The 72089-nt window shown below is 40.1% G+C and overlaps 2 protein-coding genes across 2 annotated transcripts; both read right to left on the bottom strand.

The window, feature by feature from the left end:
• Positions 1-15079: 15079 nt before the first annotated feature.
• LOC142159109 (myelin P2 protein-like) lies at positions 15080-28825 on the bottom strand. The gene is made up of 4 exons (XM_075213714.1): positions 28663-28825; positions 26955-27127; positions 17035-17136; positions 15080-15337 (listed from the first exon to the last, which is right to left on the bottom strand). Exons 1-4 carry the CDS (start codon positions 28733-28735, stop codon positions 15281-15283), a joined length of 405 nt encoding a protein of 134 aa, XP_075069815.1. The 5' UTR covers positions 28736-28825; the 3' UTR covers positions 15080-15280.
• A 28728-nt stretch (positions 28826-57553) lies between these two features.
• Positions 57554-65863, bottom strand: LOC142157859 (fatty acid-binding protein, adipocyte-like). Its single transcript, XM_075211389.1, has 4 exons — positions 65683-65863; positions 61229-61401; positions 58815-58916; positions 57554-57766 (listed from the first exon to the last, which is right to left on the bottom strand). The coding sequence occupies exons 1-4, from the start codon at positions 65759-65761 to the stop codon at positions 57716-57718; spliced, it is 405 nt and encodes a 134-aa protein (XP_075067490.1). The 5' UTR covers positions 65762-65863; the 3' UTR covers positions 57554-57715.
• Between the last annotated feature and the right edge of the window lie 6226 nt (positions 65864-72089).

Genomic DNA, 72089 nt, shown 5'->3' with positions numbered 1-72089 from the left:
GTGTTGGTGAGAGATGTTAAACCACAAGAAGCTTTTAGATTTAACCAATTTGTTATTTTGTTTTCAGAACTTGTTGAAACAGATGATATATACATATATACAGTTGCTCACAGTTGATACTGGCTGCAACAGACAGACAGTATGACAAGCTTATGCAGTTAATGTACTTAACACTACTGTAGTACATTAATATGTGCAGATGGTAGTAAGCTTATATTGTGGACAACGTCAGAAAACAGGTTGCTCATATATATTTTTGCTTCCGGTCACTTTTTATATCTCTGTATGAGTAAAAGAACACAAAAAGGAAGCAGCTTCAGTTATGACGTCCTTTCAGTTCAACTGTCAGTTGGAAGAACCTGCCGAGAACAGAACTTCCTGTCTGTGCATGCTCAGTAGAGTGATGCGGACTGCTGGAGGCTACCCCACTTCCTGTCCACCACTACAAAGGTGGGAGACGGAGCGTAGCGCTCCATATTAACATAAACATAGGTCCAGATTGAGGGGCGAAGAGCTAGAAAGGGACTCTCAGCATTTAGAAACTGCTTATGTTTCTTCTTATAGAGATGCTGATAGGACTCAGTGACTTACTGCCCAAGGGGAGTGTTCAGATTATCTCCTGGATAATTCTAGGTACAGGCTTCTTTTCTCTAAACATGAAAAATACTTTGAGGCTGATAAATGTGGTAGATTTTTGGCATATTTAACTAGATCTGAATGGGTGACTGTTGTAGTTGAGGGAGTCAGACATACTGCGAGATGCATTAGGATTTGACTTAGGAGATAGCTAACGTTTATGATTATTTTAAAACTACATTAAAACTACGTCTACTGCTTAGGTGAATTAGTCTGACTTTGATTTGGTGACATTTCTTGAGGGGATTAGATTGCCCAAACTGAGTTTAAATAGTAGAGAACTCCTTGACTCCCCCATCACACTAGAAGAGACTGGTGCAGCCATTTCATCTTTTCCAAATGGAAAGGCCCTGGGCATGGATGGAATACCAATTAAACTCTATAAGAAACATTTAGGATTTTTTGCACCTAAACTCTTAGAAACTTTCTCCTTAGATTTAGAATGAAAATCTCCTTGAAACAGACTCACAATCCTGGATTATGTCTGAGGCAATTAAAGTATTGATTCCTAAGTCTGATAAGGACCATTTATGTCCAGAATCCTATAGACCAATATCCCTGCTAACTACTAATGTTAAAATCGTAGCAAAGACACAACGCAACTTAATGGGGTTATCTCTGAGTTGCTACACTCTGATCAAACTGGTTTTATACCAGGGAAATCAACCGCTATTAACCTAGGTTGCCTATTTTGCCACTATCAACTAGGACATGGAGGGGCTGGTGAAACAGTGATAGTTTCATTGGACGCTGCAAAAGCCTTTGAATCGATTAAATGGAGATATTTATGGGCAGTTCAATGTAGATTTGATTTTGATCCTGTCTATATAGATTGGGTGTGCCTCCTGTAGTCTTCCTAAATAGCCTGTGTCTGAGTCAAGGGGCACAAGGCAGGGATGTCCTCTGTCACCTACCTGTTTTGCACTGGCTATTGAACCATTGGCTTGTATGATACGAGTACATCAAGATATACATGGACTGTGTTTTGTTGATAGAATGGATACCATAGCGTTGTATGCGGATGAAATGTTATTGTTTCTAGTATTAAGAGTTGTGAATTTATTTTATACTTTTTTTTGCATGCATTCTGATGGACCTTTCTGTTGCACATTTGCATGTGTGTATTCTGCAATGTCTTCTGTCTGTCTACATAGGGCAAGTAACATACAGCCAAAGAGTACTTGAGATCCGCTTGTGTTTTGAATATGGATGTATATGCGTACAAGTTCCGTGCAGGTTTGTTAAACACAAGTTGCATTTACATTGGGTTCGAAGATGAAGCAGGCCCACAATGTCAATAGTCAATACACACTGGTGAAATCATCATGTCCGGTATTCTAGCTTCTAATTCCAAGTTTCATAACTTGTTAGAAAAGACTTAGGAGAGCAGATGAGAATTGTTCCCCTCATTGGATTAAAGACAAGAAAATCAGATTCATACATCTTGAGTTCTAAGTCTATGTGCACAAACAACGCTTCTTAGTATACATATTACACTAAGTAAATAAATGAATGCAGACCAGTCTTGAAGTCAAATATGACCAATCATGGATGAAACATGGTGCTGGCAAGAGGCCATATGGAGATTTTGGTGGGAACACAGTAATGTACAGCTTTTATGAGCAAGTGCAGGGGCAGGTGAATGCATTTTGTGGACCCACACATGTTCAGAAGAGGCCCTGGTCTTCTCTTCTGAATATAGCAGGTGTCGGCACGCATGCTCAGTGAACCCCTAAATGGAGCCAGCACATGCTTCACAGTGCATGCGCCGGCCCCCGTGCATACTCAAGAGCAGAGCATGGGCTTGGAAAGAGTGGACCAGCATTGCTGGGTACCGCTGAACTCCGGGCCCTTAGCATCCGTACCCCTGCATTGGTCATAGAACCACCTCTTGGAATAATTGGACTCATACGGACCATACATCGAGGACCTTGGAACCTACTTTGACCGCAAGAAAACATGCAAAAGTCACACTAATTATAGTGTTCTACTTGAGCATCTACATAAAGAACAAATAGTCCTTTTTGACTTTCAGTCTGCGCTGCATTCAGCAAAGTGACTAAACACAAACACTCAAACTTAGCATAACACAGACACTGAAAAGCACCGAGTGTACACAAACAAGTTAAGTAAACATTTACATTTGTATTTTTCTTCTATTACAATTACTAAATAAAAGGAATAATGTGCAATAATTATAATTTAAAGACACAGATAGCAGTCATGTTTAGTACTTTACACCATGCCGGTCTAAAGAACTGTGGATCATTCTGGAATAATAATTTAATTGAATATTTAGCAAATTTGTTTTTGTGTCTTCAAAAGTGTCCATTGTTTGAATATGTCTCAGCCCTTTTTGTTCCTGGCCAAACTTAGTATTTTGTGTAAATATTTTGAGATTAATAATTATACCGCAGGGAATAGTCCATTATCCAGAGGTTATTTTGGACACGCTAATGATGTTACTGGAGACTTTTCCATCTGGAATGAACTGGCTCCTGGCCAAACTTTTTTATCACATGAAAGAACTGCGGATGTGAGGAACAAATACTTTGGACATGACAAAGTCATGCAAAGTGCTTTATATGGTTAGATTCTTATCACAGACCTGTCATTTTGCCATATGTCGCTAAAGATGTACGGGTAAGAAAAGTGATTTTGTGTGGCCTTTTACAAGTTTTTAACTAAGAAAGGTAACTTGAAATATTTATTACAAATAGGTAAAATAGAATTTAAAGGTCACTTATGAAACTGAGAACAGGTGGGCCAGATATGCAAATGCAACCGCCTATTTTTTCGCAAATCATCGTTTATTTATGAGACGCCACAGATTCCACAGTGCCATACATCAATACAAAAGACATTTGTGGGTGTGCAAAAATTTTGTTCTTCTGATGTGAGAAGCTAGGTAGTGCAGCCTGCCTGAGCTGTGATATAATTGCACCCATTTTCTTCCTTCTCTGACCACCCCTGGAATTGATGCCCAGATTTAACTTTCCCCAAACTAATAACAAACCCCCTAATTGATTTTACCCATATCAAGGCTGGACCCTTTCAAATAGATTATCCCCCATATTATGGCTGACCTCCTCCGGATGGGCTTACTGCAGGGTATGCAGAGCTGTCTGATTATATATAAATATTGTATTATAGGATTAAAAAAGTTTTTTTTTATCCTATAATACAATATTTATATATAAAATCACACAGCTCTGCATACCCTGCAGGCTCACAAGAAATGGAGTCTTTTGTCTATTAATAAAAACACTACATAACATTGCTGGTGGCCAGTATCTGGTTTCACCCTGTAGCCCAATGATAAATTATATATATATATATATATATATATATATATATATATATATATAATTTGTCATTGGGCTACAGGGTGAAACCAGATACTGGCCACAAACAATCTTATGTAGTGTTGTTTTATATTTATATTTTTATTAAATTATATATATATATATATATATTTTTTTTTTTAAGACACGCGACCCGAGGAAGGCTACACTTTTTTCTGATTTTTGACACACCAAGCCGAAAAGGTTAGCCATCACTGGTCTAGACTCTAGAGATAGTATAGGGTTGATGACGAAAACTTTATTCTGCTGAGTGAGAGGTTGGGGATAGGACTGGGAACAGTTAAGACCAAATTCCATGAGAATTCCATCGGAATTTTGAAACGACTCATTCCAAACCCACAACATTTTGCAGCCAAATGCAGAACCAGATGTATAAGTCTATTATTGAATATTTCATTCTTATCTATGTGATTAAAATAAAAACCAAATATGCATTTCTAAAAAATACGGGTGTGGCCACGCTATGGCAGATTTCTTTTCTATTTTGCTTGCAAATATCTACTAGCAGCTATCTAGCCAACTATTAAAGGTTACTTGGGTGTGTATAAGGGTTAAGTGAGTGCATGTTAGTCATATTTACCTCATAGATGTGAGTGGAGGTACTAGCAGGAAATGAGGATTCTAATCTTAAATATTTTGAACAGATATCTCATATTTTTAATGTGCTAGATATATACAGATTTACACTGCTCAGGACAAGCGCTGACAACAATCGTGTTCATTTATTACCTTTCTGATACTCCTTCACTTAAACATTTGGGCAATTTCTGCAGGGGAAAACTGACTAAAGTTCAGCTACCTCAGTAATCGTTTTGTAATAAATTGTGGTGATGAGGGATTTTTTTTTTCCCACTGCGATAAGCGGCTATAAAAATCTTATTTATCCCCGAATACAGGCTCTTAATAACAAATAGGCCCCTAAATGTCACTCATAATTAAATGGTGTTCTGTGTACTATAAGAAAGAGCCACACCAGTTCAAACATGGCGACACTAATGTGATTATTACAATACAATGCTCTAGTGGATCAATTATCAATGGAACATGGGAGTTTTTATTTATTTAGAGTGAAGCGTGAAAATGAAAAACTATTATGCAAAATAAGAAAAGTTTAAGAAAGATGATTTGTAGGAGAAATTTGTCGGGGAAACGTTTTTTAAAAAAAATCTCCTGTTGCATCGTAATGAAAATCAAGGGCCTGATTCATTAAGGATCTTAACTTTTTGTTTCAGTCTCCTGGACAAAACCATGTTACAATGCAAGGGGTGCAAATTAGTATTCTGTTTTGTTTTTTCATGTAGCACACAAATATCAACTTTAAATTTCAGTGTACAAATAAGCTATCAAGTGTTTGAGTGCTACATGAAAAAACAGTCAGCATGTAACTTATGTGTAAAACAGAATACTAATTTTCCCCCCTTGCATTGTAACATGGTTTTGTCCAGGAGACTGAAATAAGAAGTTTCTCAAGTTAAGATTCTTAATGAATCAGGCCCCAAGATGGTAACTTGACTGAGATAAATATAATATCAGTAGAAAACACGGCATGTTTCAATGGCTCTATGACCGGATGGGCTTACTTCGTCACCCGGTCTGTAGGGGGAGAGGAGGAACGGAGGGATGTTCTTCCTGCAGAGTTTATCTTGGTTTCCTGTTTCTGACTACTCCTACTGGTGTCACCTGGTCACCAGACACCCGCCGGCTGCGAATGCCAAAATCCTAATATAGGCAAAGGGCAGCGTTGCAGTTTCTGACATATTAACAGTGCTGAAAAACAATGCAATGCGTTCAGCAGTATATTTTGTAAAATTATTCTGTTTGGCTGTATTCTAAAATATAGATTTGCTACATCCCTCGTTTATATAAATATCCATGAACTTAAGAATACAGCTTGTATTTTTCTTACTAGATTATAATATGTAGGTTATTCAAGTTCACACTTCACATCCATCCATTTCCCACCTGGTGTATTGTGTCCTATTTTGACCTCAGTGTATGGGAAACTGTGTATAGATAGACTGTTCCCCAGCTCCAGATAATAAGCTTGTATTATTTGGCATGTCCTTCTCTGTTTGGCTGGGTTTAACGTCAACCTTATCAACAGGAGTTGCTCCTGTCCGGTTTTGAATAAAACCAAATCCTCATGGGATGAATTAAAAAGCGTAATGCAAAGAAAAGTTCACTGTGTTCTGTCCTTTATATCACAGAATAAAGTAAATACAAACTAGGGCCAGATATTTTTCACGGAGGATGTTTATAGGTGTTTCCTGCTGTTTTCCACCCTGAATATGACACACCGTGTGGATATAATAAAACTAAGCCGGAAGTATTTTATTGCCAATTGGGTATTGTTTTTAGAAAATTGAAATTCCTCTTTTATAATACATTTTTCATAAACTCTGCACAGCGTGGTGTCACAGTGGTTAGCATTGCTGTCTCACAGCACTGGGGTCATGGGTTCAATTCCAACCATTGCCGTATCTGTGTGGAGTTTGTATGTTCTCTCCGTGTTTGTGTGGGTTTCCTCCGGGTGCTCTGGTTCCCTCCCACATTCCAAAGGCACTAGATTATTTAGCTACTTAGCAAATTAACCCCTGTATGTGGTAGGGGAAATGGATTGCAAGCTCCACTGGGGCAAGGACTGATGTGAAGGTTTAAATATTCTCTGTAAAGCGCTTTATAATATGTAGGTGATATATAATAACTGCTAATAAATAATTTGTTAAAAATGCATGATGTTTTAAATAAGCATTTATAGATATGACTGAAATACTGCTGCAGATACTGTGAACTAAAATTATTATTTGGACATTTTAGAGACTGCTTGTATTGATTAAGGATCAATAGCACATTTATACCAATGTGTTAAATATTGGCATTTAACAACTAAGTAAAATTTCAGGAATATATTCAAATTGTTTTCCATGTTGTATTTTAAATTAATCTAAATGTATTTGTCAATTAAAGGTTTACTCAAAAGTCAAAATATATGTTTAAATAAAAACCATTTACCCCTTAAATATTGCTGTGATATTTCTGACTTTGACTCTTGCAAATAGCATTTCAGGGGTCTGCAGGTAATTTAGACAAGTCTATTGCTAGTAATTACAAGGTGTGGAAGCAAGGGAGGGCTGATACATTTTGGCCTGGGGGCTAAAACATGCATCGCAATAGAAAAATGGGCATGACAAACCGGTGCCGGGATGGTTTTATATACCCAGTGAATTATGAAAAATCGTTCACAAACAGCTATATTCAAATACAATGCCCCATGTGCAATGCAGACAACATTCTAGTGACCTATATACAATACACAGAGCATTCTAGTGGCTGATAAACAATACACAGAGCATTCTAATGACTAATATACAATATACAGAGCATTCTAGAGCCCGATATACAATACTCATTCTAGTGCCTGATATACAATACATAGTGACATTTATACAATACAGATAGCATCTTAATTAGCATCTTAATTATCAAAATACAAAACATAGAGGATTCTAGTGAACTTTATAAAATGCAGAGAACATCCCAGTGACATCTATACAATACAGGCAGCATTCTAGTGATTAGATAATAGAGCGATCATTCTATTAATATATTTATTATATAACCTTTGTTACAGAAATACAGCATAGAGAGAATCCCAGTGACCAATATACAATATAGAGAGCATTCTAAAGAATTATATACAATACAGAGAGCATATTAATACATAGTATACAATATAGAGAGTATTATAGTGGCCTTTATTCAATACAGACATTATCCTTATGACCACTACACAAAACAAAATGCCTATTAGTGTATACCATGTAACGCCAACCTTGTTCTGATGGCTATTATAAATGGAGACTCCCAAATCTTCAGTGGTTTTACCATACAGACACCAGACCTGTCATCAGCATCAGCTATTTATATAGCGCCACTAATTCCGCAGCGCTGTACAGAGAATTCACTCACATCAGTCCCTGCCACATTGGAGCTTACAGTCTAAATTCCCTAACATACACACACACAGACAGACAGTCAGAGAGAGAGAGACTAGGGTCAATCTTGATAGCAGTCAATTAACCTACCAATATGTTTTTTGAATGTGGGAGGAAACCGTAGCACCTGGAGGAAACCCACGCAAACACGGGGAGAACATACAAACTTCACACAGATAAGGCCATGGTCGGGAATCGAACTCATGACCCCAGTGCTGTGAGGTAGAAGTGTGGTGGCTTTACTATACAAACCCCAGATATCTGGTGGCTTTATAATGCAGACACCCCAAATATTTGTTTGTGAAAAAAAATTACAATGGTGTAAATGTGTGAAACTTTTGTCAAATTGTTGATATTCTGTGATTTTTCCGACCATATTTAAAACGGCAATTTACTTAAAGGCAAAACCCTTTATTAATTAGGAGATGTAGAGGCATACACAGAAGTTTTAAATCATTTTATTCACTTATTTGCACATATTTCGCTGTTTTAATTTGCAATACAATTTTAATACATCTGTAGTAAAAGTTACATCTTAATATGAGGAAGGGTAAACTTATGCAATATTGAACACTTCAACATTGGGATTGCATGTGCACCGGTCATAGATAGCATCTTTGTCTTCTTGTTTAAAGGCAAAAACTGCCTGTTCAATTAAATTGCCGATTTAAATATGGAGTCAAAATCGTCAAAAATATGCGATTTGACAGAATCTGCCCTTACACAGCTCCCAGCACTCTGATTGGTTGATAACTCTAATCATTCACCAATTAGTGTGTGAGGACCTTCCAACAGTCTGATTGGTAAACGTAATATAATTAAAAATTTGCATCTCGATTTGCACTTAGATTTCAGCATAGGAATGCGGAGCAAAAATGTTCATTCATTTTGCAGAACGACATGATTGATAAAGGATTGTTGAGTTTTGCATTCTTCTTAGTGCATGGTCATTCCCCCCTCTGCAAAATGACTTGAATTCCGCAGCTCAGTGCTGGATGCCATGTCTTGTCCTATACATTTAAAGGAACAAAACACTTCCCATACACAATACACTTTGTAATAAAATAAATAGTTAAAAAGCAGGTACCCCTCTCCCCCAAATACTCACCTTAGAGCTAGAGAGCTTAGCCTGGTGTCCTATATAACAGTGAGAACACTGACATAGGGTCCCCTACTATAGTGAAAGTGCTCCCCCTACCAGCCAGAGAATACCAGCAAGGGCAGCTGAGCGATGCTCAGCTCCCCGATGATACTGCTTACCAAGCCAGTCCTTGGACCCCCTCTGAATGCTTATGCCGGAATGACCTGGAAGCCCAGACTTCTTTTTCTACTCTTTTAGAATAATGGCCATCTGTTCCTTTCTGTATTGAGCTATTCAACATTGTATTCTCAGGTACAATAAGATTTTTAATATATTTATCTTGTGTTCCTTTATTAGAGAGGAGAAGTGGCTGGGAAAGAGGGCTCAACAATACTACCACAGCTCTTATCTCGGTATATTATTACACCTGGATAAATACAGTTTAAACTCATACTTGTCCACTCTCCCGGAATGTCTGGGAGACTCCCTAATTCTGGGTAGGTCTCCCGGGATAGGGTTGCAGCCTCCATGACGCCATTTTGCCCACCCCCCATGGTAAATTGAAGCATTTGTGCCATTGCACCACAGGAGCAGAGCCAAGATGATACGATTCACCAAGCCCCACCCCCACATGCCCATCTCACCCCCCTGATCTCCCAGAGCCCGACTTGGAAAGGTTTGTAAATATGCTTTAACTACATTCCATTATGTAACAAGCAGGGTTGGATATAGGTATTATCATCCCCACATTGCAGAGCCCTAGTAGATAGAAAGTGGGGAGTAAAAAGAGGGGCATGGCGGTTTGCTTACCTGTGAGAGACTGTGATTCCCTAACAGGAGCCTAAAAAGACAATTTTGCTGTAATCATAAGGATCACTGTCCTTTTACTGATATACATACATGGGGCCTGATTCATTAAGGATCTTAACTTAAGACACTTCTTATTTAAGTCTCCTGGACAAAACCATGTTACAATGCAAGGGGTGCAAATTAGTTTTCTGTTTTGCACATAAGTTAAATACTGTCTGTTTTTTCATGTAGCACCCCTTGCATTGTAACATGGATTTGTCCAGGAGACTTAAATAAGAAACTTCTTAATTTAAGATCCTTAATGAATCAGGCCCTGGTTGTTCATTTCTTACATGATGCGACTGAAACAGTTGTATTTTATGATAGTTTGTATCATGAAGCCTGCTCTGATGTTTGAAGAATACTTGAAGAAAGAAGAGTTACATGACAAATCTTATACATTCCTTGTTGGAAATTTGAAGTGTTAGGAGGTATTAAAATGAACAAAATGCACCTTGTGTGAACAAACCCAAAAACTGTATACATATTTTCTTCATGTCAAAGCAATATGAATTCCACACAGTATAATCCAGCTGTACTCATACGCTATACTGATAATTATGTTCTCACACATTAACAGTACAGTTTGTTTGTTTGTGTCCAGAAATGTTAATTTTGTAGCGGGAAGGAAAATTCCCATTGAGATGTCATAGGTCTCAGAACTTTCCTTGTGGGAAAACAAGATCTCCGACATCTGGAAGTTTTCCTTTCACTCAAGTGCTTTTTCCTGGTCCATAAACTGAGGACAATGTAAATCTGTGACATTTAAGAATGCTAATGGTCCACTTCATGGTATTCTCAAACCTGTATCAGGAAACTAGAGACAGGAAAAGTGGTGACACACAGAATGTATACCAGGCAACATTGTAAAGGGTAAAATTAGGCACACTTACCACACATACAGGCATAGTTACTCACACTCAGAAAGCAGTATGCACGATGACTTAAACATATAATTATATGCAGGGTGCTCAGAATTATACTAAATTCATAAAGAATAACCTATATATTTATTTTGCCTTGTTTTTCTGTATCTATAAAAACAATGTTTGCATAATTTATTAACCGTGTAGACATTGTCAGTAGAGCCAAGGCAGTGTGATTTATCAGCCAATAACTTGACTGGAACATTTGCTAGAAGATAATACAATCCGTATTCTATCCAGGATTGTATGTATAACACATACTTGCCAACATTTTTTTTTTTTCTTCCGGGAGATGCCGGCTGGGACGTGGGCGTGCAGGGGGCGGGGCTGCGAAATCGCGTCATTTTGGCCCCGCCCCCGTGACGGAATGACGCAAATCGCGTCATTTTACAGTGGGGGCGGGGCTAAACGCCGCGATTCCGGGTGAATCGCGGCGTTTAAACTAAATTTTTCCCCCTTCCTATCAGGGAGATTGCCACACTCGTCCGGGAGACTCTCGCAAAATGCGGGAGTCTCCCGGACAATGCGGGAGAGTTGGCAAGTATGGTATAACATGGTAATTAGGCACATGTTCAGGGACAGTATAGAAATGGCTTTATATTTATTTGTTATTTTGCAAGTTGTTTTTACCAGACGCATACCTTTTAACGTTCCTGAATGAAAAATCAGAACACATTAAGCCATGCCCCTCATCCACGGAAACAACACTCTCTAATACCATGTTCATTTCCTGTGAGGACTCCATTTTCTGTTAGTCCACACTGCATCTGACCTCCAAAGATCAGAATGGTGCGCAGAAGGATTTCTGTTGACTGCTTTTTGCAGGGCAGTATGATTTGAAGGCTTTTAGTATGGAAACCCTTTGGAATAACCTGGACTTCTGCATAAATTGGTCATAAGATTTGATCTGATCTCCAGCTTAGTCACAAGACTAGACAAACATAGACTGTCAAAAACTGTATATATAGTTTGCAATGTATAATATATGGAATATTTATATAGTGTATATGCATAGTATATGAATATTTTGGTTAAGGTTGAAATCCCTCCTGTCAAAATCATGTGCTTGCCCCCCCCCCCCCCCCCCCCCCGTTGGAAAGAGGATTATGAATAAATACATGCAGTAGACAATTACTAATTCACTCACATTGCTTAAGCAGCGCAAACTCTAAATTCAGTCATGATTCTATAGTAGCTTTCCTTTGCATAGTTAGTATTAATGACATGGTAAGTGATTTATGACACAAAACCTTGTTTTGCACTTATGCGCATAAAGTCCAAGGGGTACATTCAATAAACTGCGTGTTTTTTTAAAAGTGGAGATGTTGCCTATAGCAACCAATCAGATTCTAGCTGTCATTTTGTAGAATGTACTAAATAAATGATAGCTAGAATCTGATTGGTTGCTATAGGCAACATCTCCACTTTTTCAGAGCCGCAGTTTAGTAAATATACCTCCAAGTGTGCCTCTTTTGGCATTATTTTGCTCTAAATCCCCCAGTACCAAATCAACTTAAACTTTTATAATGTGCACCAAATTTCATTAATATTAAATCTATTTTTGTAGCTAGAAAATTAACATTTTTTTACAAAATAAACTTCCTAGATTTTGCTTACTCAAAACCCAATGTCACATCACTGATTTTAGTTGTATTGCTGTGATGGCTTCCAGAATTGATTGTGTATATTACTCCACCCACCCTGCATGCTGGTGGGAATTTCATTACAATGAAGATGTGGTGGCGAGAAACTCTTCTGAGTTTCGATTTAAGGCACCAAAGTTATACCTAGAAAATTACTTCTGAAGAAACCGCCACTTAGGGGCGGAGAAACGCGTTAATGTCATCACTTAGGAACAATAGTGCTGCCTGCATGCTGGATGACTCACATGAGATTAAGAGAGACCAAATTCCATACTCACTCCATATTCCAGCTCAGATAAGTGACTCCTCCCAAAGTTATGTGCGCATAAATGTGAGACTATTCTGTTGGGATTGGCTAATTATAAGAACTATGATAGCCTTTGAACTGAGGACTGGGATGCGATAAGACTTGTGTTTCCCAACAAAATCCACTATGGACGTTATCTTGTGATCAATCACTTAAGGTAGATTATATTCCGTTCCCACGGTAGCTGCAGTAGTCATTATCTTCATATAGAATATCCAATAGGATTCGTTTGATGTTTAATCTATACATCTGAGACTTTGTTCGACAGTACTGTCCTATTTGTTCATTAAAGCTAAATACTCTTTGAGGAGCACACTGAGGAGTAAAGGTATATATACTTATTTTTGTCTGGCGCCTTATTAATTTCGTTATTAAGATTTGGTCAGTTGTATGTGCTCATGTGATTTAACATAACACCTGCAGGCTGCATATTTGTACCGATATAGTGATTTTAATAGTGAATTTATCTGTGGATTATATTGCACAATTGTTTAGTACCATTATATGTGTTTACATGTTTGATTATCTTTTTTAATAACTGAATAAATATCATCTACTATACCAGCACTTCGATTTCTATATTTAATTTCTTTGTTGTTATAAGGGGCGCAGCAGCTATATCTAAGGTGTATTTTATTGTTTGATAACAATTTGAACTGTTGGGGATCATATAGCGCCTATCTAGTTTTTTTACCTGTACATATCAGACAGCAAAAGTGCTAAATTCCTGCCAACACTCACAGAATTCATCAGTGTTTGTGTCAGAAATGTAGAAATCATGCAGCCTGTGCAGAAAAACAGCAAATAATCAAAGTTCTCTATGCTAATAAACGTGGCTGCACAAAGCACGCACATACCATAAGCCTAGCGCCTGGTGTGTCTGCTCACACTTGCTGCAGAGGGTTCCCATCATTCTCAGGTGACTATGGACCAGATGACTGAGGGCAGCACGGTGGCTTAGTGGTTAGCACTTTTGCCTCACAGCGCTGGGGTCATGAGTTCAATTCCCAAACATGGCCTTATCTGTGAGGAGTTTGTATGTTCTCCCCGTGTTTGCGTGGGATTCCTCTGGGTGCTCTGGTTTCCTCCCACACTCCAAAAACATACTGGTAGGTTAATTGGCTGTTATCAAAATTGACCTTAGTGTGTGTGTGTGTGTGTGTTAGGGAATTTATACTGTAAGCTTCAATGGGGCAGGGACTGATGTGAATGAGTTCTCTGTACAGCGTTGCGGAATCAGTGCCGCTATATAAATTGATGATGATGATGATAGACCATAATAGATGTATCTTTTTCTGAATGTCGGATGATGATGAAATAGGGATCCGTCAAAATATTGCTATAGGACCATGTAGTCCCCAGCTACACTCCAGTCTGTAGGTTTTCTATGGAGCTGACTGAACCTGCTATGACAGCTTCAGAAGAGGCATTTCAAGCACTGTGATGGTTCTGACAGCGGATAACCCTGTGGATCTATTAGGTGCGGGGGAGAGAGTTTTATTGGCAATACATTATTTTTCATGTAGTACAACTTTCGGTAAACCCGTAAACCCCACTTATGGGTATGTCACCTGCATTCTATCTAAAGCGAGCAGATAATGACGAATAAGAGCGCATAGCAGGTGCACCTGCAGGGTATGTGGGAAATTTCACACACATATTAATAATACATAAGCGGACCAGCTTGTATTTATGTCTAACCAGTTTTTTCAGTGCGAGAGGGAACACGTCACTTGATTGATCATAAAAATTCTTTACAAATTCAATCACAAAACAGGTAAAAAAAAACTCAGATCAGACACAACCACAAAACAAACTACAACACATACAATTAAATGGCTCTACCTGGGTTTATTATATTTGCATTACTGGTGGTTTCCAATGTCCTGAGAACGTCTGTGATTCACAAAAAGTGCTAATTCTCAAAAAAGCAAAAAAAAAGTACTCGAATGTCATTATACTAAAGATCAAACAGTGAGAGTTAGGAATGTAATCTGCCGCATATTGTGACGAGGTCCTCTATTATGTGTGAGACATTCATAACCTTTTGTTTGCAGATGGGCAATGCTTGCCGTATTCAATATATAGAGAGAACGTTCCCTTTATTGTACCTCTCTTTCTTTTTATGTTCAGGTATTTCTCATGCAGACGCTGTACAATGTGACACATGAATAACGTCTGTTACAATAGAATATAGGTGGAATAACTCTTTATGTCGGAATATTCTACAGGTCCCAGAATGCCCCAACTTTACACACAGACAATGCCACATCTCAGTCAGGGTGTGAGAGGACTTTATTTGGGATATACAGCAGGTTCAGGTTAGGTACACTACTGCTTCCATGCATCATTTTACATAATAGTTGAGTTCATCTGATCAGGAAATAACAATAGAGACAGGCAGAGTAGTGTAGTTGAGCGATGCTCATTGAACTGAGCTGTTTTCCTGTTGTCTCAGTCTAATTGCCAGACTGAAATTTAGGCCTTCACCTTGTCATACAAACGGACACACTTCACGTCTCCCATGGTGCATGTCTGGAATGAAAAATAATGAACATATGTTAGAAAACATCATCCGTAGAATTGTTAAGTAGATTACATTTACAGTAACATCTTTGTAAACCTGTACATTCCAAAACAATTCTCAGACTCACACTAAGACCTCAGACAAGTGGGTTTTGAGACCTGATTGGTGTTGTATTGCAAACAGAATGCAGACGAGAAGAAGGTATTGGTGGAATGAGGCATATATAGGGATCACTAATCTGTATACTGAAACATGTGTGCTGCTCATATAGGCTTCAAATGTAAATGGTGTTGAACAACAATGCAAGACAATGACACTATACTATTTGCACTGTGTTTTTAATTTTTGCACACTTTTTGGCACTGGGATCGATGATCCCTAAGCCTGGGGCATTCACCAATAGTTTTCTTGTAGATGCAATCTGTTTGCAGAGCTATAATCAGAAAGTATCCTTACAGGCTGGATCTTCAGTGACTCACCTGTGCTCTAGCAGATATATTTAAGAGTCATTTAAATTGCTGCTTTTCAAGCAGTCCAAACTGTTTGTCAATATAACAGTTTCAGTGCATAAAAGGGCAGAAAGAAGATGTATAAATGTTTTTGACATTGTAATGTAGAGACACCTGGCAACTGTACTGCATACTTGCCTACTCTCCCGAAATTTCCGGTAGGCTCCTGAATTTCGGGCAGTCCTCCCGGACAAGTATGCAACCTCCCGGATACTTTTGGAGATGGAGCTTAATGACCGATTGCACCATTAAGCCCCGCCACCCACTTTTCAATGCTGTGAATTTTGGCTGTTTTTTATAGTAGGGAGTATAGCTATGCCCCCCCCCCTACACTTGTCACATGACCTGTCCTCTGGTATCTCCGACATCTATAGATATCATGTGTGTATACAGACATAAGGGCAATATATCTCCCCTAAAGACAAGACCGTGGACATGAATAGAACTCAGCTCTGATGTAATAACAAACGATATCCTATGTAGCGTACGGCATGTGGATAGATACCGATAATTGTATTTAGGACAAAGAAAACAAGAAAAACATTTGCAGCAACAAATATTCAAAACCTGGGACAGTCCCTTAAATCCAGGGACAGTGGCAGATTCGTGTACAAGAGGCTGGATATACATATACAAGCGGTCACCAGGGAATAGCTTTCATGTGAAAATAAAAGTGATAATACCATCTATTCGCTGCAATACAGGAACAGTGAATACTGCAACAAAGATATATTACAAATCATCTTGCAAATTCTCTCTTACCTAATATATGGCTGTAAAATTCAGTTAAAGATAAATTGTTTTTCATAAGATGGTTATATGCAATAAAAATTAATTGCAAATATCCTTGATGACCCTGAACAAATATCTGTCACATTGAAATAACTGTATAAGCAGTGTAAAAAAAAAAAGAATTTGGGAAAGTGTCTGGACTAGATGATATTACACAAAATTCAAAGATGTTTGCCAAATTTCAGATTTGAACATTATGGTTTAGACAGGAGCTGCAGACAATGCAATCAGCTGCATTCGTTAGACACATCAGTCCTTCTGGAAAATTCGAGAATGACCAGATTGCGGGTCCAGGCTGAACTTTAGTGAGTGCACTAGGTAAACAGTATACAGTGTGAACAGCACAGGAGAACGTATCATCAATATATTAGCATGATATATAGACAAAAAAAAATCCAACTTACCACCACCATCTGGCTACTCTTCAGTTCCCTTTTAATGGTAGTCTCTTTGCCATCCCATTTCTGCACCTGCGTTAGTACTCCATCATCACAAGTTATAAGAGTCTGCAAAACAAACAATACTTAAAATAAATACATGCCCACAATACACCAGAAACGACAGGTAACTTCCAGCTCTTTCTGTTTCTCTGATTTGGCTAAAGATCGTACCCGAGAAAGGCAAATTTGTAATGTAAGAAAAATCTCTATTGTATTATGAATTGTATGAATAGTGATGGTTGTGAAGAACAACGATTAACAATGAAATGTAAATCCTCACATAAATATCATATGAAAAGCAACAAAAGCATATAACCATGCAATTATAACACCTGTATAAGTCATTAGTTAGAACATATCTTGAATATGGGGTTCTGTTTTGGGCACCAGACTGTAAGGAGAACTAGAGAGGGTTCAGAGTCATGCAACCTCATTAATAAATGTGATAGAAAATCGTAAATTCTAGAGGGAGGTTACACAAACTAAGTCTGTTTACTTTATTATGATCTTTTATTTATAAAGCGCTGACATATTATGTAGCGCTGTACACTGAGGGGATTGTGGCACAAACAAGTTACATATAATGGCATGCCCATAGGAGCTCACAATCTAAGAAGTGTGAGTAATATCTTATACAAAAGGTAGTGTAGAAATAACTGAACTTGCTGGCGGGGAAAGCATGTGTGGCTGTATATACAAAAGCATTATCAGCCACCAGTAATGAAGCAGCCATTAGCATTTGGCATTTCTGTGCAGATAATTGGAATAAGGAGAGATAGTACAAGGTAGAGACATGATAAATGTAATAATCATTGTAGGAATCCAAAGACAGTCAGCTGCTGGCAACCCTGCCTGACCTTCACCATTTGTCTTACCTGAACCTGTTTCACCTTCTGCTTCTGGAGAAGGCCCTCAGTTGTGTGTTACACAGCCACTCTTGTGGCTATCCACCAGCTTGGAATGTTTGAGTACCCAGTGTTAATCTTTATCATCATGCTCGATGCTGAACACAGAACAAGACACTTGTTCTCTAAACAGATGCCTTTGAGTTAAGCCAATTAATATGTATAAACACTGGTAGGAGTGGGGGTGTATACGGTGGTATGTCACCCCACCATACCTCCTACTACTTCCATTCACTTTTATTCACATTACATTTTCCATACAGTCACTTCTAAATTTCCATTTCAGCCACTGTGTATAAATATATTTGAGGTAAATATAAGGAGTTGTCTAAGAATTGTTTTATACCAAAGACCATAGAGAGGATTGCGAACTGGTTATCAACTGCAAATGACGGTATCGCCATCAGCATAGGGAGGGGTGGTTAAGTGGTGGAATTTCTGACCACATGAAGTACTAATGGCAACTTCACAAGCAGGATTTAAAAATGGATTGGATCAGGGTCTGGTTGGAAAATTTTAGCCTGGGGGGGAACAAGACTCAATTCAGCAGCCTATAAGGAACATTTTAAAGGCGAAAAAAAATGCAGAGCCCAAGGTAGCCCACTATGGGATTGGCCCGTCCAGCCCCTGGATTGGATGCTTTCCATGTATGAATTGGTATCTGTAGCTATAATGAGTAGAGGACATTATTGGAGTGATCATTCCAGGAAATGTATCCAATTGCCAGGTCTACTGTCACAGGGGATCTTGTTCTGTGTTGCTCTGGATGAACACAATTAGAATTTATAAAAGGCTGAGCCCAATGGACTTTTTTTTAACCTTATTATGTAACTATGATAAAGTGCAGTCATTACCTACACATGGCGGAGGAAGCCATTTTGTCAGCCAAAGCAATGTCCCTGAGAACTCTTTAAAGCAATTAACTAATGGTCTTAAAGTGTTTCAGGGATGTCACTAATTCCTAGGGAATTTGTTTGCTGAATTTTGATGAAAGTGGTTTAGGCCACAAAATGGCTACCTCCACTCGGTGTCAGTGACGAGTGCATTTTAAATGTGTCAGCACTTCACTAGAAATCAGTGACAGGTTGTATAATGTATTTTAATTACTGAAGATATGGTTCACTACACAAAATGACCACTTTTACAGTATGTACATGACACATTAGCCAGTAAAATAAATACAAGGGGCCTGATTCATTAAAGAAAGTAAGGCAAAAAAGGAGTAAATTTGACCTGGGACAAACCATGTTATAGTGCAAGGGGTGCAAATTAGTTTACTCTTTTGCACATAAGGAAAATACTGGCTGTTTTATCATGTAGCACACAAATATTTGATAGCTTTATTTTTACACTGAAATTTACAGTTGATCTAGGACAAGCCCTACCCCAACTATAAATCTGCCATCACACGTTAAATTTACCTCCCCCTCCAATACAATATGGTTCTGCCAAGGTGCAAAGTTACTCCTTTCTTTTGCTTAATGACTCAGGCTAAAAATATTTGTAGTTATTACAAATACAACCAGGAAGGTCTTTAAGATTAAACAAAGCAGCAGACATCATTTCTATGCTACAGATATTTGACAAGCCTAGTTTAGGGTTCCCACCTTTATTTGCTAAGGGCAAAACCAGCAGGTTTTAGCACTACAGAAAATAAAGTTTAAATTAGAGCATGCTGCAGTGGCAAATACATATATCCTTAGTGACTTATCTAGTATGCAGGTCCTATTCTACTGACCACAGTGGAATGCAGAACCTATTGCGTCACCGCAGTACAAGACAGAGTTGATTGTGGTCCCCAAAGTACAGTATACCACAGTACAATGTAGAACATATTGTGGTCACCACGGTACAGTATACCAAAGTACAATGTAGACCATATTGTGGTCACCGCAGTACAAGACAGAGATGATTGGGGTCACCATTGTACAGCGTACCACAGTACAGTGTAGAACATATTGTGGTCACCACAGTACAGTATACCACAGTACAATGTAGAACATAATGTTGTCACCGCAGTAGAAGACATAGATCACTGTGGTCACTGCAGTACAGGACAGAGATGATTCTGGTCACCACTGAACAGTATACCACAGTACAATGTAGAACATATTGTGGTCACCGCGGTACAAGCCAGAGATGATTGTGGTCACCACAGTACAGTATACCACAGTACAATGTAGAACATATTGCCGTCAACGCAGAACAAGACAGAGATGATTGTGGTCACCACAGTAGAGTACACCACAGTACAATGTAGAACATAATGTTGTCACCGCAGTAGAAGACAGAGATCACTGTGGTCACTGCAGTACAGGACAGAGATGATTCTGGTCACCACTGAACAGTATACCACAGTACAATGTAGAACATATTGTGGTCACCGCGGTACAAGCCAGAGATGATTGTGGTCACCACAGTACAGTATACCACAGTACAATGTAGAACATATTGCCGTCAACGCAGAACAAGACAGAGATGATTGTGGTCACCACAGTACAATGTAGAACATATTGTGATCACCGCGGTACAAGACAGAGATGATTGTGGTCACCACTGTACAGTACACCACAGTACAATGTAGAACATATTGTGATCACCGCGGTACAAGACAGAGATGATTGTGGTCACCACTGTACAGTACACCACAGTACAATGTAGAACATAATTTTTTCATGCAGAACAAGACAGAGATGACTGTGGTCACCACAGTACAGTATACCACAGTACAATGTAGAACATAATGTGGTCACCGTAGAAGACAGAGATGATTGTGGTCACCACTCTACAGTACACCACAGTACAATGTAGAACATAATGTGGTCACCGTAGAAGACAGAGATGATTGTGGTCACCACAGTACAGTACACCACAGTACAATGTAGAACATAATGTTTTCACCGCAGAACAAGACAGAGATGACTGTGGTCACCACAGTACAGTACACCACAGTACAATGTAGAACATAATGTTTTCACCGCAGAACAAGACAGAGATGACTGTGGTCACCACAGTACAGTATACCACAGTACAATGTAGAACATATTGCCGTCAACGCAGAACAAGACAGAGATGATTGTGGTCACCACAGTACAATGTAGAACATATTGTGATCACCGCGGTACAAGACAGAGATGATTGTGGTCACCACTGTACAGTACACCACAGTACAATGTAGAACATAATGTTTTCACCGCAGAACAAGACAGAGATGACTGTGGTCACCACAGTACAGTACACCACAGTACAATGTAGAACATAATGTGGTCACCGTAGAAGACAGAGATGATTGTGGTCACCACTGTACAGTACACCACAGTACAATGTAGAACATAATGTGGTCATCGTAGAAGACAGAGATGATTGTGGTCACCACAGTACAGTACACCACAGTACAATGTAGAACATAATGTGGTCACCGTAGAAGACAGAGATGATTGTGGTCACCACAGTACAGTACAGTACACCACAGTACAAAGTAGCACATTTTGTGGTCACCACAGTACAGTACACCACAGTCACAGAAAAAAAAAGAAAAAGCAGCGCTGAATAGTAATATATAGGTGTGGCCTTAACTAGAAAAATCAAACAAAACCATGGCAGGGTACATAAAACCAGAGATAATAGTATATAAAAAAATATATTTTTTAAGTCTCAATAAATATAATATACATAGGCCTCATAAATTGGTAAATTGGTAATTGAAACCAAACATTTAGAAAACACTGAGACTAAAAGCTGTATAAATGAAATCACAAATGGTGACTATAAACGGACTAAATTGATGAGTATGTCCAAATAACTAGTAAATATATGGTAGTTCATATAAAGATATAATCACAATAAAAATAACAATAAAATCCCTCCAAGATATCCAGCAAATCAGCCCTTAAGTTGGAAGATATATAACATCAAAGTAATGCTGGTATATTAATAGTGTTCCACGTCCAGATCCTGATGGAATGTTACTGGCAAAGGACTTGCATAGGAAATAAATTATAGAACTCACTTAATTTTCTCAGTGGTCCCAATGCTGCAGCTCCCAGCTTATGTTAGATCAATTAGGGCACATAAATCCTGGAGGGAAAAAAACTGGTACCAGTGTAAATATGAGTCCAATATCAGATAACTGAAACAGCGATCCCAGTGTAAAATACCTGACGTGTTTCATCTGTTGAACCCAGACTTTATCAAAGATCACTGGGATCGTTGTTTCATTTATCTGATATTGGACTTATTCTATATTTATACTGGTACCAGTTTTATCCCTCCAGGGTTTATGTGCCCTATTTGATCTATTTGGAACTTGCTACCAATGCTCAATCTCTACAGTCTTTTGCATGTGAAGACCTTGCTAATACTGACGTCACTGACAGCGAGGAAACATACTGCTGTTCTTCTGGGTAATGTTCTCTGACGTTTGTGTACAGAGCACCTGGGCGGAGTCATAAGCTGGAAGCTGCAGCATTGGAACCACTGAGACAATTAAGTGAGTTATATCATTTATTTCCTATGCAAGTCTTTTGCCAGTGACATTCCATCAGCATTAATATACCAGCATTACTTTGATTGTTATATATCTTCCAACTTATGGACTGATTTGCTGGATATCTTGGGGACATGTTATTGTTATTTTTATTGTGATTATATCTTTATATGAACTACCATATATTTACTAGTTACAATGGACATACTCATAAATTTAGTGCATTTATAGACACCATTTGTGATTTCATTTACACAGCTTTTAGTCCCAGTGTTTTTTAAATGTTTGGTTTCAATTACCAATTTCTTTTTGGTCTGTGGTTCTTCCTGATTAAGGGCTAGCAATTGGCCCTGCTCTGCAGCTGCGATTTGTGTTTATTTGGTGTGGTGCAGCCCAGCGCGGGATTCCTTTTTCTTTTTGTGTTCACAGTACACCACAGTACAATGTAGAACATACTGTGGTCAGCTTGGTACAAGACAGAGATAATTGTGGTCACCGCAGTACAGTACACCACAATGTAGAACATATTGCGGTAACTGCGGAACAATGCAGAACATATTCTAGCAAATGCAGAGCTCATTCCGCTGATCCCTGTAAATGCAGAGCCCATACCGGTGATACCAGTAAATGCTGAGCCCATAGATTTATAACTAGTGGACAATGTAAATACTAGCCTCTGATGTGTAGGGGACTAGTGCTCACCTTGCCCTGCACATGATATTGCGCCTCCTGCTGGAAGAATCTCCTGCTGTAAATAATAACTAACTGTCATAGATCACAGTAGGAGAGGAACTATTACTACTTAGACTGATAGGTTCTCTGGTGTTACATTATATCTTGTCTCCCCTGACAGTGAGAGCGGAAGATGCAGAGACTCTCAGGCATTACTGTCCCTGCATGTACCTCTGCCTGTAGTGTCTGGCGCCGCCTCAGTTTGTAGGTGTAGGTCTATACCTGCCACACCAGGGGCAAATGCAGGATTTGTAGAGAGGGGTTTCCACGCTATGCCGCCGGTGGGCATGACCAGCATGTATGGGGGCGTGGCTATATTTTTAGACAGTGCTTGGCTGCTCTCCAACTCTTCCTATCCACATCATATACATGGGGCAAGCCACCTCAAGCATACAGTGCCCCATAATGGGAGGGGGTTTCCAAACACTAGGAAACCCCCCTCGGTTTGCCTATGCACACTGGAACCTGGACAGTGAACAGGGCCTTCCATACCCATGTTGTCCAAATTTATTCTGGACAGGTGGAAACCCTAGTCAGCGTTATAGATCTAAGGTGGAGATAAGCAGAAAAATTATACCAGTAATAGTGAAGTTGTATGTAAGAGGCATCTATTCATGTCTATTAATGCGATACATGGATCAGATATATACAGTAATGCCTTATCTCACTTCTAAAACATCACCCTTTCCTGACTCTTTGCTACAAGAGCATATGGACTATGTCTTGGAATATGAAACAAATGTTCATGACAAACAGACATTCTGTCTGCCAAGGAAATGCTACATCAGTCACTTGCCCTGCCCCACTGAACACAATTTTGGCATAACTAGCAATCGTTACTTAATATACTTTCTCTCTTGTCACCACTCTTGATAATGTGCACAGGAAGCTACTATGCTGCTCACCGGCTGCCTTAACTGAGGCTTTTCACTTTAAACTTTTTCAGAAGAAATGTAAAAAAATTTATTAAAAATTAAAAAAACAAAACAAAACATCAGTTTGGATACAATTGGGAGGGACCGCGTTATCTTGCTGAGTATATATTGCAGCCTACGGGAGAGGTGTAGGGGTTTGTCCCAGTCCCCAATAGTTAAATAGGAACAAAGGTACTCCCAGGCGCAGTGATAAAAACTGGGTGCGTCTTGTACAGTGGTAGATCAAGATTACTGTGGCTCAATAAGCGCAAATCAATGTTGGTGACTGTGAAAAAATTGAGGATAATGTTTTCTGCAGAGAAATTGTGCAGCGGGTACTACAGAAAGGAGAGACGGAGTTCTAACCCTATTGCTAATTCTGCCTTACCCTGTCAGATGCTTCCTCTGTCCGGTAAAGGCTTTCCAGCATCAGGATCAGAACAGACAGAAGAAAGAAGACTTTACCGGACAGAGGAAGCATCTGACAGCATAGGCAAACCGAGAGGGGGTTTCCTAGTGCCTAGAAACCCCCCTCCAAGCCTGGGGCACTGTATAATTGAGGTGTCTGGACCCTGCCCCCGCTTCACACGGCTCTGCTTGAAAAGGGAGAGCTGGGTGCACCTAACAATAGTGTACGCAGCATTGCCCATGTATATTATGAGCATAGGAAGAGTTGGAGAGCAGCCAAGCACTGTCTAAAATTATAGCCACGCCCCCATGCATGCTGGTCACGCCCACTGGCGGCGTGGTGTGGAAACCCCCCTCTACAAATCCTGCGTTTGCCCCTGGACAGGGTAAGGCAGAATTAGCAATAGGGTTAGAACTCCGTCTCTCCTCTCTGTAGTACCCGCTGCACATTTACTTTGCAAAAAACATCCTCAATTTTTTCACATGATTTATACAGGTGCATCTTATACATGGGGGCGTCTTATACATGGGGAAATACGGTATATTTTTTTTATACATGTTAAAACATTGTCAACCAGATAATCAAAAACACACAAACCTCAGGTGTCTTTTATAAGTCAGCTTATAAATCAGCATCAGCACACAATACAAGTACAGTGAAACGGCATAAACAGGGGAGACTGTATTTAGTAGGAACCAAAATGCAGCCAATCAATTCAGTATCAACTAGTGACATCACTGAGGTGTGCTGACAACGTCAATGCTGTCACTACATCCTAGTGAACCGAAACACTGAATATTGCTTCAGACCACACAATGGCTGATTCCACTGTGTGTAAAAGACTTTGGGCTAGATTTACTAAGCTGCGGGTTTGAAGAAGTGGGGATGCTGCCTATAGCAACCAATCGGATTCTAGCTTTCATTTATTTAGTATCTTCTACAAAATGACAGCTAGAATTTGATTGGTTGCTATAGGCAACATCCCCTCTTTTTCAAACCCGCAGCTTAGTAAATGGAGCCCTTTATCTACAAACCTTCGGAGCCATTGACAAAGTACTTAGACAGGCATAGCTGAAGTAGGAATCAAGCTGGACAAGCAAGTGACCACACACAGGATGTACAAAACCGCACAGATGCAGTTGGGCTGACCTCATTCTTTCTGGTTGCGTGATGACCAGGGGAGGGCTGGCAAATTTTATCTCTGTGGGCAAGACTCATCTCAGCAGCCTATTAGGAATATTTTAAAGGAAAGAAAATGCAGGTAGTCCAGTGATCCAGCCCACTATGGGACCAGTCTGGGGTTCGGGATTCCTCCCTGCCCCCCAGCCCAGCTGATGACCTGAGGCGCACGTCGATTTGGTCATCAACCAACCACATTATGTAACCTGCCGGATCATATCTGCATACAATTTATTCAAACCATTTTGGTAAAACAACAAACAGTTGATCGTCTTGGCACATGGGTGTCTAGCCTAATTGCCTTACTGTTCCTGTGTCTCAGGCTGTGGATTGGATGCATTTAATGTACCTTAAGAGAGAACTACACCCAAACCTTAAGATTCCTGCTGAGTTCATTACTAAAGACTATTACTAATACTAATGTTTCAGATGAATGATTTGTTAGGACAGTTAACAGTTTTAAAATAGAAAAGGTTTTCTATGTAACCTGCTTACAGGCAGATGATGTGACTTAGTTGTTTTAGGAAGGGTCTTTAACACCATTATAAAGTATGTATATTTGCCTTGAACACCGAAAAAGCTTCATGGTACTGGCCATTATTAAGTCACTAATGCCCTAAGCCAGACACAATGCATTATGGGTTTGATACCTTATGATGGAATTTAGAGCATACACTTATATTTGTTTTTACAGTTGGTAATGATAATTTAAATACATTTTTCATGGTGGAAATTCCAGGGATTGTCCCTTAGCTGTTCTTCTAATGTGACCTTTCATCATCATCATCATCATCATCAGTATTACTGGACAGTCTTACAGATATGACATGCAAGAAAACAACACAACATAAAAACATGAATACAATAAACACGTGACTCAGGGTGGCTTGTGAAGACATTTAAGCCCATGGGATTTTGTCAGTGCTATGCACACAGCCTGTCAGGGGTCACACCTCCCTGTGGTATACATATTTGGAATTATTAACCAGATAAATTTGCTGACAGGTGTAGCCCAGAAACGCGTCAGCCCCAGGAAAAACGACTTAGTTGACATCCGGAAATTACTACAACCCCTTTTTCCAATATTATTAAACCAGAAGTGGTGTGGCAGGTTGTTGTAGCCCCTCCCCCAACATTTCTAAAGTAATTTCTTTAGCATTAGACAATGCTAATGGTTCCACAAGTCCGTTCACCATAATAAAGACACAAGTAAAGGTCTGTGGGTGGATGTGTGTGTGATATGAGCCTGGACACCTTACCTTTGTTTTCCTGTTATCTGCTGTGGTCTCATCGAACTCCTCTCCCAGTTTGAATCTCATTTCTGTAGTTTTCAAGGAGCTCTCGGTTTTTAGGCAAATCTCATCACCATTTCTAGAAATTATGACATTTGGCTTTGCCATGGCCCCGGCTTTTCTTGTGGCAAAGCCAACGCCTGCAAAGTAGAGAACATGATGTTGAGGAATGAAACGTCCTGTAGATGAAGATACAGGCAAGGGGCCTGATTCATTAGTGATCTTATCTTGTGCAAAAGTTAAGATGCTTATTTTAAGAAGAAACAGGGAGATGAGAGTGAAGTTAAGATGGATTTTCATCTTAACTTAAGAAACTCTTCACTTACACAGTGGATTTTGCTTCTTATCTCCCTTTTCTGGGCATGAACAGAGTGGATTTGCTTAAGATAAGCAAAACACGGCAGATAAGATCAATAGTGAATCAGGCCCAAGATGTGTTCCTGCAGTCAGGGCCAAAAACAGCTGATGGCAAAACAGGCGCTGCTCTCTTAAATACTCTGTTCTGCAGGCACGATTCATCATAGTAAAAGTGACAAAAATGACACGTTTTCAGCACCTCCGTCCTCATTTTCTAAATGATTTAAACATTCACTAGTTCACAAATGAATAGTTCAAAGGGGATGTTGTTGGAAAGCCATTATTCATAACAGTGAATTTATTATAACTTGTCAAAGAGATTACATTAAGTCACAATACAGTAATCATTATTTTATTGGAAAATGAGTTTAAAATTACTTAGATTACATAAGAAGTTTAATACATGTCATTATCTAGGCAAGTTGTGGCTCTCCTGCTGGTGTGGCACTACAACTCCCAGCATGCACCTTAAGCCAGTGGCTGGAGTGGCATGTTGGAACTTGTAGTTTCACAGCAGCTGTCAAGGTGCAGGTTGTCTACTTCTGGTTCAAAATAAACAGGGGGACATGACCACTGCTTAAATACTAGTATAAAAAAATTCCCACTAGAGACTGCAAGCTGTGTATTCTCACAAACCAAGTTAGAATTTACAAAATATTATACCTGATGGGCTCTTGACTTTGTTTTGTTGTTTCAAATTAAGTGAAATTGGTTGCATTCTCTGTATTTAAACGTCTGAAATGTGGTCTTCTTTGTTTAAATTTAATTATTTATTCATTACCTAGTACTATATTTGTATAAAACTAAATTATAATTACATAATAAAATGTTGATTTTGAGAGTTAATAATAGTATTGACAGAAGCATTTAAAGAATAAGAATAATGTATAATTTTGGCATTAAAACTTATTAAATATAATTTTTAAAAACATAGGGTTTAAGACCATTTTTGTTAAACAATAGCGAAAACTCTTTTTACTACAACACTAGTTCGTTACTGAGACAATTTTTGGAATAAAAATAGAACGAAAATTGTCGTTGTAGTCCCAAAATAACGAATGTTAACGACTTTAAAGTTGCGCCTCTTTTGCAGCCACTAACTTACGTTATTAACATATAGCGCAAAGCACGTTCATATCACATGAATGAAAGTATAGTAGCACGGTGAAAGTAAATTATGGTGGTTATGTACTCTCTAAAAGATCAACGATTATTTGTTAAATAATCCCCGAAGCATCATTCCCTATGTGGAAGCACCTTTACGCACAGCGCTTGGCAGGTGCGCAAGGACAATATAAAGAGCTCAGCGTATACTTACCCAGACACTGCATATACTCATCGAAGCCCTGGCTGTCACACAGCTTCCAGGTACCCACGAACTGATCCACCATGATGAGCGATGTAAACGGGTGCAGTGCGCAGCACAGAGATGTGGAGAGTGCTGAGGACAGCACAGGATAATGAGCGTCCTTATAAAGTGGCTGCGCCCTGTCCTGGGAGCCAGTGCACAGGGCGGGCTGAAAAGTGAGATCAGTGGACCAATTTCGCTCCCCCCTCCCAAAGTACTGTCATTGTAAAAGACCAGCTCAGCTATTTTTTTTTTTTTTTTAGCCATCCCTGGCTGGAAGCCAGCGATGAGACGGCTTATTTTGGGTAAAGAGGATGCTTCCCGTGGACCACATGGCTTCAATACTGATTAGCTCAGCCTGGGCACAGATATGTGTTTTATTGGTCAAATATACCTGGCTGGGACCTGGGGAATATTCTAGGCCATACTGACAACACCAGGTTTGTTTCATGAAGCTAGTTCTGCAATTCTACACGTTTGACTATAGCTTTTCACTGTAACAATACTTTTATTTAATGTTTTCCTAAAAGTTCAGAAAGCCCAACACCCATGTAAGAACTGCCACGTTGTTCATTACTTTCAATTCATTTAACATTTTTCTGCACAGTAATCCAGATTCTTCAGGGTCATTTCCTTAGCACTGATATAATTTCAGCTATGCTGAAGAATTGTGAGACTATGTTTTAAAACTCAAAGCTTCTGCTGACATTTTAATTTTATTTTCATTTCCCAAAAGTACCTCTGACCTCATAATTGTTACTTCATGGAGGTTAAGAGTAATTCACAGCTCTGCTGGGGGAAAAAAATGTAGCAAACTGCATAGTCAGCATAATTCCAGTTATTTGTAGACTCATTTTTAATCATGTTACATTGTCAAAAAGTGTGTGAAAGGTCAGGGTTACAAAACACATATCATTGCTACACAAGAAGCCACTGTGCACTCATGAGACGCTTTGTACATCTAAAGCTGGGTACACCCTTATGCAATCTTACTTCAGGTGCAATTTCTGTAGCAATTTTACCAACGACTAAAAATTTGGATGATCATGAAGATTCATGTGTACACATCTACACGATTTACCTTCAGATCTGTGATCTTCATCTCTCATAACCATCTGGGGAAATGATCGTGACTCTGTACACTCTACAGATATCTGCCCAGGGCCATCTTAACATTATGGGCCCCCGGGCAAAGCAGTGCACCGGGGCCCATATATTAATTCTTTCCATTAATTAATTTCAACTTGTGTCAGTTGAGTCCCAGGTCTCCCATGGCTGCTAGTGCTTGGGAAAGACTTGCCTTTAAAAGCTGTGTGCAGGTAAGCCTTAAGCCCAGATAAAATAGCATAGCATTTGATCATGTTTGGACTGACCAGAATGGGAAGACTTTGGCGTGAGTTGGTCAGCTTAACATATATTGCGATATGTGGAACTAACATTCCCTGTTTTTAATATAGAACAGTACTTGGTACAGCATTAATTAGGTGTTTGGAGAGTGCAGAGTATCCCTGTTTTCTTGTCTATACAATGTGGGCAACCCCCTCTTGCACCCCAATCTGTACATGGTGAGTGCTGAGGATCTGTCTGTTTTTGTTTGCTTATATATATATATAATATAAAAGCCTAGTGGCGTGTGTCTGTGTGTGGAAAGAAAAAACCAAGCTGCAGTGCCACCTACTGGGCGAAGTTATACACTGACCTACTAAATTCTTAGTGTGTGTGGGGAAAAAAACTCAGAAAGGGCTGAAATTTGGTATACTAAAATGTTTTTAATTTGTTAATTTAATTTGTTGATTGTTAAAAGTGTTTATAAAGATTTTAAAAATATATATATATATTTCTTGAAGGAGAAGTGACAGTTGGGAGTGGTTGGTGGTTGCCGGGGGTGACAGTTGGGAGTGGTTGGTGGTTGCCGGGGGTGACAGTTGGGAGTGGTTGGTAGTTGCCGGGGGTGACAGTGGGGAGTGGTTGGTGGTTGCCGGGGGTGACAGAGCGAGAGGAGTGTGATACTCAGGACCGCTGAGAGAGATCCCTGTGTCTGGATAGACATCTGGATAGATGTGGCGATAAAGATGAAGGATGAGGTGATGGAGAAAAATGATGAGGTGGGGACATGTGGACAAAACCACGTTAAAAAAGGGCGCTTGCGTCGGGAAGTAACGCTCTTCCCCTGAGGAGGCCTGGGCTAGGCCCAAATGCATGACAAGAACCTTTTTAACACCTTAAGTAGCTTGATTTGACTAGAATGCATGAGTATCATGCACGGGTTAACTTGTATATATATATATATATATATATATATATATACATACATATAGCGGTATCATCGCCAGTGATAAACCTTGGGGCAAAATGAGAAAATCACCATTTTAATAAATCATCTCCCATGGAATTGGAAGAGTGCCAAGCCATTTCTGGAGCTCCGCTTTTGGCCCGCTCATTTTGTGCAGAGGCGGCTAGATTTAAGGTTTGATGAAAAATGCAGAAATGAGATTTAATTTTAATTTTAATTCACAGACTGTAGGACTTTTTCGATCTTTGATAAATCAACCCAAAATATTTTAATATTCTACAGGAGTGACATCACTACTCTCCAAATCTAAGTGATGAAATCACTACTCACTAAATGAAAGGATATATTTTACATATATTGAGCTCACTTGTGTATTATAATGGAACTCATCCCACACTTGTAAAACATGGGGTTCTTGGAAGTCACAAAGAGTTCTGTGACCATATACAGGTCATGGAATTCCCAGGGGGTGTACGTTATTCTTAATTAGAGATGCTCACTGTGTTTTGGTTTTGGATCTGGATTAGCTTTGGGTTTTGGTTTTGGTTTTGCCAAAACCGCCCTTGCGTGTTTTGGGTTTGGTTTTGTTTAGCTATTTTTTATAAAATTTCATTTTTTGGGGTAAAATCACATAATTTCGTTATTATTTTGTACCTACATTATTATTAACCTCACTAACACTAAATTCCAGTGATTTCCATTCCATTTTTACCATCTCACAGGTCACAATATGCTTTTATACACATTCAGCCAAATACTGCAGCGATCTGGCTGGATGGTAAGCGACAGAGCAATGACTCAAACACACAGCAGTTCCTAGCACATCTAGGACACATTGCAACGAGTGCTTCACGTGTTTCTTGGATAAGTGAGGTAATTCTACAGCTAATGCATGGCAACGATCAATCGCTCCACCTGTTTCTTGGATAAGTGAGGTAATTCTACAGCTAATACATGGCAACGAGCGCTGATAGCTTATTTGTACACTGAAATTTAAAGTTGATATTTGTGCGCTACATGAAAAAACAGATATTATTTAACTTATGTGCAAAATAAAAAACTAATTTGCACCCCTTGCATTGTAACATGGTTTTGTCCAGGAGAATACTTACTCAATTTTTTCACTTAACTTTCCTTAATGAATCAGGCCCATTTACACAAAATCAGGCTGATTCATTAAGGAGTGTAAATCCTTATACGTGCTGTATTTTGCATAAAATTGCTCTGCGCATGCTCAGAAACGGCATATATGTCAATGAACGCAAATGCAATTAATCTTCGAATCCAAAGGCCACTTCCGACTGTCTACGATTTTAAGTGTGTAACGGGGGAGGGAAGCCACTTTACAGTAAAGGCGTGCCAAGGTTGTGCACATTCACGTCTATTTGATTCAAGCTTGGAGCATCTCTGAGGTACGCGCTTTTTAGCCCCATCACTTGCACCAGCTACAGGGCAGTTGTAAGGGTCGATTGACCGTGATGATGATTGCGTATGCATGTTAGAACAGGTGTTTGCAATTAAGAGCAACTGTAAAAATGCATTTTATGTACATCAGACATTAGTAACACCCTGATATATGTGTTTCATGTAAAAAGAAAAAATATTTTTTTATGTAGTTTTATTAATAATTATATTATTAATGTGTTAATGTATTTAATATTTTTTTATCTGTGCATTCTGATGGAACTTTGAATATACATATGCATTGTGCATTGTATTGAGTCTGTTTGCATACGGCAAGTGCCGTATAGATAGAGCGTACTTATACTCGTATTCAACTAGAAACATTTGTTGAGATCCTACAATTTAAAAAAAAATGCTAATTGCGTTCACTTGATGAATCAGGCCCTTTGTGACTAAAAGCACATTACAAAGTCTCCCATATTAGAGTTAAATAGTTGCCGCAGGAACATCAATGATTTCAGTTGCTGCCATGTTGGCCATATGGGCTATTAAAGACAGTTTTAGCACCGTCAATCAGACACAAGTTATTGGCGAATATTAAAAGGCTCGGGCCCAATGTAGATTCAGCAAGGCCGCTCTTTGTGTCTTGATTGAGTTATAGTAGTTAGATTTCTGCCAAAAGTGCATAGGTTTGCACAGAAAATGATGGTATTTGCAGATGAGCTGTCAATCTCGTCATCATGAACTCAATTTAAAAGCACATAAATATATGACCCAATATGGGTTCACTCAATGTTTAGAACTAGGACCACCCAACTAGCAGAAGCACTGTGACGTGGCCGATGACTTAGCATATATTTGCAAATGTGTTGTAACGGATTAGCTGGATTCAGTACTAATCTTGATTAGCGCTGGCTTACCTGAGGCGCGGAGTCTAACGAACTCCCTGGTTTTCACCAATAGCCGCCGCAAGGCAGGATGGACTTAGCTGCCGGGAGATGCAGGTCGCGGTCCTCAGGCTTGCCTCAAGAAGTAGTATAGCGGATGGAGCAGTGGGTAAGTGCAGCATGAAGGAATCCGGGTTCAGTACACAGACTGGCGGCAGAAGTACAAACAGAGGCAAAGAAGCGTCAGACAATCCAGGTCAGGGTCACAGGCAATCAGAATGGTCAGCAAGCCAGGTCGGTACACGGGAATAGCGGAGAAACGGAGTAGAGAGAGGAACGTCAACAATCCGGGTCAGGGTCACAGGCAATCAGAATGGTCAGCAAGCCAGGTCGGTACACAGGAATAGCGGAGAAACGGAGTAGAGAGAGGAACGTCAACAATCCGGGTCAGGGTCACAGGCAAACAGAATGGTGAACAAGCCGAGTCGGTACACAAGAGCAGGAGATCCAGGAAGGTAAGAAGAGCAGAGACTGGTACACAGGGGAGACTTCACATGGAGCAGGCACAAGGATTTATCCATAGGACAGGAGCCATGAACCAGGTAAGTAGCTCTAGCACTAACCGAGTGTCAGAGTGAGTTTTTTATAGGAAGGGCATTTTAAATTCCCCGCCCCGAGTCTGCGGTCATGTGACCGCCGAACCTGGAAGTGTGGCTTCCGGGACCGACGGAGCGGCGACAGAGTGAGGTAAGATAAGTCCGTTACATGTGTATACCGAAGATTTCTGCATTTTATTTAAAAATAGGATGTAGTTTTATTTAGTCTTTTTTTACTGGGTAACAGTGGTGTGCTGGGAATTTTGCATGCCATCCAACCATCCCGATTTAGCTGGGACAGTCCCGCTTGGAGGGCTCTGTCCCATCATCGCAATAGTGACGGCTTTGTCCCATGGGTGGGAAAGTTGGGAAGTATTCCGTTCACTGCTGATCTGCATGCAGGGAACAGGTGCTGTGCGTGCTAATGCATACGTCAAAGAAGGTGGAGGGGAGTAGAGAACAGAGCACTTGCCTGCCCCTGCATGTGGCCACGCCCCCATTGCGCTGTGGCCACACCCAATCATTATGTAGCCACACCACCTGTCCCAATGCTGTCTACCCAATGTTGGAACGTATGAGTGTGTGTGTTTTTATTCTCTAGCTAGCCCCTCCCTTTTCCAGTACCTGTTGGTACTTATAAATTGATCGAGCAGCTTCCATTTTGTTGTATTGTATGTCATACTTGCCAACTCTCCCGGAATGTCCAGGAGACACCAGAATTCTGAGTGGGTCTCACGGACTCCCGGGAGAGTATGACAGTCTCCCGCATCTGCCCACTCCTAGTGAAGTGGGCAGAATTAAATCCAAAACAAAACAAGACGCAATTTTTGTAGCCCCACCCCCTGCACGCCCACCTGCCCCCGGCAGCTCCCGGATCATACTTGCCATAAGTTAGTATGTTGTATGTACTGCATCAAACATCTGACCTATGAATGTAGTCATAATAATGTGTTGTGTTAAGCTAAGGTAGCAGGAGGTACAATTTTCTTATCATCTTGATCATATGGGGGGGGGGGTATTTTACACTCCTCTGTTTCCAGCACCTGTTGTTTTTAACCGATATAGTGGTTTCCATTTTTTTGTACTTTATGGGGCACATTCAATTGTCGGCGGAAACACCGAAAATCTTGCGCTCCACGCACTATTACCGTTATTACAGTAATAGTGCGCGGAAAAAACATTACGGTAGTTTTCTCGCTGAATTTCAGCTCGCAGCTCCCTGAGCCGCGAGCTGAAATCCAGCTAACTATTTCCATAATAACGGTAGTAGTTTTAACGCGACGGGGAATCGGAAGAATTGAATATGCCCCTATAAATGTGTAAAACACAATCCATAGCTATCGTCTTCTTCTTATTTTTTTTTTAAGTAACACATGCACATGAACGTTGTATTTCCACCTGCCTGGGCTGTTTGTCCAGAGATAAAAAAAAAAAAACGTGTGCTTTGCAGAGAATAGCATTGTTCCATTTTGTTTGCTTGAGTCGCCTATACATAGCTGTAATGCAAACATGCTACTAAAATCTTTCCATAGGCTTAGAACAGACTCTTAGTAAAATGAATCCTATTTGAAAAAGTTGAGTTTTACCCCATAACTCTGCTAGTAAATACAATTCAAGCAGTAGCATTTTTTTTGCTCAGAAACATAACGTACTATTTATTCTATGAAACTTCAGTCTCCATATTATTGTTCCCCAGTAAGCAAAATCATAATGTGCCAATTCCCTTAATTTTCATAATATTTATTTCTCTTTGTTATTAAGTGCTACTGCCGTAGCTTGCGTCCATTGACATATATTGTTATTAGTGATCATACGTACCTGATGTTTTTATTTGTAAACGCTCTATTGCCATCTTGTGGCCAGACAAGAATTCCCAGATGACCATCAAGCTGTGTATTAATTGTTTGTGTAGTAATAGTGACTTATAATAGCTTCTCTGTGTTCTACTTTATGGGAGTAATGTGAGGTTGCGATTCTTCAACTGCCAGAGACATAGGGGCCTGCTTCTGACCCCGCGGGGCACGGTAGGCATCAGCATGTATCGCGGTACATAAAGAATGAATTTACTATGCTGGGGGCTGCATAGCGCTTTCAACCAGGAGGGATCCATAGAAGCCGGAGAGGCTTCAGCTGGATCACAATGACAATGACCTGTAACGCCATCCTGAGATGTCGTTACTTTGCTGCGAAATTCTTTGCTTTTCACAGCTTAATAAATTACCTAATGCTGCTTTCCCCTTTGACGTCCGTGGTGACAGTGGTAAATGCCAGTAATTATGTTAATACTGGAGAAATATATGATTACTCCAGCATTAACTCTTTGATGACTTGTTAAATAGACCCGATAAAGTGAAATCTGCCCATTCCCATGATTTGAAAAATCAACATTCTTTAAACAATATTATTAGTACAATGCAGTGTTCTATCTAAATGTTACCAAAAGATAAATATTGCACAGGCCTTTTTGGATAAGTGCTGTGTTCCTAAGAGATATTTACATGAACCTGCCTCCTATTTCCTTCTTCCCACAGTCTATCCTACTCCTACCACTCTCCGTCTCCTATCCAGAAGGACCTATATGTGTAATCCACATGCAGGAAGGAGTTATCAGGAACCAGAGATGCCAAATGTAACCAGTTATTAGCTTGCTTGTTATTTACATCTGGATAGTGCGTGTTTCCATGTCTCCTGTGTACAATTCCTTGTTACATCACCATTTTCATAAGGTGAAGCATCTGGGACTTATTTGATCACAATGAGGTTTCCTGGGTTCCTGTGTCCACAGTGATACATCTAGGAAGTCTTTGGGGAATATTAGCAGGCAAACCACATTCATGGGAAGCATCACAGTGATATGACAGTTGATTCAGAATCAGCTGCACAAATTATTTTCCTCGAGTAAGCGTATTAATCTGTACACAGTGGCGGTAAGTACAATATAAGTGAATTGAATTTGACAGTTTTACAATCAAAGCAGTAGGAGAAGGGGCTGCACAGCATACCACCCTATACAGCCCACTTCTACCACTGGGTATAGACATATTCCTGGGCGGTGGGATGGCGTACAGGTCATCTTTATTCTTTTTTAGAACAAATCTTTTTATTTAAGGATTTTACAAGATAGAAGCGGAAAGTGATTATTATAACAGGAGGTTAGAAAATACGTGGTAACAAAGAGCCAGGAAATTGCAATACAAATCTGTTTAAAATATTTGCAGTTGTAACAATTGAAAGTAAAACCACAGAAAATAGACAATAACTATTGCTCTACAAGCATCTTGTGTGGCTTCTGTAGTTTGTTTTCTATATCTTGGTACAATATATAAACAAGGCACAATGTGTGAGTCATGTGAACTGGGTATACTACACATATCAGTAAATATATATTAATATTGCGGTGGTTAAGTTTGCTGCCGAATATATCTAAGAGTTGCTGTGAAGTTGCTGGGGAATGTCCATACTGTAGATAGATGTCCTTTAAACGGGCTCTCCAAGAAAATATTTTAGAGGAGAGCTCCACTCAAAACTTAAACTAATATAGTTTAGGCAGGGTTCAGATGCCTATAGATAGAATACAGAGTTTTACTTACCAGTGATGCAGTGTTCCTCCTACACCACAGGTCCCTCCCTCCAGTTCTGCTCTCCTCTCTGCTACTATAATTGGCCTATTTGAAACATGCAATGGTGTGGTCATTGCCACTTCTCCGATAACTTCCCATTCATTAGAAGTTCACAGGGGGACTTCCTCTGGGTGGTCCGTTACAGATGGCCACACTTTAAGCAAGCTCTCCACTCTTCCCTTCTTATCTGTTTCCATCTGGATTAGAGGGATTTCCTAACTTCAATCCAAGCTGTGATTGTTTATTTGACAGGTTTCCTGGCATACGTTCCACTGGATTCGAACCCCACATTGCCGGGCCCTAGTTCCACCAGCTGGTACTAGCAAAATCGGAGGGACATAAAGCATGGGGTTACCTCGATTTTACAATTACCAGCACTAGGCTTTGCCAGCCTGGACTGGTGGCACTATAGCAGGGAAACCAGTGGTTTCTTCCTCTCACGCCGCTCCTCTTCGGCCTCCCCTCTCTGCCTCCCCTCTCTGCCTCGCTCTACACTGGCTTCCCTTCATCATCATCATCATTTATTTATATAGCGCCACTAATTCCGCAGCGCTGTACAGAGAACTCACTCACATCAGTCCCTGCCCCATTGGGGCTTACAGTCTAAATTCCCTAACACACACACACACACACAGACTAGGGTCAATTTGTTAGCAGCCAATTAACCTACCAGTATGTTTTTGGAGTGTGGGAGGAAACCGGAGCACCCGGAGGAAACCCATGCAAACACAGGGAGAACATACAAACTCCTCACAGATAAGGCCATGGTCGGGAATTGAACTTATGACCCCAGTGCTGTAAGGCAGATATGCTAACCACTACGCCACCGTGCTGCCCTTCCCCTACAGAATCCTTTTCAAACTCCTCACCACCACGTACAAGGCTCTCTCACACTCTACTGCCCCCTACATCTCTAACCTCCTCTCCCTTCACACTCCTGCTCGCTCTCTGCGCTCAGCCAATGACCGCCGCCTCTCCTCCTCTCTTATCACTTCTTCCCACTCCAAAATCCAAGACTTTTCCCGGGCAGCCCCCCTTCACTGGAATGACCTCCCTCGTTCCATCTGTCTCTCTCCTACTTTGTGCTCCTTCAAACGTGCACTGAAAAATCACCTCTTCCGTAAAGCTTACCAACCATCTACTTGACCACCTCACCACCTCCACTCGCTCTCCCTTCTCTCTTCTGGCTCCCCTTGTGCCTGTTCTGTCTAACCTCCCTTAGGATGTAAGCTCACATGAGCAGGGCCCTCTTCCCTCCTGTCTCCTCACCTGTTCTTCTGTTCCGTGCTTATTGCATCAGCCTGCCTGGAGTTTCTGAAGTATTGGTATTTTTTGTTTATTGTTCTGTACTGTTTCACCCTGTATAGTCTACTGTTTGTACTGTGTACGGCGCTGCGGAAATCTTGTGGCGCCTAACAAATAAATTATAATAATAGCACAGGGCTGGAGATTGGGTCTGCAAAATAAAATGCAGGTCCCCCTAAGTTTAAGCAGCCCTGTTCTGTTAGCACTAGGCCTCTTCCCACACCCCTGGGGCTGGATTCTCCAGGATCAGGTCTGCAAAAAAAAAATGCGGCTCAAGCTCCCCCTCCCCCCAAGTTTACCCAGCCCCATCAGTTCAAGTCGTGGGAAATCCCCTTGATATAAATATGACTATTGCCGCTAAGAGCTCATTTTGCCATGAAGCTCTAGCGTTGTGTATCAGGGTTTTATTTTTTGTCAAGTATCCTTGGATTTCTTACAGATGAAGACCCTGTATCTAAGTGAGGAATAAAAAAGGGTGAATGAGGGTAGTGTATGGGGTGTTTTTATTTAAATAAAAATAATCTTTACACTGGTGTGTGTGTTTTATTTACATTTTTCCTAGGAGCACTACAAGCCCCAGCGGGTCCGGGTGACAGGGCATGCTTGCACTTGTGGTTTGTGGCTTCCATGGCATGTAGCATGCCATGGAAGCCATGGGTATGCTGGTGCTTTTAGTAATACAAGCGCCAACATGCCATAATACTTAATGGCAGCCTGGGCATGATGTGACATTGTAGTGCACCAAGGACAAAATGCATTTCTATTATCAAGTTAACATTATTACCATACACCCACCACCCAGGGGTGTGGGAAGACCACTAGTGCTATCAACATGGGGCTGGGTAAACCTAGGGGGGTGAGTGCACATTTTTTTGCAGACCCAATCTCCCTAGGAACTCCAGCCCTGTGGTGACCAGCCTGGGGCTGGTTTCGCATTATGACGGGGGGACCCCACACTGAGGTTTTCCCTGCTATAGTGCCAAGAGCCGAGGCAGGAAAAGCCTAGTCATTGTAATAGTAAAATTGAGGGAGGGGGGGGCACACATGTTGACCTTCCTGTTTTGCTAGCCTAGGCTGGCGAAAGTAGGGTTGGTTAAGCTGATTGGGAGGAGGGGGGGGGCACGGGAGCACATGTTGTTTTTTTAATGTATTGCTGTTTTAAATCTAGTGATTTATGTTGACATTTTGACTGTTCATTTTAAAACCCTGTAGACATCTTACATGTTGATATTTCAACTGTGTCAACCTTATAACTGTGTAGACATTATGACTGTAGACATTTTCACTGTAGACTTTTCAACTACATCCCAAGGTCCTAATAGAGCAGCGGAGCTCTGCGGTTAGTGACAACACTCAGTTATTATACTTACCCCTCCTGGGTTCCATGGGCTGTTCTAACGCTTCACTCAAGTGTGGCATCATGTGGTGGACCCTGTGTCAAATGGACCTTCATTGACTCCCCCTGGCTGTCAGACCGCCTTTCTGGGCTTGAATTCGGGACATCTGCTCCCTTGCCTGAGAGACTCCAGCAGACATCTCTCCCCCGACTACCTGTAAGTGGCTGCCTTGGAGCTCTACACTCTTCTGCTCTTCACCATGCTCCATGCCCTATCCCTTCCTGTATACTCTGGTTTGCCAATCCTCATCCTGAGCTGTAAGTCACTGTGCTGCTCTATTCAGGGGTAGCTATTTTCTCATGTCTTTACTGTGGTCTCCTTTGCTGAGGATTCCATTTGCAGACTTCGGCGTGTTCATAGCTGCCCCGCTTGTGTTTGCCCGGTCTGCTTTGTGCTGAAATACATTTGGGGTAATTTCTGGACATTTCCTATACAAAGCTACTACTACCAAAATGGACAAAGCTAGACACACCCAATCTGGTTCCCAATCACAGAGTAGTACTCCGCCCTCTAAGGCATGCCCTTCTATTTCTCTTATAAGAGAAGACAGCATGCCCACCCCTAATATACTATCTGCCCCCTCCACCACAGATGAGGCTAGAGAGATGTCTCTCATCATTATGCCTTTACTTGGACAGAAACTTGGAGAGATTCAGGCTTATAGTTACACAAAGACCAGAGCTGGAAAAATGAGAAAAAGAGCACTCCAGGCCACTAATATATTATTAAAAAATAACTTTTAATTAGTCATCCTAAAATGATCATACCTGGCAATGTTAGATATGTTATAAGAGCACGCACTCGTTATGATTGTTAGAAAAATGCGTTAATATGAAATAACGAGGTTGGTCCCTTTCCTAGTGCGAAATTAACTGTTTCTTTTCTTCCTAGAAATTCAGGCTTCCATTTCCTCTGTGCAAACCTCTATTACCTCCATAGACTTGTCTTGACACTTATGATAAGCCTTGTCCGACATTGAATAGCGGGTCAGTGACACAGAGGACTCCTATACTGAGGCCCTTAATATTGTCCATGCTCAAAAAAAAAATCCATTGTTTAACAGATAAAGTCGATGACATAGAAAATCGCCATAAACATAGTAGTCTATGGTTTATTGGGCTGCCGGACTCCCATTAAGGGACCAGAGCTCATTAACGTACTGCATGTGGAGCTCCCTGAAGCCTAGAGAGCTCATAGGTTAGGCCCAAATCGATATTGCTAAATTCTTGAATTCTTAAATTGAAACGTAGAGTTCACCCCTCTATGCAAATACTTACTTGACAACCATATACGCTTTGCTCTTTTGTTTCTGGCCAAGCTTAAGGTCATTCATGCCGGTCGCATTTCTGTTTTTGATGAAGTAGATAAGGCTAGAGATTTTGTATAACTTTTAAACCCGGATGACTGAATGAATAGGTCACCATTTTAATTTTCATTCTCACAGGTGTTATGATAAGGTACCTTACACCTTGTTCCTCTTGTTATGCTTTTTACAATGTTGTTTTTCTAAACTATTTTTAATTCCTTTTTAAGATTTCTGGAGGAAAATTTGAAAATGTATGTAGGGAGGGACATTGCTGTGTTTATTTTTATGTTTGTTTCTGGGCAGTTTCTGATACAGCGGTCCAGGCGTAATCATCTGCATGTACTGCCTCGCCTCTGTTCATTGATAGGGACTGCACTGACCTACATCTCTACATCCATCATCGTGGTCAACAACATCTCCCAAAAAGTATAGGATGATTTTTCACCGTACTTTTTACCACACACCCACTCCCATTCTCCTACTCTGTAATCGCCCACTAATACAGCGGAGAATCTCCACATACCTTAAGGGGTTTATTTACTAAACTGCGGGTTTGAAAAAGTGGAGATGTTGCCTATAGCAACCAATCAGATTCTAGCTGTCATTTTGTAGAATGTACTAATTAAATGATAACTAGAATCTGATTGGTTGCTATAGGCAACATCTCCACTTTTTCAAAACTGCAGTTCAGTAAACATACGCCTAACTCGCTTATACCTGATGTAGCATTTCTTCAGGAAACCCACTGGTTGGTCTCACAGGATGTTGTTACCTTACGTTACTCTTGGATTAGCAAATGCATTTTGTGCACTACATACACATAAAAAGAGAGGTGTGGAGAATCTCTTTCACAGGGCCTACAATATGACATTACAAACTGACCAGTGGACCCTGCGGTATATTTCTCCATTTGGAGGTGACTACCAATACTGAAAAGTTCACCTTTTTAAATATATACTCCCCGAACTCACCAACTCGAGGGTTTTACACCTCTCTCTCTGAACTTTTACTTCAGCATGACACCCCCAATTATAGGTGGCAATTTCAACAGCTTTGCTGACCCCAACTAATCGCACCCACCGACTCATTCCACCAGTTCCCAATAGGCACACCCTCACTGGCCCATGGAGGCTTTGTAATCCCACTGACAAGACATACACTTTTCACTCCCATGTTCACTGAACCATTGGATTAATTAAACTTCAGCAGAGCCAGTCTGATGAAGGTGTTATCCTTCCTACACTTAAATTGTACAATCCTACAGATCATCAGGGATTGACTACACTCCAAAATTTCATGCACGAATACCCTGGTGGATTGCTCTAATTTAACTGAACTAGACCTTGATGAACCTGAGAGAGAGCACACCTTTGTCCAACTATTAGAAGCATGTAGACTGCCTGATTCACATCTCTTCGGGCTACAAATTATGCCATTTCAGTGTCCAAATTGCTCTGCCTCATGTTTGGTCTAATTAATTTAATTTATTCTTATCTAAACCTCTACATGACTGGGGGGATATTTCCTTACACTATAACCTCCTCCAATCTTCATTTGATCATATTACAGCTAAATCGGGCCTATGCCCACTGATTTACTATTTTTAAAGATGTCATAATTGAACAGCTCCTCAAAACTTTATCCTAATCGTGCTCCACACTAATGGCTAGTTTGTACAGGGAGATATTCCTCAATATCTTCCATCAAGGTTACTTCTCCCATCAACGTAGACACATAATGGGTTTATCTGACACCAATTTCTGTCTGTAATGTAGCTCTTTTGAAGTTTTCTTTGTGCACTGAATGTGAGACTGTCCCAGAATTAAGCACTTTTGGAGACAAGTTCAGATATATGCCTCCAGCCATCTCCTAAATTACGCCTGACTCTCTCCCGAATGGACCTCTCCTTGAAAATATCTAAAGGTGGTACAAGATTGTTGCTGATCATTTTGCCAGTAGCTAGAAAATGTGTCCTACAATTGTGGATACACAAACAACTACTTTGTCTCTGTTTAAGAACAGACTTTTCTTTACCTTTACAATGAATTGGCTGGAGGCATCATTACATAAAGAATCACTCACTGGACAACTTTTTACAACATGGGAAAGTTTTATTACTATTTTACCTCACTCCACCCAACAATTTATTTATAATTGCTTTAAACTAACTACGTGGCACGAAATAAGATTGTTATTAGAAGAGCCTCCGATAGTGCTGGAAGCACCAGATTAGGCTGGAAGTATTTTATGGAACACCTTGCTTATTCTTATCCTTCTTATTGATTGTGTGTCCCCCCTCTGTAACTCAGCCTTATGGATTTACCACCATACATAATCACTATATTGGGCAGCCTTACTCTGATGCCACATCCTGGCCCCACCAAGAACATTTGCTTGTCTTCAATGTACAATGTCGCTGACCGCATTTCTGATGATGTATTTTTATATTTTGTTACTCTTGTTTAGATTGTTGCTCTTACAGTAACTTATTGCTCATATCTGTTCTTCAACAGTTCTACCGTATTCCATTTATATTGTCACTTTATCATGTGCCTAGTTTCATTGACTACTAATGTATTGCGTCATGTTCTTTGCACTCTGCTTGCTGTTGTTACTCCAATAAAAATGTTGTGGTTTTTAAAAAAAACAAAAAAAACAAGGTTCACAGGGGAGGTTCAGCGACATTATTCTGCCTATTTAAAACAAGCAATTGGTAGTAGCAATGTGGAGGCCAGTTGTGGATCATTGGAGCCTAAGAGGGTACCCACTGGATCTGAAAAACACAGCACCACCAATAACCAATGTTTTAGTGAATTCCATTCCCAACTAAATTTTTAGTTTTCAGTGGAGTTCCCCTTATGCAAAGCAAACTTTCTCTATGTGTCAAGGAATGTTCACCAGATCTCAAGAGGTGCATAATAGTGATTAATCTTAATATTATTGTGATAATAACACTTTGCAAAAGTGCAACAACATTCGGGTTAATCCATGTTTATAAATTTATAGTATCTTAGAGGTTATATAGAAATAGTCATATTGGAAAATGAAAATGTGTGTTTCCCATTCACCAGTAATCCGGACACATAACAAGACAAGTTAGAGTCCAGTACCTAGACAGCATTCAGTATGGGGAGTTATCACTGTGATCGGCACAATGTTGTGTGTTTCATGGACAGGTTTTGGGGATATACATATAGCATGCAGTTCAATTTCAGGGCAAGCAGTTATGGGAACATGAAAGTATCAACACAACACAATTCTGTGAAAAGATACAAGGAAGCTGCATCTGTAACATGTTTCATCCTGCTATAAACCTCCAAGTGAAAGAGGAAAAATACCCTATGAGTTTAAAACTGATTTACTGGCAGCAAAGCAAAATTTTAAAGCCAACAATAAAAATTAAAAGTATGGCCCCATATTATAATAATGTCAGTACACATGTATCATACCCTGCTTTCAGAGATCGTCACAAGAATGCACACGTGATCATAAACTCTTAAACATGAACAATGTATCATTTTCTCAATTTTTGCCATTTCTTTAGGCAACAATTTTACGTACTAAGCGCACACCGCTGAAATCCAGGTCTAACACCCTGTCCCAAGTGTCTTGGGGCAGGGTGTTGGACCTGGATTTATCTCTGTACCCACTCCATTTTGTCTGCTTCTGCCCTTACCTCATCCTTTGATCCTGGGTGCCATGTGGCATGGCAGGAAATGACCGGTAATGCTGACACAAACACCATCATACATTTATCTGAGAATTCACCTGGCAGATCACTCATCTTACTGTCTATCTCTGTAATAGTCTAAAGTATTCCGTTACAGACAACAACCTGCCTAGGTAACTATGCAGTTAAAAGTACATTGGCTTTACACTGGTGGTCATGACAGCCCTTGCCCCTTACTAACCAGCACCCTTGGCTATAGCTCACCTCTTCAAATTGGCATGGGTCAATTACATCCAATATGAAGCCTCCACCATCAGCAGATTCATCCTGTAACGCTGTGACAAGATGTGAACCGGCCTGGTCTAGGAGCAACAGGTCAGAGAGTAAAGGATCCTTATTGAGTGTTATTCCGATCTGCACTGATGTCTGCCTATTGGAAGGAGCAGCAGGGAGAGTAAAGTGTGATAAGCTCATCCACTAGATCCCCTATGAGCAGGGCCCTCCTCAATGACAATAATAATAATAATATCACTTTACTCTGATTGCTGGGATAGATCTAATTATAAGTACAACCAGGCTGACCGCAACTATATACATTTTTGCTGGTCTATTCAGCTGTCTATGTGCTTATCTGATCACCCATAACATAGGCAAACCGAGGGGAGGTTTCCTAGTGCCTGGAAACCCCCTCCAAGCCAGGGGCACTGTATAATTGAGGTGGCTGAACCCTGCCCCCGCTTCACACTGCTCTGCTCGAAAAGATAAAGCTGCATGCACCTAACAGTAGTGCACGCAGCATTGCCCATGTATATTATGGGGATAGGAAGAGTTGGAAAGCAGCCAAACAATGTCTAAAATTATAGCTACGCCCCTATGCATGCTGGTCACACCCACTGGCGGCGTGGTGTGGAAACCCCCCTCTACAAATCCTGCATTTGCCCCTGCATTACTGACCTGGCTGGTTCCTGACCATCCTTGTGCCTACCATCTAATACTACTCTGGCCTGTGTCTGACCATCCATGACTGCCCTTGACCCTGATCTTCAGTTTGTGTTCTCACCTGGCCTATCCCTGAGTCATTGTCTTATCCCATTGTTATCTGAATCATGAATAGCCAACAGCTGCCTAGTGGGGTTAACCTGGAGGTTGCAACATGTGGGTATCTCACATCATCTGCTTGCAGGAGTCTTGGGTGTGCCTGGGCTGGGAGTGCAGATGGATGGTTAATAGTGAGAGGGGCTTGTTTGTCCGGTGCTGTTGTGAGAATATCATTGCAATGAGAATATGACAAGTTCATACAGGTGAAAAAAGTACAAGATAGATAGAGTGGTTGTGGAATTAGAGAACCAACCAAGATTTAAGTATTGGAGCTTTCTGTATGTATATATGATATGATATAAACGACTTACCTGTCATTATTCATTAGTTAGATAGACAGATGTATCTACCTTCTCTTATCTGCTTATCTGAAGTGCAGGGATATTTTAACGACATCGCTAGAGGTAAGTAGAAGTGAGGGTAGAGGTTAGTGGGAAATAGCTGCGTAGAATAACACATTTGTGAGTTATTTATTTTATTTGAGGCAGAGATACAACACAATTCTGTGTATGATTAACCCCTCAAAACCAGAGATGTGTTAGTCCTCAATGAACAGACCAGTTTTCATGGTGTTTTGATGCATCAGTTTTACAGAGGGAATGTGCCCAGCACTGGTTTTTGCAGAGGCTGTGCACCGCCTAGGGGGGTGCCAGGAAGCCAATGCACGGAGCGCAAGTTTTCCTGCAGCGGTATCTCCCACCTGGCTGATATTGATGTCATGGTCAACAGATTTGGTATCATACAACATTCAATCTCTGGAATAATGATTGTAAATGTGAGTCTACAGTGTGGCACTGCCGGATATGATGCTCAAAAATGACATATTGCATGAATTTATTGCATAATGCCTTTGAGTACAGTAAGGTTATGGTTTATTCTTCGATTGCTAGGAATTTTTCATGTAAACAAAATGGTAAATATAATTCTTAAGGAACCTTATTCTGCTGGCACTCAACAAAAATTAAATATATTACAGATATGTTAAAAAATTGGTAATGTATTGTTTCCTTTAGAACCCAGTTCTAGAATGTTAGAAACCAGAAACTTACTAACTTACTATTAACTTTCATGTGAAAAGGAGGTGACAACATTGCTTCCTGTCTGAAACAGGCCAGTAGTATCATAGAGAAGAGCAGCTCTAGACTGGTAGATATGGTAAACTGTATATTTTACCCTAACATAGTGAACATCATTCAAAACTAAATTTTAAGTTGTGCGTGGAGTTGTTATTTAAGGGGACGTTTCAAAACTCAATTTTTGTAGTTTACTATATGGCTAATTAATTAGTGTTACATTCTGCTACTGTGTTGGTTCAAGTGTTTGCTCTCCAACTTCATCGCCTAGTCAGCGCCAGTCAATTTCAATCACAACACTGTTCCGTGACATACATGGCACACCGCAGGCTAGTAGCCTTCACTATGTCCAACCCATGGAAAGGTAAAACAGTACAATTTACATAAATACATATAAGCACGTAGTGGTGTCCTTTAGGTCTATGTTGCATGAGCCAAAAATCCCTGTTCCTAGCTCCCCCGTATTTGAGCAAAGTCTGGTTGCTTACATTTACAATACATGCCAGGCCTATGCCACTCTCACTGGGCCTTATATTGGCATGGCCCTTCTCCGCACTGGGAAACACAGACACAGCAAAGTGTCCAGACTTAGAGATCTATCAAACAGACACAAAACATGTACACTTGAAAACACAGGACCATTGGGCCAAAAAGACTACCAAAGAAATGTATCTACAACGTTTCCAATTTTGATCATCATTTGGAATATTTACGTTTACGATTGCCATATTTTATTGAAGGAACGATTTCAAATGTAGCTGGGATCCAAGTGTTCAGCCTTGTCTACAGATATTCTGTGAAATCATATGAAGCTATGCAAATCAGTTTAATATAAATCTGTTTAATACTTGGCTTTACTTCAAACATGGCAAAGCACAGACATATCCTCGTCTTGCCACACAAGCAGGAAATATGATTATCTAGAGGAAATGAGCCATTCACATGATGCAGATGGACTTTTCCATTTTGTATCATAACATGCATGGGAAATCCAACACAATGCACATTATAAAAACATCCCACATAATTACTGCAAGCACAAGGCCATCTATTTAATTTTCTTTTGTAGCCAAATTTTTCTCTGGTGCGTGTCTACACTTGCACCAAAGGTCTCTACAGGATGGCTCAGTATTTCTCTTGTATTCCTTTACTCTGTGAATTAGAGGATTAAAAGGGGCACTTACAATACAAGATTTAAAATCTGTTCAGTTGTCAGTTCACAGGTGAAAGGTGCGGTTAACACCATTGCTGGAATAATAAATCTCTCTATAAAGATCATACTGAACTCCTCTAGCACACAGTATTTCCAAATAAATAATTGTCAGTGGTTTACTCTTACTCTTCACATCTACACTGTCCTCCTGGGAGGTATCGAACTGGGTGCAGGTTACTTCACTGCTTTATTCTCTAAGCAAGTTAAATCAACAGTATAAGTTCCAGCATGCACTTGATGACTCTGTAGCTTTGCCTGGCCCTGGCTAGTGTCCTACTTGGAACTCTGTACTGCATAACTCTCAACAGTATAAGTTTCAGCATGCACTTGATGCCTCTGTAGATTTGCCTGGCCCTGGCTAGTTTCCTATTTGGAACTCTGTACTGCATAACTTTCAACTGAAACTCACTCGCTGTCTCTAGGCCGTACACTGCTAACCAACTTAACTGGCAACTTCACTGTGATTAGTTAGAGCGTGCAAAAGCCGCTATGATTGGATAGTTGCATCTATACTTCGCATGAGGTTTCAATGAATTTCATTGAGTCATAGGTTCAATGATACGTTTTATCAATGAAACTCTTTTATGCAATGAAGTTCATTAAGACCCTATGTGGGGTCTAGACATAACTAGCCAATCGGAGCAACTTTCTCACTTTTAAATAGCTTAGATAGCTCACTCCTAATGTTGGCATCTATGAAACTGTGGACATCCGGACTTGAAGTTGATTTAATACAAAAAGGTGCTCTGTCCCTAGTCAAATACACCATAGAAATGACAAAATCTGATAGGTTGCTATGGAGAACACCTCCTTTACTAAACAGTTACATATAGAACAGCTTTCATGACTCCCAGGGGTATATTTACTAAACTGTGGGTTTGAACAAATGGAGATGTTGCCTATAGCAACCAATCAGATTCTAGCTGTCATTTATTTAGTACATTCTACAAAATGAAGCTAGAATCTAATTGGTTGCTATAAACTACTTTTACAAACATGCAGGTTAGTAAATATATTCCCCAAAGTAACTTAGTGAGGGAATATTTAACATTGTCAGGATGAGGCACTCTACAGTTATAAGGAAGACAGTTCATAGTGTGAACTCTCTTTGATGTATAATTTATAAATACAGGAAATTGTTTTTAATGTTGAATTCAAATTATTATAGTATAAGTTATCATATCAGGTGTAAATAATTCTGTTATTATTGACTTGCCATGTTCAATTTGCTAACAGTTCAATTTCAAGCCTTTTTTTTGTTCTTTTATTTTTAACTTCTTTATATACTTTACTCACAGCTGGGCCCAATAGAAAAATTTGGGGTAGAGAAGCGAGTGCCCCATACTGTGTGGCAGATGCCTGTGATATGGGCGGTCGTGTCACCGGATAGGTCCCTCCACTGGAACGACCTCCCTCGCTCCATCCGTCTCTCACCCAGTCTGTGCTCCTTTAAACGGGCACTCAAAACTCACCTGTTCCTCAAAGCCTGCCAACAATCCACTTAACCCTTACCTTGTTGCACCTTCGCAAACATTCTTCTCTCATTCTCCCCCCTCTCCACCAGCCCCGCCTTTCTCTCCCTTACTTTAATGGCTCCCTCCTGTGCCTGTTTGTCCACCCTCCCTTAGGATGTGAGCTCGTATGAGCAGGGCCCCTCTCCCCTCCTGTCTCCATACCTGTTCTTCTACTCCATCTTCGCTCATATGTCTGCCCGGAGTTCTGAAGTATTGGTACTTTGTGTTTATTGCTCTGTACTATGTCACCCTGTATGGTCTCCTGTTTGTATTATGTACGGCACACCATTGCTGGAGCAAAGGAGGAAGGGAACAACAAGTGGGTACCACACCACATCATGGTTCCCAAGTAAGTGATCATGCCCACATGACCAGCAGGGGTTTCACGAGTGGGGGACCCTATTTTGTGCCACAAAGAACAGACTGAAAGGCTGCTATTTGAGCCAGTTCCCTGGGTTCCAGTCACAATATACAAGAACATTTTTACTTTATCTCACTGTCTGAGCTTTTATGCTTATCTCTCACTTCACATAACGCACACCTCACGTGATCTACCTTCTCCAGCCAACACATTACTGAAGCCATGTTCTGATGACTTCCTTCTGGTCACCTGGTCCAAATACCTAACCCCCTATAACATACCCAATGTCACAGCAAGGTGTTGATAATGGAATTTGAATCAGATTCTCCAGCAAGTCACAGTGTCACTATCTTGTCTGTAATCTTAACTGATGAGTTGATAATCACATCATATCATGAATGTCTGGGGTCAGTAAAGCCTGATGGTGTAAGACATACCATATCTTCTAGTATATACTGCTTTCTAGAGATGCTCAAATTGTTTGAATTATTATATTATATCAGAGCAGAATATGTACCAAACATAAGTTTATAAAAAAATATTTTACTAAAATGTTTAGGAGTATAAAACTGTTAAAGTGTTTTCTGGATTATCAAGAGTGTGCTTTAGAAACAATGTTGTGCTATTGTAACATTAGTTTTTTATTATGACAATATTTTCCCATTTATGAACTACTTTGGCTTTGTGCTTGTTATAGATTTTGTCAGAGCTACACATTGTGTATGAGTATTCTCAGGTGCATTCAGAGTTTTAAAATAGGTATAGTTTTAACAACTTTAATATACTGCAAATATTGGAGAGAGAAAAACAGACACTCATATAAAAAGGAATCACAGTTCCCACTGACTACACTGTTGTTACAGCTTTGTTTTTCTAAATGGACTGTAACTTTTGCAAAATACATTCCCTGGCTATTATGCCATTGGATACATGTAGAGAGCAAAGCAAGTTGTCCAAAAACAAGAAAAAATAAAAACTGTATCCAATATATTAAAAGTCCAGAAGGAAGTCTGAAAAATAATGTATTTAATAGAAGTTTCATCTGAAGATAGACACCCTTTAAGTATTTATACTAACTAATCAAACATTTGTCTATCGTCTTTCTGTAGCTCACCAGTGTAGCAGGTTACCATGTTAGGAGGGAGGTGCTTCCTTATATTCCATTACTTCATATAAGATGCTTGGACAGCACGGTGGCTAAGTGATTAGCACTTCTGCCTTACAGCACTGGGGTCATGAGTTCAATTCCAGACCATGGCCTTATCTGTGAGGAGTTTGTATGTTCTCCTTGTGTCTGTGTGAGTTTCCTCCGGGGGCTCCGGTTTCCTCCCACACTCCAAAAACATACTAGTAGGTTAATTGGCTGCTATCAAATTGACCCTAGTCTATGTATGTGTGTGTTAGAAAATTTAGACTGTAAGGCCCAATGGGGCAGAGACTGATGATCAGTGAGTTCTCTGTACAGCGCTGCGGAATCAGTGGTGCTATTTAAATAAATGATGATGATGTGTGTAGATCCTATTCAGATACTGGTAATGGACAAAGGAGGAATTGGTTTTCCACAAAGCTGCAATGGAATATCATGGAAATATTGAATTGTTGTTTTATCATATTTTACATTATTTATATATGAAAGTTCTCAGGTTTGAGTTTAGTTGTTCTTTATAGAAATAATTTGGTGCCACAAATTAGGGTCAAGTGTTAGATTTACAATGAGATGTTTGCCTTTGAATACATTGCATCTTTAGCAGTCAGACATACTATTTTCTAAAACCTTTGCTGCAAATTTACCGCTTAGTTCTGAACTGTGGAAGTCAAATAATTGGATGAAGTAGGTTAAATTGATTAATATTGTTTTACTGTGTGATTGCGATAAGTACGCTACAGTTTATAATGCATTCGCACAGGAAAACAACACACACACTTACATTTACACTTACATTTGTAAATAGTACACATCTAATAAAGTTCCAACTCACATCAGTTTATTAGTAAAACTTAAAGGTTATTTATGCAAAGATAAATTTACTTTGCAGGTATTCGTGATTTAGTTCCTAAGAAATGTATGGTGTTTGGTCTTATATCATTCCTCATTTCACCAGTAGAAATCCGGTATCGGCGGCTAAGCGATCGCACACTGCAATCACTAGTTATGAATATAAAAATATTGATACTCTATAATACTATAGGTAGCACATGTTAATAGACTGGTTTAAACTGGATTTAGTTGGTTCCCTAAGGCACTACATGTGCTCAGCTGTTGGAGTGAGCTGCCCCCACCTTTGGAGAGGCATTCTTTGAACTGACCTATAACCAGCATTCTACTGGAACATCATAAACCCTGGACTAATGAAGAAAGACTTTAGTTTATCATTGTATACATTGTGACATCATCACTGTTTTTTGTTAACTCAAACTGTATATAAGCAAGTCCCTGACCCAGTATTAAATCTCTGACTGCAGACTTCAAGACTGAAGCTGGACCTGGGCCTACCGGCACATGTGTAATATATTCTGTTATGCTTTCCTGTATATTGTTATTCCTTTTTATGCAACATCATGGTTTGCTGTAATCCTGCTATGTTTTGCTATTAAATCTCTTTGTGTGTTGGAACCACCTTAATCGCATTGGACAATATTTATATAATATTTATTAAACCACAGGATTCCAGTTGCGTTGTCCTAACCCTGGTTATGCCCCAGGGATGGATTCTGCCTTCTTATGTAACATGATCACAGATATGAACATATTGGACAGCACATGCAGAAAAAGCAGGAGTGTTGTGGACTCCACATTGAATCTGAACCAACGGGACCACAGTATTACACACATTCACATTCTGGAAGGGGTGGCATCAGTGTACAAACTTTGTAGGCTATGGAGTGACATGAAGCAGCTTCAACCCGCCCATTAGTGAGATCATTTGAATACACTGTTTTTGGCAGCTGTTTATAGGCTTGTCAGCAAACATCATAAAGGTTATTTTCAGGTCTTAGATAGGTGGTGTAAAGTTTGTTCATCCTTAGCATGGTCAAATTACTCATCTTAGGTTTAGATTCAGTCTATGTAATGGCTTGCCCAGCAAAAGGGTAGGACCTTGGACTTGCTTTTAGAGATTAAACCTGGCTAGAATTTAAAAAGTGTTCATTTTTGAGTGAAACCTTTTTCCTACAGATGTTGCTGGTGTAAGTTAACAACTGGGCCTCAGAGTTTGCTCCAATATGTATCAGTGCTCCTAGCTTACCATCAGGGTTCCTTTGGCCCTGGATTCTGTGAGTGGATGTATAAAAGTGGTCCTTGCAAATGCAAGTTTGAAAACAGGTAGATGCTAACATCACACACACATCATCACAGGTCATAAGCCAAAAATCCACTCTTTTTGGAACGCCTCCTAAACAAGTTTGTAATTTGCAGTACAGTACACCAATGTTATTCAGGAGCTGACATTTCAGGTCTATGGTGACAATCACATTCCCCTTACTGCAGTGTTCCATCCATGGTAACATGTTCCTCTCCAAAATTCCTATTACCAGTTCTCTTACATTTCCTTTCAGTGTCCCCTCCACCTCATACTCTCTGGACATAATCATCATCCTCATTTCCCAAGACCATGGGCTCTTGTTCGAAGAGTTGGAGATTTCTTTCATCATCACTATTCACTGCTGAGGCTGATTTAGCAGTTTTGGGAATGATGACCTATCAGTTGCAGCATTCCTACAAATCAGCTCAAAGTCTCTATAACTCCTCACTTCTCTCTCACTAAGCTCTCCTTCAAAACTTTGTCTCGTATGTCTTCTGACTGCACCTCAATTATAGGCTTTCCACTTAACACACATCTCTGGTCAGCCACCAAGGAAGGTCAAAGCAAACCTGAAACTTGAACTTGTCCTCAATCAGATAAATCTCTGATAAGGATTAGTTAAGAGAAAAGAGACTGCCAACTAGGGGTGTGCACCGGCCACTTTTGGTGTTTTGGGTTTTGATTAGCTTGAGGTTTTGGGTTCTGATTTGTTTTGCGAAAACGCCCCACGAAAGGTTTTGGTTCTGATTTTGGGTTTTGGGTTCTGATTTTTTTTTAAAAAAAAGCATGAATAATGCTAAAATCCATATTTTTGGTTTTTTTTCCACTCCTACACTATTATTAACCTCAATAACATTCATTTCCACTAATTTCCAGTCTATTCTGAACACCTCACACCTCACAATATTGTTTTTAGTGAAAAAGGTTGCACCGACCTAGCTGGATGTCTAAGCTAAGCGACACAAGTGGGCGGCACAAACACGTGGCCCATCTAGGAGTGGCACTGCAGTGGCAGACAGGATGGCAGTTTGCAAGAGTTTGCTAGAGGTGCAAGATGGAATTGTCCTTGTGCCCTCCCACCCACCCTGATGTTGTTGAAATAGGACATTCGCACTTTAACAAACCAATCAGGAACAGTGAACGTAGTTTAATCTCTGGTACTAATATTTCTGGACTGCAGGAACAGTGAACATAGTTTAATCTCTGGTACTAATATTTCTGGACTGCCTAGTGAAGTGGAATCTCAACGGGATTTGGTACCGGGGACACAATACCTCCATCAACCATCTTAATCCCACTCCACTGATGGCGGACACCGGACGCACGTCTAACACCAACATAGCTGTTACGGCCGCAGTTATCCGTTTTGCCATAGGATGACTACTGTCGTACTTCGTGCTCATGGCAAACGACTGTGGGACGGTCAACTGTTTGGTGAAAGACGTAGCGTTCTTACGACTTTCCCTCTGGGAAGATGACCGACTACCAGCAGCAACAGCAGCAGCGGCAGTAGTAGGCGTACCACTGCAGGATCCTTCGGAAGAATCCCGGATTGAAGAGGACTCAGTCATGCCGGTGACATGGCCTGCAGGACTATCTCTGATGGAGATCGTGGAGGAAGTTGACGAGGAGGGTGTTGCTGGTGTGTATCCAACAGGACCAAGGGATTTAGGTGTCCCTGGACTGCTGACGGTCCTAGCCACAGGTCCTGAACTAAACACTGAATTATGAAGGTTCTTCAGGTGACATATAAGGGAGGATGTCCCTAGGTGGCCAAGATCCTTACCCCTGCTTATTTGAGCTTTACATAAAGGTACATATGGCCATACATTTGTTGTCCGGATTGGGATAGAAATAACTCCAGACCGAAGAGGTGGATTTTTTGGTCTTCTTCCCCAGGCATGACGATGGGCTTTTTCATCCCATCGACAACAACTGTTTCCCCCCCTTGTGCCTCATTTAAGATAACCACATCAGCATCCTCCTCGTCAAGTTCCTGCTCAGCGCCAGCTACATCAATATCCTCCTGCCGGTGTACAACATTGACACCTTCATTAGCCAAATCTGTAACTGGACTGTGGGTGATCCTTCCAGCATATGCAGAGGGCGTGCTGCAAATGGTGGAAGGAGCCACCTCTTCCCGTACAGTGATGGGAAGGTCAGGCTTCGCAACCACCAACACCCTTGGACTCGCCTTGGGGATTTGTGATGACATCTCTTTAGAAGGCAGAGTTGTTTGCTGAGTTGTTGCTGACAGCATAACTCTTTTACATTTTTTTGAGGGGGGGGGGAGGAGGGCTTAGATCCTTGGGTGAATCTGAACCACTAGTCATGAACACGGGCCACGGCCTAAGCCATTCCTTGCCACTCCGTGTCGTAAATGGCATATTGGCAAGTTTACGTTTCTCCTCAGATGATTTCAATTTTATTTTTTTTGCTAATTTTAGTGAACTTTGGCTTTTTGGATTTTACATGCCCTCTACTAGGAGATTGGGCATCGCCCTTGGCAGACGACGTTGATGGCATTTCATCGTCTATGTCATGACTAGTGGCATCAGCTTCAGCATTAGGAGGAAGGGGTTCTTGATCTTTCCCTACTTTATCCTCCAAATTTTGGTACTCCATTATATGCAGCACAAGAGAGCGTACCCCTAAACCACACACACTTGGCAAAGTCTTTACAAATTATCTGCGGCACAGGAGAGTACCACTGGACTGGAGTTATACAGCAGTACCTATTTTTTGGTACAGCAGCAACAGTGAACGTAGTTTGAAATAGCAGTACCTATTTTTTGGTACAGCAGCAACAGTGAACGTAGTTTGAAATAGCAGTACCTATTTTTTGGTACAGCAGCAACAGTGAACGTAGTTTGAAATTGCAGTACCTATTTTTTGGTACAGCAGCAACAGTGAACGTAGTTTGAAATAGCAGTACCTAATTTTTGGTACAGCAGCAACAGTGAACGTATTTTCATATATTGCAGTACTAATATATCTTAACTGCAGGAACAGTGAACCTATTCATATATTGCAGTAGAAATTTTTATAGACTTTTTTTTATAGTTTTTTTATAAATTTTTTTAATTATTTTTGTATATTTGTTTTATAATTTTTTTTTTTACTTTTTAATAATTTTTAAATAACAATGGCCTTAGCAGAACAGAGCACAGGACACAGCACCACTGGACTCAGCAGGAAAGAGCACAGGACACAGCACCACCGGACTCAGCAGGACAGAGCACTGGACAAAGCACCACTAAACTGATCAGCAGGACAGAGCACAGGATCTCCCAAATAACCACTGAAAATAACTAAGCAGGACAGGGGCTCCCAAACAACCTCCCTCTTCAGTGATCGCAGGCAGAATGAAGATGGCGGCCGCGAGCGGGGAATTTATGACATCTGAGTCTCGTGAGATCCGACGCGAGACTTGGATGTCATAGCCTCGTTTTGGATTGATTTGGCGGCCGGAAGTACCCGAACAGTGCTCGGATCCCGTCGGATCCGCACTGTTCGGGTGGGCTCGGATTACCAAAATCCGAGCCCGCTCATCTTTACTGCCAACCTACCAAGATCTCGATAATCTTGGCAAACATGCTCCTCACAGAAGTATCCTGAATCTCTCTCCCTGCATTCTAAAAACTCAACTAGGATTGACTGTGCTCTATTTCAATACTTCAGACCTGACACTCGCACCAGATTCCCTCCCCCCGGCGTGCCTCTAGTTAACCCCTTAACAGGCATATCCCACGCTGGTGCCTAGCCTAAAGAAGCATTACAGAAGTAAAACAAAAAAACAATAACAAGCCACAACAATAGGAATGGAGAACAAAACCTTTAATTTGCATACATAACATAGCACAGATGATTACCAGTACATGTCACAAACAAGCTTTTGATAGAAATTTTCTGGTGGAAAGACAGTGTAATGCTCATTGAAACGAGCCTACATTTGAAAGAAGTCTATTCACCAGACTGAAGGTTTCATTTTCTGTCGAAGATCCGAATGCATTTCACATCTCCAACCGTCATGGTCTAAAAGTAAATTATTTGGAAGGTTAAATATAGAAAATATGAACAAATGTATAGAGCAGTTGCTGTAAATGATAACTATTATTTTTAACACGTAGCAGCACAAACGTTGAAGAGAGAATGTTATTCCTTATAAGACAGGAGTTACAACAATTAGCTTTTATACTAAAAGAGGTTCTCCATCCAAAATGTACTCTGTCCCCATAATAGCATTTATTTCCCCCCCCCCACATATCTAGAGGTTAATTCCAGCAGTGATAGAAAACACCTGCAGACTTCTGTTTCCATCTCGCATGGAAATCATATGATTGTCTGCAGGCTCACGTTCCCATGTAGCTCTCCTGACATCAGTGATTTTGTAATTTGCCATCACATATGCAAATAGGTTTCATGTTACATGGAAAACTAGTGTTGACTTGTGAAATGCACAATAACAAATATACAAAAGACATTCTCATGAGTAGTTCAACAATAACTCTTGTACAGTTTAGTAGCAGACAGTAAATAAAAGTGTGTTCCTGCCATGTACTGGAAATCTAAAACCATACACATTACCAGCTCTACAAACAACTGGATGTGTTAGATGCCCTGAGTTAAGGGGTACATCAGTGAAGCCCCTCTCGCATAACCTCTCTCAGGTGCTTCCTCTCACATTAAGTTCTATTTTATAGAATACTTATATAATAAGAAAATATCACCTAAACTTTCAAAATAGGTGGAAGCCCAATTACATCAGTGGTTCCTCCAGGACAAATGAAGGAGAATGTTATTATAAGATATAAGTTACACATCCGACGACGGAACAGGAGAACAGTACATACTCTACTTAGCCCAGTTCATGCTCAATTATCCAATGTGATAAGACAGCAGTGCAGACTGCAGAGGGTGTCTCTCAATAGAGTTCAATAGTCCGTGAGAGGTTTTGTGTCTCCCCCATACAGTTGTCATAAATGGAACAGGGGAGATGGATTAAAAAAAGTCCATGTGGACTTAGCCTTGCTCACTCCCTATAGGCTGGTGTAGAGAGGGTCTCTGATCACAAGATACTTACAGTTACCAGTCGGCCATCTTTTACTTCTCGTGTTATCACATTATCTTTGCCATCCACCTTCTGCAGTTGTTTTAATACACCATTGTCCAGTGTCATAATGGTCTGTAAAAAGGAAAATCACAATACAGCTGTAGGTAAGGACAACTGATATAGTCACATGAAACCACCTTCTAATACCCTGGACATTAAAACAGAATGACCATGATTGCTGGAGTTTAGATGCTATGGGACCTGCAGCCTGAATGGTAGTGGTACCTCCCCTGCCAAAGCAACAGGCAATAGCAGTGTGTATGCAGACAATTGCTCACCTGCTCTGGTGTACTGAAGCTCCCTCTAGTGGTCAGGTTGTGGCTGCTGTTCCTGTGTAACAGCAGCCATGGACTGATCTCATGCTATGGGCTCCTACAAATGTCTGGTTTCTCCCCTGCCAGAACATCTTTACAACTACTGTAAAATAATATGTTTCCCAGCTATACATAACTGAGAAAAATTGTAATTTTGCCATGTTATAGCAATTCAATAGCAGAGCAATTTCATTCTACAATCTCTGATGGAATATAAGATCTAGGGACTTTCCATATTGAACACCTGTTGATTTCTCTGGCATTCTGATGTCTGCCATTGGGTAGCCAGATGGGCATCAGGAATCAGACAAGTCATAATGAGCCAATATATGGAAGCAAAAGCAAACATGCATCATATGGAACCAGATATGGTTCAGGCTATAGGAGACAAGTCATGGAAGTATATCAGTTTTCATTTGTATTTACGGAAACTTGGTTTTTAGAAGACTAGACTTGGTCTAGAATATTTGGAGATAATATTTTCTTGGCCAAGTTGTGGCAATTGTTTTTAAAGAAACACAGACAACAGCAGCTGATGTATAAACTGATGGGCTGGTATAGCTAAAATGTCAGGACTACCAATCCATCCCAGAGCTGAGCCCACTAGTTTAGAGTGCTTCAATGGCTAGTTATCCCTCAACATTGCTTGTTTGCTTTACTTAAGCAGTTTGTATTTTACAACAAGCACAATAAATATTGGTGCAAAAAGACGTATGATCCCACTCTATGTGTGATGGGGAGTATTGGATGTATCTGACTGTATGTTAGGGGCAGCATGGTGGCCTTGTGGGGCAGCACGGTGGCCTAGAGGTTAGCACTTACAGCACTGGGGTCATGAGTTCAATTCCCGACCATGGCCTTATCTTTGTGGAGTTTGTATGTTCTCCCTGTGTTTGCGTGGGTTTCCTCCAGGAGCTTTGGTTTCCTCCCACACTCCAAAAACATATTAATAGGTTAATTGGCTGCTAACAAATTGACCCTAGTATGTGTGTGTATGTGTTAGGGAATTTAGACTGTAAGCTCCAATGGGGCAGGGAGTGAGTTCTCTGTACAGCGCTATGGAATTAGTAGTGCTATATAAATAAATGGTGATGTTGCCAAAGCACCCACTTTAGCTTGGAAGTGATCTCCTTTGTATGGTATAGAGAATAAAATGTGGCTGGGATATTGAGAGATAGGATAAAGTGAATTGATTGTAAAATAAAGTTTGTCATATCTGAAATCAAAAATGATTCCACCTGTTTTACTCCTTTCTCATGGGGAATACTAGAATATAATGCCTGCACATCACATTGCAAAATATCTGGCTCCAACATCAAATTCTGGATCAAATTTAAGAAATTATGCAGCAAGTTACAGATTTGACTTAACTAACACCAACCTAAATGCATCATTCTTCTGACCATGCTGATTTGATTATTGTATATGTATGCAAATATGAGACTTTATGTCCTTTAAATACTGAGGATAAGAAATGTATGCTGCTACAAGGTCCTGATGCAATAGGTTTTATATACTCTATATATGTGTTCTTATTTGAATAAATGGTCACTTTTTTTTTTATTGATCAGTGATATATAGTGTGTTTTAATGTATCTGTCTGATGGTTGATGTCTAGCGCTACAATATTTGATCCCAAAGGAAAATAAATGCTCGGCTGCTGTGGGCAACACATATTTTCCTTTGGGAAACAAAACTGGTGCAATGAGTTTAGCAGCTCCAAGAATCCAGAGCTCCATATTGATACAAAACAAAAGCTTTGTGGTAAAGCTAGTATATCACTTAGAATATAATAAGAGTAACACTTCATAGAAGTATGACAATATAGCAATATATGAACTGATTTCAAATAAAATGGACAAGGAAAGTTCCAAAGCCATCAATAAAACATGCTGTGGATATCAAGTGTAGTGAGCAAGTATGTGTCTGCGGTTTTGATGAACATGTTCCCTGTTTGTATGTCTATTATTTGGATGATATAAATTGCAATGGGAACACTGTCACTTTTTTTCCAAGATGCAAATAAAAACACATCTCTATGCACCCACTTTTGACCAGTGACGTCCTCACCTTAACATTTCTGCCATCCGGAGAAGATTCATCAAACTCTGTGTCTAATTTAAAGGAAAGTTCTCTCGTCTTAATTTTGGTCTCTGTTTTTATACACCATTCATCCCCCTTTTTAGAGATGTTCAAATCAGGTTTCAATGCGAGAATTGCTTTCCGGAGGACAAAATTCACTCCTGCAAAGAAAAGCATAGAAATTAAATGTATGTGACAATGTATACATTAGTACACATAATAAGAGTTTATAGGGAATACAGCTGCTTATAACTGGAGTGGAGGGCTGCCTCCCTTGTCAGAACTCTGTGCATCAGCAGTACAGCTTACTGAAGCTCCCTCTATTGATCAGACAATGGCTGTTATCATAGTAACCAAAACCTGTTATGGGTAACCAGTGTAGGCTGGGAACTTCAGTAAGAGACACTAGGTGAGAAAATGCGGGGACAGGGTACCCGGGCCTCCTTGGTTGCCATTTGGTAATGGGTTATGGTAGGGGTGGATGAATGATCACCTGCTATCCCCAACTCAAACCTCATCTGCCCATCCAAAGCCCCATCTGAGCCAGATTATAGACGGGGACTGCACACAGAATTAGGAGTGACTGCGCAGACCAATAGCTTTGGTTTTTGCCATAGCAGTGCAGGCAATGTAGGTGTGGCAATGTAAGTGTGGTCTTCCTAGTTACACCACTTTAAGCCCTTCAACACGAATGTGCATACAGCCTTGGGGGCAGTAGAGAAGCCACTGCACTGGAGCCCATGGTTCTTTTCGCCAGACGTGGTTATGCTTCTGCTTGTACACAGCAGTATTGAAATAGGACACAATTTGAAAGTGCAGCCAAATCTATGTATACTGTCTTCTAATTCCACATTGCATTAGGAGCACACGTCTGCTATATAAAGCTACTTGGTGGATTAAGGCATGCTATTCTTACATTTTTACCCAGTTTAAATTGCAGCTATTTGTATAATTGTACACACGCAATCTCCATAAGAAAGGTACAATCATGCAACCCTTAAATAAACTGCCGGTCCCTGTAGCACATAATAAATAAAATAAATAGAAAATCATAATAAAAAGTATATGTTTGAGACATGCAACATTATATGACTATAAATCTTACAGCTAAAGGTGCTCATACATTCTGAGATTTTGGTGGCATGTTGGCCAAATATGACCACTAATCCTGAAGAACATCTGACCTGACCATGGATAAAATCACCATACAACCTGGACAGTTGGCCCGAGTGCTAAATCTGGTCAAAGCGCCAAGATGGGCACATATGGTCATGATCACATATAACAGAGATCCATCAGCTTAAGAAATTTCTGTCCATGGTGAGGAACACACTGGTATCAAAACCAAAACAGGTTCAATACAACTACAATAACTAAACACTGACAGAAGGTCTAGCAAGCAAGTTATTTTAACATAAATTGATAATGACATTTTTGCTAGAATACTTAGTAGCTAAAGCCTCGGGGCACTGGTTAAATGAAGATCACGTTATCTTCAGTGCAGCCTGGTGCACGTTATACATAGTGGACACATGTAGAAAGATTGTCACTATTATTGCACAAATTATTGATCTCCATGATAACGTGAACTCTATACTCACTAGGAACAGTATCTACCTGACATACTGTAGCTGAACTCAGGTGCATCCTAATGTTTAGATAGTACAGAGGTTGTGTTTGCCATAGAGATCAATAGACTCCATACGGCAGGGGCGGTGTCATCTGCAAAGAGCAGTAACGTTTTACCCAGTGGGTATGAGGCATTATATTCCAAGAACATGCAAGACTGATACTGCTTGTTCTCCGTCAGGGAATCGGCACACATTTAATAATAAATTGGCCCCATGGTGTGTAATTAGATTGTAAGCTCTTAAATGGCTAATTAGTTATGAAAATGCAGCGGAGACAAGGCTGTCAATGATTTCTGGTTTGACATTTCCATCCCTGTTACAAAATAGTCCAGCCTTCAAGTGTAATCACAGGAGGCCACAAGTCAAACATAGTCACAAAGAGGCGAGCTAGCTCTCTGGGCGCTTAAGCACCCCCAATATTTGTGTTAACACTATCCGTGTCTACGCATGGCATTTTTCAGTCACCTCCAATCATTTTTAAAAGTCAGCTCCGATGGGTCTTACTACGGTATGAAGAATGCCCTTATCTGTGAGGAGTTTGTATTCTCCCTGTGTTTGCAGGGGTGTGCTCAGGTTTCCTCCTACACGCCAATAACATACTAGTAGGTTAATTGGCTGCTATTAAATTGACCTTAGTCTCTCTCGGTGTGTGTGTATATTAGGGAATTTAGACTGTAAGCCCCAATGGGGCAGAAACTGATGTGAGTGAGTTCTCTGTACAGTGCTGCGGAATTAGTGGTTCTCCATGTCCCATTAGCGCTTTCCCATAGTGGAGTGGGGAAAACTCATTAGAAAGAGGACAAGTGTCAGCTCTTGAGACAAGTCAACGAAACATCTGCCTTTTGTACATCACTAGCTTTGGAGCTGGAGCCCTTCATGTTCACTTATTATGTTGTGGTCCATATCACCTGCTATAACTACTATTCACCTGTTCCTCTTTACTGCACCTGTTCATCTTTACTGCACCTGTTCATCTTTACTGCACCTGTTCATCTGCAGAGATTCCTATTTGTTGACTGAGACCCAAAGTATACTGAAATGGGAGAAACTGAGCTATCCAAACACAAACACACAATGGGGGCTCAGGAAACTGGCTTAACAACAACTATTCCTTTTATTTCAAACACAGATGTGAAAGAATAATATACAATGATTAGGGATCACATTCCCTTCATCATACATACAATGTGCACAAACTAAAGCTCTTTTTATGCAGCTTTCTTACCAATCACATTGTTTCATTGATATCATGGGTCCGTCTCATTAAGACACGCAAAATTAATGTATTGTGCATTCTATTGAATGGTCGTATATGTCCGTATTAAACAAGGAGCAGATCTAAAGATATGGGTTTGAAAAGGTGGAGATGTTGCCGATAGCAAGCAATCAGATTCTAGCATAAATGATCACTAGAATCTGATTGGTTGCTATAGGCAACATCTCTACTCTTTCAAACCCACAGTAATTATACCCCTAGGTGTGCTCTGCTCTAACAGACACAACACACTGCAGGAGACGCCCAATAAATATGTGGAATATAAAGTCCCAAAAGAACGCACAGAAAAAAAAAAAATTTAATGTCACCTGTTAATAATATAGTAATTATTTTTTAATACATTTATTAGGATATTATAGATTTCTACTATATATAAAATGCATTTCTACAGTTGCTGTTGATTGCAAATTTGTTTTCTAGCATTCATACTTGACCACCCTCACTGTCACTCGGCACTTACCCCCGACTTGTAGCTGCTGCAAGTGATATGACGTATCTTTGAGATGCCCAAAGCTTGAATGGGACGTTACTGTCTGCGCTTTAGCTTGGCACACCCTTACTGTACATTGACAACATGCATACGCCCATTTCCCTCCCCATTCTGCCCATGAAATCATAGTTTGTACAATTCTGTGTTTTCTGGGGTATGGTTAGTTTCTGGGCACCCGCAGAGTAAATTTACACAAAATACGGACACATCTGCAGTCATTAATGAATCAGGCCCCCTGTGTACTTTATTGCGTTCATGCAGCTGAGGGCAGACAGCATTAACTGTTGCATTGCCAATAAAATAGTTTAAATCTTCACTTTTATAGTCTTACAATGATATTGAAACATGAATGAGAAAATAGAAGTCAGATACACCACTATCCATTGTTGTATGGAGCACAAGGAATCAAAAACATCAAATGTTTTTACACAATGTGTAGATATCCATCAGTGCGCATAGAAACATTCATTTCATGATATAAGGATATATCATGAAAAACAGGTTATTATATAGACAAACATTTACTTATTTTTTAAAATAAATAAATAAATAAATAAAATCTTAGATTAAATGTATCATTTAAACCTCTTGGACATAATGAACCCAATCTGTCTATCCAAAATGCCTCTCTTTTAAAAGCAATGCTTCCCCTGGGCACCAAGTTATAGACAGGTGGTTGACCTAAGGGTTATACCAGATAGCTGTCATGGAGGGCACACTACCCAACACACCAATTCATACAAAGGTAACAATGTTATTCATTTAGCTGCTCAATACTTAATTTAAGGACCAATAAAAAGATTTGAATAATCTGGTAAATATTAAGCTAAAGCAGCTGCAAGATTACAGCATTCACTTCAATGTATTATTTATGTTTTATATTCCCAGGGATTAACCTACCAATCTCTAGCAACTTTAAACATAAATCAGTTTTGTTAGTTAATTCATTTTATATAAAAATCATTTTTGAAACAAAGCTTTACACACTTACATAAATTAATGTATTGACAATGCAGCTTTAATTATGTATAGATAGTTCACTTACCAAGTTCTTCCAAATATTTACTAAAGTCATCGTTGTTGCCCTCAGTCAATATCCAAGTTCCCATCAGTGCATCACACATGGTGGCTGTGAGTTGTAGGATACTGAGCTGTGACAGGAGAAGCAGAGAGTGAGTAGGATACCTGAGAGACGCTGGCTTTTAAACAGATGCAGGACTGAACTCTAGGGACGTCATTACCTGTGCTCAGTTCGGCTGTGGAAAACCTCCCCTTGCCCTCTGCAGCTGATTCAGCACTTGTGCTCTGACATATTGGACACTGTCCCTTTAGTGCCATTTAAACAAGATATTATTTTTTCTTAATCCTTTTCTTCACCATATATTTGACTGAAGACTCACACTTCGCCTGTTCTGATAACATGTACTTCTTTCTCACTGAACGACAGACTTTGTATACACCTAGCCCCTTTTATCCAAAGCCAACATGATGAGCTCCACCCCTCACCATCATTTCCAAATAATAACTACGTAACGCAGTGATAAGGGAGAAAATGTCCAGAGCCTTTATTGTGCAGAATGTTTAAGAGGCAAGGTTTAAAGCAGGCAAATCATTGGGGTCATGGATGCCATGCCCAAACTACATACCATGTGACCATAGGGTAAAGGATCCTATGCGCAAACTACATATCACATGACCATAGAGTCAGGGATCCTATGCCCAAACTGCATAGCACATGACCATATGTTCATGGAACCGATACCCAAACTACATACCACATGACCATAGGGTCAGGGATCCTATGCCCAAACTACATACCACATGACTTTATGGTCATGGATCCTATGCCCAAACTACATACCACATGACTTTATGGTCATGAATCCGATGCCCAAACTACATACCACATGACCATAGAGTCATGGATCCAATGCCCAAACTACATACCACATGACCATAGGGTCAGGGATCCGATGCCCAAACTACATACCACATGACCATAGGGTCATGGATCCTATGCCCAAACTACATACCACATGACCATAGGGTCAGGGATCCGATGCCCAAACTACATACCACATGACCATAGGGTCAGGGATCCTATGCGCATGCCACATACCACATGACCATAGGGTCAGGGATCCTATGCGCAAGCCACATACCACATGACCATAGGGTCAGGGACCCTATGACCAAACCACATACCACATGACCATAGGGTAAGGGATCCTATGTCCAAACCACATACCACACAATGTTTTGTCGCCAATTAGCTTAATGTTTCACCCAACAGCCAGGACCTTGGGATCTCCCAAAATACTCACTTGTCATAGTCCTGGGGAGATGCTGACATCACGTATGAAGGACACAACTGCCAAACCCGCTTCCCTACACCACCAAAAAAGGCTATGACAAGAAGAGAATTTAGAATGATAACAAAAGCATTCTAAATGAATACACATGTCTGTATATATATATATACAGTCTGTGTAAGAACAGAGACGGAGGCGCTTCATAGGATAAAAACTTATTTTTTCAAGTCGTTTAAAACATACTGTACATAAACACATTCCAGATATCAAGTACAGAGTGCTTACCTCTATTGCAGAGTCCAGGCTGTCTGCTGCCATCGCATTGTGTAATACAGGTGGGGATATCTATGCCTCGATCTCAGCTCCACATTGACCTACTATAGAAACTTGTGCCTAGCCGTATTTAGACCCTTTAAATACAGTGGCCTTCATTGGTTGATTTGGTGTTAAGGGCTGCAGGTTTAAACAGTAAAGTCTTTTCACTAACAATAAGTCTTTTTTTCGCATTGTCCTACACATGTAAGGGATCACCCCTGGCAATAACAGAGGAACTGGAAGCTCCCCAGAGTAAGGCCTCCAGAGAGATTAGTTACCTGTATCCCTCTGGGTGTATTCACAGTTAAGTATCGCTGAGCAACCACTGCAATAAACTAATATTAAATCGCAGAGATAAATAATTTTTTATTGCTGCAAAAAGAGTAATGTTAATCAATAAGTCCCTTTATCTATGTACAAAGACCTTATTTTATTAAAGAAAGAAAGAAAGCACATTGGAAAAAAATAAAATCTTAGAAGGATGGAATACAGACATATCATACAAGTTCTTAGATGCAGATTGTTAGAAACCTTTTTGTTTTTCCAAAGTGCTTTAAGACCAGTCACATTCTATCTTGCATCTTAACGAAGCATTTAAATTCATAGGAGAGGTTGTTTTTCTCTTCTACATATTAGCAAAATCAGAAAATATGTTCACCTCTTTGTGACAATATTTACACATTATGCAATAGTTACAAGGATAGTAACCTATAGTGATCTTTAACCAGTCACCCGGGATGGATTTCCTTCTCCACATAGCTAGGTGAAAGATGAGTGTTTAGAGAGTTTTAGCTATTTTTAAAACTATGTTAGAATTATCAGGAATATACATAGAAAGAACTGGTTCTAATGTTTTCTTAGAATACAATTTATGGGGGGGTTTTTTCAAATGCATTAAGCTGTGTTATAAAAGGACAAACGTTTTCTTTCATCATTTTCATATATTTGATTTTTTTTTATTTTATATGTTAATAATGTATTTCTATCTTTATTTTTGTTTATGAGGTGTAACCAGCTTTTGGCTTTGTTTTTTACACTTTTTTATTTCAAGATGACATCTTAAAAACAACGATATGACATACAGAACAAACCAAAGTACACTTCAACCCAACCTCATTCTAGGGGTTTTTGTCATCTTTTTTAAATTTCCGTTGTTTTATAAGCAATCAATAGGAAGGTAAAGAGGGAAAAAGAAAATAGGAAAAAAAAGAGTAAAAGCAGTGTGGCAGGGGAGGCATGTTCCCCATTTATCTCTAGATACATTTCTGTGTTCACAAGAAGGCTACTAAAAAGAGTAAATCCAAATCACAAAGCACCGTATTTCCCTATGTATAAGGCGCCCCCATGTATAAGAATATATTACGGTAGCTATCAAAATGTGCGGAGATTGCAGGGGCATGCTGCCGGCAGCTGCACACTATGTGCTGATCCGTTCGGTAGAGACAGGCAGAGAGAGTGTGCTGTCCATAATGTGCAGCCGCTGGCAGTAAGCCGCTGCAATTGCCCCCCCCCCCCCTACTGCCACTGTACTGCTGCACCCCTCCCCCTGGATCCCACCACTGCAACTGTACCGCTGCCCCCTCCCCCTGCTGAGATTGTAGGGGCTTGCTGCCGGCGGCTGCATACTATGTGCAGGTACGTTCCGCAGAGACAGGCAGGGAAAGTGTGCTGCCCGGCTGCTCTGATTGTCTCTGCGGAATGTACCTGCACATAGTGTGCAGCTGCCAGCAGCAAGCCCCTGCAATCGTCCCTGCAATCGCCCCCCCCCCCCCTGGAATTCCCCCGCTACCACTGTATAATACGCACCCAGTTTTTAGACCCCAAATTTTTGGGAAAAAGGTGCGTCTTATACATGGGGAAATATTATATGTTAATAGGTTCCCATATTTATCTCCTTGTAAATAGTAAGTCATTGTTTCAATAGAGACTATAAACTGAATTTTGTTTTAACTGCTTCAATAGGAGAGATCAAATATGGTTTTAAAATGTTGCTATAGTTCTCATTGCAGCACGTAAGAGAGGAAATGTTAGCGTATCCAGGGGTTTATAAGGTTAGCAAATGATAAACATAAGAGGGTCAATCAAGGATATAATTGGACATTTATGTGTAGGATATCCTCTAATAATGTATGAATTTCCCCTCTGAATGTGGACATCTTGGCACTGGTCCATTGAATATAGAAAGAATCTCTTCCTTGTCTACATTCACGTCAACATAGAAGTGAAGTAGACGTACATATTTTAATAATTCTTACAGGCGCGTGTACCATCTCATATACACTTTATATGATTTTTCTATAATTAGAATTGAAATAGAAGATATATAGAAGATATATCCACCTGTTGGGCCCCGTGTGGAGTTGGACGTGCGTCTGTTTTTGTGCTTGTATATAATTATATTTTATGTGGAACCAGCACTTTTGCATAAGTATACACACTTGTAATTCCTGACATAAACCTGATGTTTGCTAGAGTTGTAGCGCAGGATGAATCCTGAGATGTGTGAGACTGAACATACGCACGTAAATGTGATTTTTCATATGTGAGATTTTTGCTGCTTCAGTTTGGAGTGCAAATGCTTCCATCTCTATATGGGCCCCTTTATTTGATTGTAGACCAAGGGCTAGATTTACTAAGAATCGAGTTGGGTGGCGGTTTGAATCCGCCATCCATCGCCGGCGGTTTAGTGGTCCAAACCGCTGCATTTACTATAGGGCGGTTTGAGGCTGCATTTTAAAATGACTGGTGATGCATCGTGGGTTGAAAAAAAAGCTAAATCACTGGTGGTTTTGTCCATCCGCCAGGGTTTGTTTAAAACCGCCATCCAAACAGGACAGGACAATTATAATACCTGCATCAGAATGACTTGATAGCTCAAACATGCTGTTTGAACTATATTGCCATTCAGAACATAAGAGAAAGCACCATTGACATTTAAATTATTTGGGCAACCATTATTTATTGATGAAGAGGCAAAATTAATTTAATATTAATTAATATTATGAGGGGAAAAGAACATTCATTATATTGGGAGGGACAACATTATTTAATTATTATATTATTTGGGCACTATGTAATGCCAAAATGTGCAACATAAATAATTATATCCACCATTAACAATCAGTTAATATTATTATATAGTCACATTTCCCCCATAATATAATGATATAATATATAAAAAAAAAAATCCCTCATAAGTTTCTATTAAATTCATTTTGCTCCTTAATCAATAAATAATTATTGTCCAAATATTTTAAATGTCAATAGTGCTTTCTCTTACATTCTGAATGGCAAAATAGATCAAACAGCAGCAGTTTGAGGAATCTCCCCAATCACAACCACCTCTTTCATTTTGCCCGTTTGGATGGCTGTTTTGCAGTGGGTTTGAAAACCACGGCTTAGTAAATCTGGCTGTATGTTCATCATTGTTAAAATTGGGATGGTGTTTTGTAAAGTCGTGGTTTAGTTAGAGGATCATAGTTTATTGTCATCGGGCCTGATTCATTACTGATCTAATCTGCCATTTATTGTGGATCTTACGAATAAGATGTTCTCTGCGCATGTCCAGAAAAGGGAGATAAGAAGAAAAATATGTTGCGTAAGTTAAGAATTTCTTAAGTTAAGATGATCCTGCAGTTAAGAAGTTCTCCCAACACTTAAGAAAAATGTTGGGAAAGGGAGGGGAATGGATGGAGATTGGGCGGAGATTGTACTGACTTAAGAGTGTGAGTTTCTCTCTGTATCCGTTGGATGGATAAGAAGAAATGCTTAGAGTTTTCCTTAACTTCTTACTTAAACTTAAGGAAGTTCGGGGTCATGTTTAAGTCCAAAGCAGCTATAGCAGCAACACTGAATAACACCACTAAACTGTTCAAAAAGCATTGTTCGTTCAAAAACACTCACAACTAAATATGCACAACATACATCTTACCTGCGTTACATTTAAGGCAACAAATTGTAGATTTTACAGTTTGAAACTACAGGTATGTACAAAGTACACACAATAAAGTAATAATTTGTTTCAAAATGACCTAAGGTTGATCTCTTTTTCTATAATATTTTAAACAGATAAAGAAGACAGGCATTAGGGGTTCCAGCATGACCTGCCTTGCAACACCTCTAACAATTGGATAAAACATGCAAGTGTTTGTAAATAAAAACGGGATTTATACTTACGATAAATCTTTTTCTCTGAATCCATATGGGGGACACTCCTTAACCATGGGGACTTACAAAAGCAATCCCTCTGAAGGGTGGGACTGCTCTGATCTCCTTGCACGCAGAACACTACGGCCAAAGGAGGCGTCCCCCGACGCAAATATATTAAATTGGTAGAATTTTGTAAAGGTATGGACCGAGGACCACGTGGCTGCACTGCACAGCTGGTCCGCCATGGCTCCATTACAAGCCGCCCAAGACGCCCCAACCGACCGGGTAGAATGGGCAACAATACACTTTGGCACAGGGATATTAATACGGACATAATCCTCCCTGATAGTCAGGGTAAGCCATCTGGCAATAGTTTGCTTAGATGCTGGCCATCCCCGTTTGGAAAAGTCAAACAATACAAATAGAGAATCTGTCTTACGTTTCTTTGCAGATCTCTTAATGTGGTGCCCCAAAACCCTGTTAAACAGCACAGAGGAAGTACATAGTATTTTTGATGATGATGGGTCCCTGGGCGCATGGACAATGTAGTTATGTATAAAACAATTTAATGTAACATATATTGTATAGGTTATACAGTGCTGTACATAGATACATACATAAAATAGCGACAGTATATGACCTATTTGGTGGTAGATACCTACCAGCCCCTTACATG

This window comes from Mixophyes fleayi, chromosome 5 (genome assembly GCF_038048845.1).
Source record: "Mixophyes fleayi isolate aMixFle1 chromosome 5, aMixFle1.hap1, whole genome shotgun sequence".
Taxonomy (NCBI): domain Eukaryota; kingdom Metazoa; phylum Chordata; class Amphibia; order Anura; family Limnodynastidae; genus Mixophyes; species Mixophyes fleayi.
The sequence above is the reverse complement of the archived record's forward strand: the minus strand, read 5'-3'. Positions and strand labels throughout refer to the sequence as shown.

Bases quoted from the DNA above. Each gene is read 5' to 3' on its own strand.
- LOC142159109 (XM_075213714.1), bottom strand. From the start codon at position 28,735: ATGGTGGATCAGTTCGTGGGTACCTGGAAGCTGTGTGACAGCCAGGGC. The intron at 17,137-26,954 runs GTAAGGTGTCCA...TTTGTTTTGCAG, and splicing joins CAGATAACAGGAAAACAAAG to ACTCTTATAACTTGTGATGA. The intron at 15,338-17,034 runs GTAAGTTGGATT...TTTTCATTCCAG, and splicing joins AGAGTAGCCAGATGGTGGTG to ACATGCACCATGGGAGACGT.
- LOC142157859 (XM_075211389.1), bottom strand. From the start codon at position 65,761: ATGTGTGATGCACTGATGGGAACTTGGATATTGACTGAGGGCAACAAC. The intron at 58,917-61,228 runs GTGAGGACGTCA...TCCTTTTTACAG, and splicing joins CGGATGGCAGAAATGTTAAG to ACCATTATGACACTGGACAA. The intron at 57,767-58,814 runs GTAAGTATCTTG...ATTTACTTTTAG, and splicing joins AAGATGGCCGACTGGTAACT to ACCATGACGGTTGGAGATGT.